The sequence below is a fragment of the Delphinapterus leucas genome, chromosome 17 (assembly GCF_059928025.1).
Source record: "Delphinapterus leucas isolate spDelLeu-1000000601 "Yukka" chromosome 17, BTC_Dleu_Yukka2, whole genome shotgun sequence".
Lineage (NCBI taxonomy): Eukaryota > Metazoa > Chordata > Mammalia > Artiodactyla > Monodontidae > Delphinapterus > Delphinapterus leucas.
The window spans coordinates 45,264,916-45,337,004 of NC_143145.1; the positions used below are offsets into that span (position 1 = coordinate 45,264,916).

At 38.3% G+C, this 72,089-nt stretch overlaps 1 pseudogene; it reads right to left on the reverse strand.

Moving 5' to 3' along the window:
• Positions 1–25,794: 25,794 nt before the first annotated feature.
• Positions 25,795–35,526, reverse strand: LOC111171333 (histone-lysine N-methyltransferase SETD2 pseudogene; annotated as a pseudogene).
• Positions 35,527–72,089: the final 36,563 nt, after the last annotated feature.

Below are 72,089 nucleotides of genomic sequence, written 5' to 3' on the forward strand. Positions count from 1 at the left end.
TCAATTTTACTTCAGTTTTTCAGTAGGATTTCTTGAGATCCAATTAAGCATTTTTCTCATGCTCAAATACACAGTGTCTACTACAGGATTCCCTTTGTGCTCTAATTTTATAATGAAACTGAAAGGAAATCAATCAAGTTCCTTTGACATGGGTTGCTTGTTATAAACTCATGCTGTTTATTGCTTATTTTATGTTCCTCTGCATTTTACAGAAATACTTTTCAGTATGTTTCCACTATTTCAGTAGATTATTACTAAACCTTGATCACAGTTTGTTTTTCAAGAAGTTAATACTATTTTTGCATTTCTTGGTTCTATCTCAGTTCTTACTGATTTATAAATGACATTTAATAAGAAATGATTAAGCCGTTCATCTGACAAATGTATGTGTACCTACACTAATAGTTACTTATAATATATGAAGTTTTCCAAATAAATTTATTCATAAAAATATAATATCACAGAAACACTCCCCTAGAAGACAATGCTCTGTTTTATGAAGTGCAAGCAAGAGAATGGCTATGAATTTACTAGCTTCATCATGAAGAAAAGACATAGAGAGATGGTCAATGTATTAGTTTCCTAGGCTACCATAACAAAGTACCACAAATTAGGTGTCTTAAAAAACCATAAATTTATTCTTTCATAGTTTTGGATGCCCGAAGCTCAAAATCAAGGTGTTCACAGGCTAGCCTCCCTCTGAAGGGTCTACGAAAGAATCCTTTCTTGCCTCATCCTAGTTTGTGGTGGTTACTGACAATCCTTGTCTTATAGCTGCCTCACTCTATTCTCTGTCTGTATTGTTCTGTGACCTTCCCTGTGTCTCCTCTGGGTCTCTCTATTCAAATATCCCTCTCCCTTCTCTTATAAATAAATCAGTCATTGGATTTCAGCCCTACCTCAATCCAGTATGACCTCATCTGAACCTGATTACATCTGCAAAGACCTTATGATAGTAATAATAAAGTCATATTCACAGGTACTAGGGGTTAGGACTTAAACATATCTTTTTGGAGAACACAATTCCATTCATGACATCCAAATTCCCAAACCTCTGAATCTTTGGCCAGTTAATGTGCTGAAAATACACCAGAAAGGTTGTCTTAGTCCGTTTGGCCTGCTATAATAGAATACCACAGACTGGGTGGCTCAAACAACAAACATCTCTTTCTCACAGTTCTGGAGGCTGGGAAGACGAATATCAAGGCACTGGAAGATTCAGTGTCTGCTGAGAGCCCACTTCCTGATTCTTAGATGGCCGTCATCACTCTGTGTCCTCACATAGCAAAAAGAGGACTAGAAAGTTCTCTGGTGTCTCTTTTATAATGGCACTCATCCCATTCATGAGGGGTTCATACACTGGGGTTTAGAATTTCAACATATGAATTTTGGAAGACACATTCCATAATAATTATAATCTGGGCAGTGGGATTCAATATCTGATTGCTCTCCCATTCTGGTGACCTGGTTGGGGGCTTGAGTGATCCTTTGGCTTAGATTAGAGGCAGACTCAGTGTCTTGCCCATTATACATTTTTTTTTTTTGGGCATTGAGTTCCATTCTGGTTCTAAAAGAGACTGAGAGACAAAATCAAAAGGGGCAACATATACATAAATGGCAATGATGGGGGGGAGAGAGAGACAGACAGAGACAGAGAGAGAGAGGGAATGAATTCCTCAAAAGGGAACTATGTACTGCATCAAGATCTTTTAACCTCTTTGCTACTCTGTGGAAAGTACCACTATCATCATGGCTAATTATGGGTTGAATTCCTTTCAGAGCAATTAGAAGGAAGAATTGAACTCTTTGTGAAAGTTTAAATGCCTCAAATAATTCTGAGAGACAATAATTCTGTCTTACTTATTTTGTAACTTAAGAGATTGCTTAAACCAATGATGTGCTGGTAAGCTGTCTCTATTTTTAAAAAGTCCTGATTTGTAGCATTTGTCAGTTTACATGGTGTAAATACTTCCACCATGGTCAATTTAATGATACCAATGGTTTAACAACTGGCTCTCAAAACTCCTGAAAATTTTATAATTGGATCTTGTGAGCCAGTATATAACATAAATATGGTCTCATTATGGTTTAAGACATGAAAAATATGTAAAAGGAAGCAAGGAATGTCAAAATTTAGCTTTTTTTTGTTTTAAATTTAAAGATGCAAATTAAGTCAACAAAAGGCAGCCCAAGTAATCAATTACTTCAAAAATTGTAATCCTTCATGTCAGTGAGTTTACACTGTCATGGGGATACTTACAGGTAGATGTTTAAATCAGTGTAAATTTCATAGAAAACAACTTGCTGACCCTATTCAAACCAGTACTGCCTCCATCACTCTATTCTCTTGTTCTGCATTATTTTTCCTTTTAGCACTTATCACTATATAATATTATATTATCTATTAATTTATTTTCTGTTTTTTCCTACTATATAAGCTCCATGGGGAAGGGCTCATGTTTATCTCATTCACTGTGGAATGGCCATACTGAGAACAGTGCCTATCATTTAGTAGGTACTCAACAAATATGTGTTGAAGTAATAAATGGATGAATAAATGAATGTGTGAATGAAACAAAAATCTATTCTTATTTATACATCTTGCTATAATTTATTCTTCTTAAGGCCTGCTTAATATTTTGTCATAGGTATGTACCACAATTTATTTAATCAATCTTCTATTACATGTATCTTCCTGTATTGAATATCCTTATGTGTACATCTTTGTACACCTGCATATCTGTAGGTTAAATATCTAGAACTAGAATTGCTGGGTTAAAGAATATATACTTAAATTTTTGGTATATATATCACCAAGTTGCCCCCAAAAGTAGTTATACAGATTTGTATTCTTTTACTGACTTAAAAAATCCTATTTCTGTGTTTTTAAAATGACTTGTTAACAAATAGGCCTAGATGGATATTCCAAATTCATGATGAAATACACATAGTTCAAATGAAAAGCCAGCCTCAGGCTTGATGAACACTAGAAGAATTTCCATTTATATTAAGAACAAGGCAAAGATGCTCACTGAAGACAAAAGAGTTGGATGGAGCAGGACTTTGGAGATGGTTGATGAGGCATGGGATGATGGGTTGAGTGATCAGGGTCAACAGGGCATTCCACATACAGATGTGCAGGCATGGAGTGCACAAGGGGGCACAACAGAGTGCCATTCACATGATAGACAGTACAGATTTGTGTATTTGATATGATAATTTTCTGGAGATAGCAGGAAACCGTCTTGTTCCAACAAAATCAGGATATTATGACAATTTTCTGACAGATGAAAGGAAAATGTTTTGAGGAAGAGTACTTATTCTAATTTGCTCAAAGGTACAAAATGGGCTAGTGGTGGCTCTGAAAGACAGCATCGAATGATGGCCCAGCTCAGCCCATCCACTATGTCAGGAGCTGAATGGAGCCAAAGAAGCTACAGATTATCCATTGCCATTAGAGTGAGTTCTGTATGTGGTCTGGGCTGATGAGACACAAGATCAGTTTTCTCATTACAATCTAGTGAGGACCAGCCACTGACAGCTGCCTGCCAATTGACAGGTGAAGATCATCTGGCAGAAGTGAGACTTGTCCAGACTCTGAGATTTGTTGAAATCTATCACTTTACCTGCCCAGAGCATACTGAAGCATCTTTAAACAGAAAAACAGAAATTGGGATCCTTGACACCACAGACATAGGAAGGAACTCTCCCAGCACCTGTTATCAGCTGAGATAAAATGGACATACGTTTGTATACATGTGATATAATATTGTTTGATAAATTCAAGCAATTTGTAAATTCATGGTATCTTTATTACGTGTGGCTCTGGATAAGTGTGTGGAAATGTATGTCAGGTATAGAATTCTCTGGAACAAATTCAGGGTCTTCAAAAGAAAAAGACTTTGCTTAGAAATAGAAGAAACAAAATAACTATATGTAATAACTAGACAATAAAAGGAAACTTGGGTCAGATTGGAACCAAGATGAACATAATTACTGGAGTACACAAATTCTTATTTTTTAGATCAAAGTAGGCCTTAATGTCCACATCCCCAAGTCCCCTGGCTTGTCAGCTTTCTGTATAACCAAATGCCTGATTGATGCTATACCAGTGTGAGGAGAAGGCTCCTCTTGTCACCATTGGAACGGAGAAGTACTTTTGAAGCTCTAAACATCCAAATAATTGGAGCCAATCCCACAGGAAAAACTTACTCAGCTTTTGGCTATATCCAGAGCAGACTGGTTCCCTTATTAATATGTGCTTTGGAATGCATTTCCCTGCCTAAATATGTTATAAGTGATACTAGCACTGTCTACAAGAACCTCTAAAACTACACTATAGTTGTATCCCTTATTTGTTATTATAAATTAATGTGCTCAACTAACATTAAAGAATGGTGCTGTAAGTGATATTTAGGAAAATATGCAAGAGGATAGTAAAATGATTTAAAGGCATGATCTTGGGCTAAAACTGAAAATAACAGAAGTTATTATGACAAGAGAATATGGGTCAAGTGCTGAAAAAGATCTTAGATTTTTTTACTCATCTGTTCAACAGGGACTTATTAAGTACCTCATATGTGAAGCATTTTGTGAGCTATTGTAAAAGTTAGAAAAAAAATGGGAGGTGTGGCCCAAAGTTCACTTGAAACATGTAGATCAATAGGAAAGATGAGGCATGCTTACATGGAAATAACAGGAGAATGAGGAGTTAAATAACAAAGCACCAACGTATTGCCTGGGCCACAGTGAGTAGTATAGTCTACAAGTGGTACAGAAGAAACAGATATGAATTGAAGTGTAGAGAAGATTTCTTGGAAGAAATAGAATTTGAGCTATATTTTATTTAATTTATTTTTTTGTGTTCAGATATTTTTTAAACATCTTTATTGGAGTATAATTGTTTTACAATGTTGTGTTAGTTTCTGCTGTATAACAAAGTGAATCAGCTATATTTATACATATATCCACATATCCCCTCCCTCTTTGAGCTATATTTTAGACTAGGTAGGATTTTTCAATTCATTAAACATTGTGAGCAGTGACTTGTAAACTGAAATAAGCATGGACTCCATTTCTATAAAAAGCTGAGAACTCAAATGGAGCAGAGGATTTGTGTATTGTAAAGTTTGGATAGCTTGGAGGGAGAGGATGGAGGGAGCATTAGAGGTGCCAGACTATGGAATGCCTTAAAATCTGGGCAAAGGCATTGATCTTAACTGCAGACAATGAGAAATTTTTGTCATTTGTTGTATTAGTCAGGGTTATCTAGAGAAACAGAACCTATCTATATCTATATCTAATCTATATCCATAATATTACATATATAAATAAAACATAATGAGATTTATTATAAGGAATTGGCTTATGTGATTATGGGGGCTGAGGAGTCCCATAATCTGTTGTCTGAAAGCTGGAGACCCAGGAAAGTTGGTGGTGTAAATTCTAGTCCAAGTTCAAAGGCCTGAGAACCGAAAGTGCTAATGGTGTAAGTTTTAGTCCGAGGTCAAGAGCAGACCAATGTCTCAGCACAAAGTCAGGTAGAGAGAGCCAATTTAACCTTCCTCCACCTTTTTGTTCTATTCAGATCCTCAACAGATCGGATGTTGCCCACTACACTGGGGAAGATATCTGCCTTATTCAGTTTACTGATTCAAATGCTAATCTCTTCCAGAAACATTCTCACAGACACACTCAGAAAGTATATTTAACCAGATATCTGGACAGCCTGTGGCCCAGTCAGGTCAACACATAAAACTAATCATTGCAATTGTTGAATAGGGAACAATATAACATATTTTTTTAAAAAAAACTTCCCTTTAGAAATATTGAGTTGTAGTAGTAGGTTAAGTGGTTAGAGGCAAGACAGATGAGAAGCAATGTTAACACACTGTTAACATGCTCTTGTAGGGCTATAGAAGTTAAGTAATAAAAGTCAAGGATGTATTTTATAGGAAGGATCTCAAAGTATTTGGTGATTGACTTGGTGGTAAAGAAGTGAGTCAAAAGTTTTATGCCCTGGATGTAGCATTAGCAAAAATGAGAATTTTGAGGGAAGACTACACTTTTGAGGAATTTCATATATTCAAGCTCAGATATAGACAACATGAGGCACAATATACAACTTGGGTATGAGGCCATGATTAAGTGTTATGCTATGGTGTGAATAAGAGGCAAAGGACTTTTGGCCTCCCAGACAATCAAGAGTATTATAAAGTCTGGTCAGTGCATAGAGACTTTTTTTATGTATATAGTAGTCAAATAGCAAAATTTTAATAAACTTTAGAGCTCAGAGCTCATAATGGGACTGAAGAGAGGGGATTCTAGAGTAGAGTACTGAAGAAGTAGAGAAACAGAGGACATTTACAAAGTCAAAGGAAGACAAGAACCGAAGGCAAACCCTGTGAACAGTGGTGCTGGCAGTAAGTGAGGGAACATTAGATAAGTGCTTGGTTGTAGAGCAACCCAGAGAAGCAGGAAGAAGAACAAATAGACCTTAGTTGGAAGAGGTGGCTGCCCATATTTTCTCAAGGTAATCAAGTTGCTATCCACTTTTTAATAAAAATACAGTGAGTAGCCTGACATTAAATGTTTACAATTTTTAGCTATTAGTACTAGTAAGTTATTAAAAAAAATAATGGCTCCCTTCTTTTCTCCTCATATGATATAGATGTAGTTTATATTCTGATTCCTTCCCTAAACTGGGTTTCTTGAGGACTAAAGAACCTGTTTTTTCTGATCCTTGGATATGAAAAAGTAATAAGTATCTGGTTATCAATCATATTTATGGAATAAATATGAACAGATAAATGTATGAATGGCAGAAGGGAGGAAGGAAAATAATACAGATTTAAATATTCTATGCAAGAATACTCTATCCTAGAAACTATTCAGCAAGATGATGTACAGTCTTCCCTCAGTATCTGTGAGGGGTTGTTTCCAGGACCCACTGGGGATAACAAAATTTGTGGATGCTCAAATCCCACATTCAGCCAGCTGAGTCCCTTGTTCCTATCTGAGCTTCCAAATCCACCATGGATCAGGTAGTACTGTATTTATTGAAAAAAACTGTGCATATAAGTGGACACGTGGTTCAAACTCATGTTGTTCAAGGATCAACTGTAATCTAACTACAAATCGGAGAGGGCATAAAAGTGCTTTTATTCAGCAAAACTAGATTTGAATCAGGAAATTTCTACATGTATGCCCTCAAGAACTTTATATTATAAAATGAGTTGAAACTCCAGCATAAAGACTTTTAATTAATTATTTTTCTTATTAGTCATCCATTTTATACATATCAGTGTATACATGTCAATCCCAATTGCCCAATTCATCACACCACAACCCCCACCACCCGCTGCTTTCCCTCTTGGTGTCCTTACGTTTGTTCTCTACTTCTGTGCCTCAATTTCTACTCTGCAAACCAGTTCATCTGTACCATTTTCTAGGTTCCACATATATGCGTTAATATACAATACTTGTTTTACTCTTTCTGACTTACTTCACTCTGTATGACAGTCTTTAGATGCATTCACGTCTCTACAAATGACCCAAGTTCATTCCTTTTTATGGCTGGTAATATTCCATTATATATATGTACTACATCTTCTTTATCCATTCGTCTGTTGATGGGCATTTAGTTTGCTTCCATGACCTGGCTATTGTAAATAGTGCTGCAATGAACACTGGGGTGCATGTGTCTTTTTTTTTTTTTTGCAGAATGCAGGCCTCTCACTGTTGTGGCCTCTCCCCTTGTGGAGCACAGGCTCTGGACGCACAGGCTCAGCGGCCATGGCTCATGGGCCCAGCCACTCCACGGCGTGTGGAATCTTCCCGGACCGGGGCACGAACCCGCGTCCCCTGCATTGGCAGGCGGACTCTCAACCACTGCACCACCAGGGAAGCCCTGAATGTGTCTTTCTGATTTATGGTTTTCTCTGGGTATATGCCCAGTAGTGGGATTCCTGGGTCATATGGTAATTCTATTTTTAGTTCTTTAAGAAACCTCCATACTGGTCTTCATAGTGGCTGTATCAATTTACATTCCCACCAACAGTGCAAGAGGGTTCCCTTTTCTCCACACCCTCTCCAGGATTGGTTGTGTGTAGATTTTCTGATGATGCCCATTCTAACTGGTGTGAGGTGATACCTCATTGTAGTTTTGATTTCCAGTTCTCTAATAATTAGTGATTTTGAGCAGCTTTTCATGTACTTCTTGGCCATCTGTATGTCTTCTATGGAGAAATGTCTATTTAGGTCTTCTGCCCATTTTTTGATTGGGTAGTGTGTTTTTCTAATATTGAGCTGCATGAGCTATTTATATATTTTGGAGATTACTCCTTTGTCCGCTGATTCGTTGGCAAATATTTTCTCCCACTCTGAGGATTGCCTTTTCGTTTTCTTTGTAGTTTCCTTTGCTTTGCAAAAGCTTTTAAGTTGCATTAGGTCCCATTTGTTTATTTTTGTTTTCATTTCCATTACTCTAGGAGGTGGATCAAAAAAGATCTTGCTGTGATTTATGTCAAGGAGTGTTCCTACTATGTTTTCCTCTAAGAGTTTTGTAGTGCCTGGACTTACATTTATGTCTCTAATCTATTTTGAGTTTATTTTTGTGTATGGTGTCAGGGAGAGTTCTAATTTCATTCTTTTACATGTAGCTGTCCAGTTTTCCCAGCACCACTTATTGAAGAGACTGTCTTTTCTCCATTGTATATCCTTGCCTCCTTTGTCATAGATTAGTTGACCATAGGTGCGTGGGTTTATCTCTGGGCTTTCTATGCTATTCCATTAATCTATATTTCTGTTTTTGTGCCAGTATCATATTGTCTTGATTACAATAGCTTTGTAGTAGAGTCTGAAGTCAGGGAGTCTGATTCCTCCAGCTCCTTTTCTCTTCCCTCAAGACTGCTTTGGGTATTGGGACTCTTTTGTGTCTGCATACAAATTTTAAGATTTTTTGTTCTAGTTCTGTAAAAAATGATATTGGTAATTTGATAGGGATTGCATTGAATCTGTAGATTGCTTTGGGTAGTATAGTCATTTTCACAATATTGATTCTTCCAATCCAAGAACATGGTGTACCTCTCCATCTGTTTGTGTCATCTTTAATTTCTTTCATCAGTGTCTTATAGTTTTCTGCATACAGGTCTTTTCTCTCCTCAGGTAGGTTTATTCCTAGGTATTCTATTCTTTATGTTGCAATGGTAAATGGGAGTGTTTTCTTAACTTCTCTTTCAGATTTTTCATCATTAGTGTATAGGAATGCCAGAGATTTCTGTGCATTAATTTTGTATCCTGCAACTTTACGAATTCATTGATTAGCTCTAGTAGTTTTCTGCTGGCAACCTTAGGATTCTCTCTATATAGTATCATGTCATCTGCAAACAATGACAGGGTTACTTCTTCTTTTCCAATTTGGATTCCTTTTATTTATTTTTCTTCTCTGATTGCCATGCTTAGTACTTCCAAAACTATGTTGAATAACAGTGGTGGGAATGGACATCCTTGTTTTGTTCCTGATCTTAGAGTAAATGCTTTCAGTTTTTCACCATTGAGAATGATGTTTGCTGTGGGTTTGTCATATATGCCCTTTATTATGTTGAGGTAGTTTCCCCCTATGTGGCCACCTTCTGGAGAGTTTTTATCATAAATGGATGTTGAAGTTGGTTGAAAACTTTTTCTGCATCTATTGAGATGATCATATGTTTTTTATACTTCAATTTGTTAATATGGTGTATCATATTGATTGATTTGCATATATTGAAGAATCCTTGCACCCTTGGGATAAATCCCACTTGATCATGGTGTATGATCCTTTTAATGTGTTGTTGGATTCTGTTTGCTAGTATTTTGTTGAGGATTTTTGCATCTACATTCAGTGATATTGGTCTGTAGTTTTGTTTTTTTGTATTATCTTTGTCTGACTTTGGTATCAGGGTGATGGTGGCCTCATAAAATGAGTTTGTGAGTGTTCCTTCCTCTGCAATTATTTTGGAAGAGTTTGAGAAGGATGGGTGTTAGCTCTTCTCTAAATGTTTGATAGAATCCACCTGTGAAGCCATCTGGTCCTGGACTTTTGTTTGTTGTAAGCTTTTTAATCAGAGTTTCAATTTCATTACTTGTGATTGGTCTGTTCACATTTTCTATTTCTTCCTGGTTCAGTCTTGGAGGTTACACCTTTCTAAGAATTTGTCCATTTCTTCCAGGTTGTCCATTTTATTGGCATAGAGTTGCTTGTAGTAGTCTCATAGGATGCTTTGTATTTCTACGTTGTCTGTTGTAACTTCTCCTTTTTCATTACTAATTTTATTGATTTGAGTCCTTTCCCTCTTTTTCTTGATGAGTCTGGCTAATGGTTTATCAATTTTGTTTATCTTTTGAAAGAACCAGCTTTTAGTTTTATTGTTCTTTGTTATTGTTATCTTTGTTTCCATTTCTTTCATTTCTGCTCTGATCTTTATGATTTCTTTCCTTCTGTTAACTTTGGGTTTTGTTTGTTCTTCTTTCTCTAGTTCCTTTAGGTGTAAGTTTAGATTGTTTATTTGAGATTTTTCTTGTTTCGTGAGGTAGGCTTGTACAGCTATAAACTTCCCTCTTAGAACTGCTTTTGCTGCATCCCGTAGGTTTTGGATCGTCGTGTTTTCATTGTCATTTGTGTCTAGGTATTTTTTGATTTCCTGTTTGGTTTCTTTAGTGATCTCTTGGTTATTTAGTAACGTGTTGTTTAGCCTCCATGTGTTTGTTTTTTTTACGATTTTTTCCCTGTAATTGATTTCTAATCTCATAGCGTTGTGGTCAGAAAAGATGCTTGGTATGATTTCAATTTTCTTAAATTTACTGAGGCTTGATTTGTGACCCAAGATGTGATCTGCCCTGGAGAATGTTCCATGCATACTTGAGAAGAAATTGTAATCTGCTGTGTTTGGATGGAATGTCCTATAAATATCAATTAAATCTACTTGTTTTATTGTGTCATTTAAAGTTTGTGTTTCCTTATTAATTTTCTGTTTGGATGATCTGTCCATTGGTGTAAGTGAGGTGTTAAAGTCCCCCACTATTACTGTGTTACTGTCAACTTCCTCTTTTAGATCTGTTAGTTGCCTTATGTATTGAGGTGCTCCTATGTTGAGTGCATATATATTGATAATTGTCTTATGTTTTTCTTGGATTGATCCCTTGATCATTATGTAGTGTCCTTCCTTGTCTTTTGTAAGATTCTTTATTTTAAAGTCTATTTTATCTGATATGAGTATTGCTACTCCAGCTTTCTTTTGATTTCCATTTGCATGTAATATCTTTTTCCATCCCCTCACCTTCAGTCTGTATGTGTCCCTAGGTCTGAAGTGAGTCTCTAGTAGACAGCATAAATATGGGTCTTGTTTTTGTATCCATTCAGTGAGCCTGTGTCTTTTGGTTGGAGATTTTAATCCATTCACATTTAAGGTCATTATTGATATGTATGTTCCTATTACCATTTTCTTAATTTTGGGGGGTTTTGTTTTTGTAGGTCCTTTTCTTCTCTTGTGTTTCCCACTTAGAGAAATTCCTTTAGCATTTGTTGTAGAGCTGGTTTAGTGGTACTGAATTTTCTTAGTTTTTGTTTTCTCCTTCGAATCTGAATGAGATTCTTGCCAGGTAGCGTAATCTTGGTTGTAGTTTCTTCCCTTTCATCACTTTAAATATGTCATGCCACTCCCTTGTAGAGTTTCTGCTTGTAGAGTTTCTGCTGAGAAATCAGCTGTTAACCTGATGGGAGTTCCCTTGTATGTTATTTGTCATTTTTCTGTTGTTGCTTTCAATAATTTTTCTTTGTCTTTAATTTTTGCCAATTTGATTACTCTGTGTGCCAGCGTGTTTCTCCTTGAGTTTATTCTGTATGGGACTCTCTGTGCTTCCTGGACTTGGGCGGCTATTTCCTTTCCCATGTTAGGGAAGTTTTTGACTATAATCTCTTCAAATATTTTCATGGGTCCTTTCTCTCTCTCTTCTCCTTCTGGGACCCCTATAATGTGAATGTTGTTGCGTTTAATGTTGTTCCAGAGGTCTCTTAGGCTGTCTTCATTTCTTTTCTTTCTTTTTTCTTTATTCTGTTCTGCAGCCATGAATTCCACCATTCTGCCTTCCAGGTCACTTATGTGTTCTTCTGCCTCAGTTATTCTGCTATTGATTCCTTCTACTGTATTTTTCATGTCAGTTATTTGTTGTTCATCTCTGTTTGTTTGTTCTTTAATTCTTCTCCATCTTTGTTAACCATTTCTTGCATCTTCTTGATCATTGCCTCCATTTTTTTTCTGAGGTCCTGGATCATCTTCACTATCATTATTCTGAATTTTTTTTCTGGAAGATTGCCTATCTGCATTTCTTTTAGTTGTTTTTCTGGGTTTTATCTTGTTTCTTCATCTGGTACATAGCCATCTGCCTTTTCATCTTGTCTATCTTTCTGTGAGTGTGTTTTTTTGTTCCACAGGTTGCAGGGTTGTAGTTCTTCTTGCTTTTGCTGTCTGCCATCTGGTGGATGAGTCTATCTAAGAGGCTTGTGGAAGTTTCCTGTTGGGAGGGACTGGTGGATAGTAGAGCTGCAAGACTTTTTTATATTACAACCTTAGTTGTACTTTGATAGGAGCTCGTTTCTTATACATAATATATATAACATATATCTTAAAAAAATAAAGCAAACTTGGAATGTGGTTCCCATACCTCATATTATTGTAGCATCTTTTATAACAGGGGGTTTTACAAAAAACATACCTTGCCTTAAATATCCTCCCCATTCTTAAACGTTGGAGCAAATACAAATAGTTGCTGTGGTAGACATGAGTGCTCACCATGATTCCTAGTTCTCCTGGGAACATACACTCTTGGAATCAAGTCTGGTCTTCTGACTTGCTTTGGTGAATGAAATTTAGATGGAAGTGAGGAAGATCACTTCGAGGCCAAAGTCTGTAATGGTTGGTGGCCATGCTCTTCATGCTTTAATCCGTTCCTAGGTAGATTCTGAAGCATCATGCTGAAAATGCAGCAACATAAGATAATGGAACCTTTGTCATTTTATGTCCCTGAACACCTGTGATGGCAGCTCACCAAACTGATCCCTACTGGATACAGTGCAAATGAGAAATAAATGTTTTAAACTACTGAAATTTTTGTGGTTGATTATTAGCACAATATAATCCAGGATATCCTGAATAAGTCCGTGTACTTTTTAAAAAAGGGAATTTTTTCCCATAATTCTGAAATTGTTTGGAAAAAGTTACTATAAGACTATGTTATTGCCCTTACATAGATAAAGTTAAAATACATTAACAACTAAAAGTTTTATAGAACTTTCCTTTTGTGAGTGAAGGATTAACACCACATTTCATAATCTGTTTTATTTTTTTCTACTCCAATGACACCAATAGGGTATCTATATTTTTAGTATGCCTAAGGGAGATTATTTTTATTTTATTTATCTTTTATTAATAGTTATTGGAGTATAGTTACTTTACAATGTTTTGTTATTTTATTTTCTTAATTTTTTATTAATTTCTATTGGCATATAGTTGCTTTACAATGTTGTGTAAGGGAGATAATTGATAGTTCTGCTTTTACAATTTTATGTATTCTTGTGATTTTTTTTTTTGTTTTCATTTTTTAACATTTTTACTGGAGTATAATGCTTTACATTGTTGTGTTAGTTTCTGCTGTATAACAAGGTGAATCAGCTTTATGTATACATATATCCCCATATCACCTCCCTCTTTTGTGTCCCTCCAACCCTCCCTATCCCACCCCTCTTGGTGGTCACAAAGCACCGAGCTGATCTCCCTGTGCTATGAGGCTGCTCCCCAGTAGCTATCAATTTTACATTTGGTAGTGTACATATGTCAATGCCACTCTCTCACTTCGTCCCAGCTTACCCTTCCCCCTCCCCGTGTACTCAAGTCCCTTCTCTACATCTGTGTCTTTATTCCTGCCCTGCCCCTAGGCTCTTTGGAACCTTTTATTTATTTATTTATTTATTTTACATTCCATATATATGTGTTAGCACACAGTATTTGATTTTCTTTTTCTGACTTACTTCACTTTGTATGATACAGTCTAAGTCCATCCACCTCACTACAAATAACTCAATTTCATTTCTTTTTATGGCGGAGTAATATTCCATTGTATATATGTGCCACATCTTCTTTATCCATTCATCTGTCGATGGATACTTAGGTTGCTTCCATGTCCTGGCTATTGTAAATAGAGCTGCAATGAACATTGTGCTACATGACTCTTTTTAAATTATGGTTTTCTCAGGGTATATGCCCAGTAGTGGGATTGCTGGGTCATATGGTCGTTCTACTTGTAGTTTTTTAAGAAACCTCCATACAGTTCTCCACAGTGGCTGTATCAATTTACATTCCCAACAAGAGTGCGAGAGGGTTCCCTTCTCTCCACACACTCTCCAGCATTTATTCTATGTAGATATTTTGATGACGGCCATTCTGATTGGTAAGAGGTGATATCTCATTGTAGTTTTGATTTGCATTTCTCTAAAAATTAGTAACACTGAGCTTCCTTTCATGTGTTTGTTGACAATCTGTATATCTTCTTTGGAGAAATCTCTCTGTAGGTCTTCTGCCCATTTTTGGATTGGGTTGTTTGTTTTTTTGATGTTGAGCTGCATGAGCTGCTTGTATATTTTGGAGATGAATCCTTTGTCCATTTCTTTGTTTGCAAATATTTTCTCCCATTTTGAGGGTTGTCTTTTTGTCTTGTTTATGGTTTCCTTGACTGTGCAAAAGCTTTGAAGTTTCATTAGGTCCCATTTGTTTATTTTTGTTTTTATTTCCATTTCTCTAGGAGGTGGGTCAAAAAAGATCTTAATGTGATTTATGTCACAGAGTGTTCTGCCTTTATTTTCCTCTAAGAGTTTTATAGTGTCTGGCGTAACATTTAGGTCGTTAATCCATTTTGAGTTTATTTTTGTGTATGGTGTTAGGAAGTGTTCTAATTTCATTCTTTTACATGTAGCTGTCCAGCTTTCCCAGAACCACATATTGAAGAGGCTGTCTTTTCTCCATTGTATATTCTTGCCTCTTTTATCTAACATAAGATGACCATATGAGTGTGGGTTTATTTCTCGGCCTTGTATCCTGTTCCATTGACCTATATTTCTATTTTGTTCCAGAACCATACTGTCTTGATTACTGTAACTTTGTAGTATAGTCTGATGTCAGGGAGCCTAATTTCTCCTGCTCCGTTTTTCTTTCTCAAGCCTGTTTTGGCTATGTGGGGTCTTTTGTGTTTCCATACCAATAGTGAAATTTTTTGTTCTAGTTCTGTGAAAAATGTCATTGGTAGTTTGATAGGGATTGCATTGAATCTGTAGATTGCTTTGGGTAGTATAGTCATTTTCATAATGTTGATTCTTCCAATCCAAAACATGGTATATCTCTCCATCTGTTTGTATCATCATTAATTTCTTTCATCAGTATCTTATAGTTTTCTGCATACAGACCTTTTGTCTCCTTACGTAGGTTTATTCCTAGGTATTTTATTCTTTGTGTTGCAATGATAAATAAGAGTGTTTTCTTAATTTCATTTTCAGAGTTTTCATCCTTCGTGTATAGGAATGCAAGAGATTTCTGTGCATTAATTTTGTATCCTTCTACTTTACCAAATTCACTGATTAGCTCTAGTATTTTTCTGGTAACATCTTTAGGATTCTCTATGTATAGTATCATGTCGTATGCAAACAGTGACAGTTTTACTTCTTTTCTGATTTTGATTCCTTTTATTTCATTTTCTTCTCTGATTGCTGTGGCTAAAACTTCCAAAAGTATGTTGAATAGTAGTGGTGAGAGTGGGCAAACTGGTCTTGTTCCTGATCTTAGTGAAAGAGGTTTCAGTCTTTCACCATTGAGAACGATGTTGGCTGTGGGTTTGTCATATATGACCTTTATTATGTTGAGGTCAGTTCCCTCTATGCCTAATTTCTAGAGACTTTTTCTCGTAAATTGTGTTGAATTTGTTGAAATCTTTTTCTGCATCTATTGAGGTGATCATGTGGTTTTTATTCTTCAATTTGTTAATATGTAGTAACACATTGATTGATTAGCATATATTGAAGAATCCTTGCATTCCTGGGATAAACTCCTCTTCATCATGGTTTATGATCCTTTTAGTGAGCTTCTGGACTTTGTTTACTTGTATTTTCTTGAGGATTTTCACATGTATATTGATCAGTGATTTTGCCCTATAGTTTTCTTTTTTTCGTGAAATCTTTGGTATTGGTATCAGGGTGATGGTGGCCTTGTAGAATGAGTTTGGGAGTGTTCCTCCCTCTGCTATATTTTGGAAGAGTTTGAGAAGGATAGGTATTAGCTCTTCTCTAACTGTTTGATAGAATTTGCCTGTGAAGCCATCTGGTCTGGGCTTTTTGTTTGTTGGAAAATTTTTTAATCAGAATTTGAATTTCAGTGTCTGTGATTGGTCTGTTTATATATTCTATTTATTCCTGGTTCAGTCTCGGAATATTGTGCTTTTCTAAGAATTTGCCCATTTTATTGGCATATAGTTGCTTAGTGTTAGTTTTTACGTCTCCTTTTTCATTTCCAGTTCTGTTGATTTGAGTCTTCTCCCTTTTTTTCATGATGAGTCTGTCTAATGATTAATAAATTTTGTTTATCTTCTCAAAGAACCAGCTTTTTTTTTTTTATTGATCTTTGCTATCATTTCCTTCATTTCTTTTTCATTTATTTCTGTTCTGATTTTATGATTTCTTTCCTTCTGCTAGCTTTTGTTTTTATTTGTTCTTCTTTCTTTAATTGCCTTAGGTGTAAGGTTAGGTTGTTTATTTGAAATTTTTCCTGTTTCTTGAGGTAGGATTATACTGGTATAATGTTCCCTCTTAGAACTGCTTTTGCTGCATCCCATAGGTTTTGGGCTGGTGTGTTTTCATTGTCATATTTTTCTAGGTTTTTAAAAATTTCTTCAGTGATTTCTTGTTAGTTAGTAGCATATTGTTTAGCCTCCATATGTGTGTATTTTATACGTTTTTTTTCCCCCCCTGTAATTGATATGTAGTCTCTTTGCATTGTGGTCAGAAAAGATACTTGATACAGTTTCAATTTTCTTAAGTTTACCAAGGCTTGATTTGTTCCCCAAGATTGGTCTATCCTGGAAAATGTTCAATGAGCACTTGAGAAGAAAGTGTATTCTGTTGTTTTGGATGGAATGTCCTATAAACATGTTAACTCCATCTTGTTTAATGTGTCATTTAAAACTTGTGTTTCCTTATTTATTTCATTTTGCTTGATCTGTCTATTGGTGAAAGTGGGTTTTAACGTCCCCCACTTTTATTGTGTTACTGTTGATTTCCTCTTTTATGGCTATTAGTATTTGCCTTATGTATTGAGTTGCTCCTATGTTGGGTGCATAAATGTTTACAATTTTTATATCTTCTTGGATTGATCCCATTATCATTATATAGTGTCCTTCTTTGTCTCTTGTGATAGTCTTTACTTGAAAGTCTATTTTTTTCTGATATGAGAATTGCTAGTCCAGCTTTCTTTTGATTTCCATTTGTATGGAATATCTTTTTCCATCCCCTCACTTTTAGTCTGTATGTGTCCCTTGGTCTGAAGTGGGTCTCTTGCAGACTATATATATATGGGTCTTGTTTTTGTATTAATTCAGCCAGTCTATATCTTTTGTTTGGAGCATTTGATCCATTTACATTTAAAGTAATTATTGATATGTATGTTTCTATTACCATTATCTTAATTGTTTTGGGTTTGTTTTATAGGTCCTTTCCTTCTTTTGTTTCCTGCCTAGAGAATTTCCTTTAGCATTTGTTGTAAACCTGGTTTGGTGGCTCTGAATTCACTTAGCTTTTGCTTGTCTGTAAAGGTTTTAATTCTTTGTCAAATCTGAATGAGATCCCTCCTGGGTAGAGTAATCTTGCTTGTAGGTTTTTCCCTTTCATCACTTATGTTTTGCTTGTTTGTAAAGGTTTTAGTTTCTCATTCGAATCTGAATGAGATTCTTGCTGGGTAGAGTAATCTTGGTTGTAGGTTTTTCCCTTTCATCACTTTAAATATGTCCTGCCACTGCCTTCTGGCTTGCAGAGTTTCTGCTGAAAGATCAGCTGCTAACCTTATGGGGATTCCCTTGTATGTTATTTGTTGCTTTTCCCTTGCTGCTTTTAATGTTTTTTCTTTGTATTTAATTTTTGATAGTTTGATTAATATCTGTCTTGTTATGTTCCTCCTTGGATGTAACCTGTATGGGACTCTCTGCAATCTCATCTGGGGCTCTGGGTCCTCTGCACAGGTCATGTGGTTGTTAGCAGAACTCAGTGCCTTGCAGCTACATGATTAACGTCCCTGTTCTCTTGCTGTCAGCTGGGGATGGCTCTCAGCACCTGGAGGTCATTCTCAGGGCCTTGCCATGTGGCCCCTCCTATCTCAACATGGCTGTTTTGCTTCCAGACTAGCAAGAGAGCTCTTCTGCTTTTGTATTGTTCTGAACCAACTGTTCTGTTTTTATCTTTCATTTAACATTAAGAACATCTTTTTTTGTTGTTGTTGTTGTTTTGGTGGGATTTTTTGTTTTGTTTTGTTCTGTTTTGTTTTTTTTGGCTGCTAGTGCGACATGCAGGATCTTAGTTCCCCGACCAGGGATCAAATCCGTTCTCCCCTGCAGTGGAAGCACAGAGTTTTAACCACTGGATCACCAGGGAAGTCCCAAGAATGTCTTTTCATGTAGGCAAATGGATGTTTACCTCATCCTCGTAAACAGCAGCACAGCATTCCATTGTAGTAATAGATCATCATTTATTTAGCTAGACCCTAGTGACTGACTGACTGTTAACATTGCTTTCTATTCCCGCTGTTTCAAACAATGCTGCAGTGAAATTTCCTTGCACACACAGTATGTCTTGGTGCATTTCTGCAAGAGTGCCTGTAGGGCAAATTATCCCTGGGTCCAAGAGGAAGCATGTTTCAAATTTTGATATATTACTGACTTACCCTCAATTATTATGACAATTTTCACTCCTGCCAATGGTGTTGGAGAATTTCTATTCTCCCTACCCTAGCCAGCATGGGATATTATGAAACTTTTTTTTTCCTTCCAGTTTCCTTGAGATATAACTGACATACAGCACTGTATAAGTTTAAGGTGCATGGCATAATGATTTGGCTTAAGTACATCTTGAAATGATTATCACAATAAGTTTAGTGAACCTCCATCATCTCATATAGATACAGAATAAAAGAAATAGAAAAAAAATTTTTTTCTCCTTCTGATGAGAACTTAGAATTTACTTTCTTAACAGCCTTCACAGATAATATACAGCAGTGTTAATTACATTTATCATGTACATTACATACCTAGTACTTATTTCTATAACTGGAAGTTTGTACCTTTTGACTATTTTCATCCACTTCCCCCTCCCCTCAATCCCCACCTCTAGTAACCACAAATCTGATCTCTTTTTCCATAAGTTTGTCTATTTATTTCTGAAACCTAATTGACCTACAACATTATGCTAGTTCCTTTTGTACAATATAGTGATTTGATATTTCTATACATTTCAAAATAATCGCCATGATAAGTTTGGTTGGCAACCAGCTGTTTGTTTTCTGAATCTATGACTCTGTTTCTGTTTTGTTGTACTTGCTCATTTGTTTTGTTTTTGAGATTCCACATATAAGTGAAACCAAACAATATTTGTCTTTGTAAGTATCTTTTTTCATTCAGTAGGTGGCCTTTTTTTTTCTTCGTTAATAGATGTTGAATTTTGTCAAAATATTTTTCTTCATCTATTGAGCTGATCATATGATTTCTATTCTTCAGTTTGTTAATGTGGTGTGTCACACTGATTGGTTGGTAGATATTGAATCTCTTTCATCCCTGGAATAAATCCCACTTGATCATGGTGTATGATCCTCTTAATGTGTTGCTGAATTCAGTTTGCTAATATTTTGTTGAGGATTTTTGCATCTGTGTTCATCAGTGATATTGGCCTGTAATTTTGTTTTCTTGTGTTCTCTTTGTCTAGTTTTGGTATCAGGGTGATGCTGGCCTCATAGAATAAGTTCAGAAGAGTTCCTTCCTCTGCAATTTTTGAACTAGTTTGAGAAGGATAGATGTTAACTCTTCTTTAAATGTTTGGTAGAATTCACCTGTGAAGCCATCTGGTCTGGGATTTTTTGTTTGTTGGGAGATTTTTTACTGCTGACTCAATTTCATTCCTGGTCATTCATCTGTTCATATTTTCTACTTCTTCCTGATTCAGCCAGGAGATTGTACTTTTATTGGAATTTGTCCTCTTCTTCTAGTTTGTCCACTTTATTGACATATAGTTGTTCATTGTAATCTCTTATGATCCTTTGTACTTCTGTAGTGTTTGTTGTAACTGCCCCTTTTTGTTTATGATTTTATTTTGGGGGGCTTTCTCTTTTTTTCTTGATGAGTCTGGCTAAAGGTTTATCAATTTTGTTTATCTTTTCAAAGAACCAGGTCTTAATTTCATTTATCATTTCTATTTTTTTTTTTTTAGTCACTATTTCATTTATTTCTGCTCTGATCTTGATATCTTTCCTTAACTAACTTTGGATATTGTTTGTTGTTCCTTTAGATGTAAGGTTAGATTGTTGATTTGATATTTTTCTTGCTTTCTGAGGTAGACTTGTATCACTATAAAATTCTCTCTTAGAACAGCTTTTGCTGCATTCCATAGATTTTGGATTGTGTTTTCGTTTTCATTTGTCTCCAGGTACTTTCTTATTTCCTCTTTGATGTCTTCAGTGGCTGATTTGTTGTTTAGTAGCATATTGTTTAGCTTCCACGTGTTTGTGTTTTGGGTAGTTTTTTCCTTGTAGTTGATTTCTAGTCTCATAGCACTGTGTGAAGATGCTTGCTATGATGTATGGTCAGGCCCTCAAGATGGCTGTTCTCTTGCTCTCTGTACCTCCCCTGATCAACCAGTCCCTGCTTTACTCACATGACTCTCTAATCCTCTTAATTATAGGGCTTAATTAGTAACTGCCTACCTACTTGCCCCCTGCCCCAGCTGCTGGTTTCCCTGGTAATTGATGAGCTAATCTGGCATCAATTCACCCTATAAATGGTAGCTGCCTTCTCCCCGGAGTGGTGAAGAGTGCTGCCATGTCCTGCCTGCTGTCTGCCACAAACAGTGAGGTGTTGCTCCAGGACCTTGCTTCATGTGTAAGTTTCTCTTGTCCAATAAATCCCTGATGTCTCTGTTGCTGTCTCTGGGTGAGAAAACTCCTGGGAGCAGAGATGTCAGGACATAAGGACGGGAAACAGAAAGTTGTGGAGGTGATCGGGAGGAGGTCGTCTACTAGCATGTGGGGCCTTGTGGTAGCTGTGTACCACGAGAGATGTCTTTTTCTTCCATTATGTTGATGATATCCTGTTAACCTCAGTCTTTTCCCAGTTTAAAAGTAGCAGCCCAGTGCTCCTCATTCATCTGACTGTACGGGGGTGGCTGGTGAATAGAGACAAAACTCAAGGACCTGGATTATCTACAAAATACAAGCATACCCCTGACCTACCACCTCTAAACAATTAGGGACACAGGCTTTAGGGATATGAATTCAGAGACAGACTTGTGAATTAACATGGCCTGTTACCCGGGAGTGTTTGGTTGAGATCTGTGGCAACAGCAACATAATAAGAGTGCCCTTGGGCTTCTGGTCCCAACTATGGAAGGGGGCAGAGCAATGATAGAGTGTGATGGAACAACAGCTATATGCAGTCTACGATACATTACAACAGGTGGAAGACATTACAAAAAACCTACCAGATTCTTTGAGCATGCAAAAAAACCACTATTCATTTGTATGGAACATATAGGATCCCCGTGGACATCGATAGTGACTAAGGAATCTACTTTATTGGCCATGAAGTTCAGGAATGGGCCGATACAAAGGACATACAGGGGCATTTCCACCTGCCTTACAACCCCATTGCTACAGGGCTATGAAGAGACTACTTAAACAACAGTTGAGGTGGGAAACTCACTCTTAACACATGGACACACCCCAGGAGCAGTTATCCCAGTGCCGACGCCATGTTAACCTGGAGGTAACTAGTCAACACTGTTCGAGTTCAACTGTTGACCACCAAAGGACTGTTGCCAACTACAGGTCAGGACAGCAACTCGTTTTTGCCCTTCACAGGATCTATCCCCAGGGGAACATATTATAAATAGCCCTTAGGATTGGCAGGTAAGTCCTCAGTGGTTTGGGTTTGCTGTCCCATTGGGGAATAGGATCAGAAAGGGATTTACAGATTTCACCTGTCTTCTACCCAGCCCCACCTCAGATTACTAAGGTAATTAATCCAGGCCTCTACTGTCGAAAGGCACCATTATGCTAACCCTGTGCACTGTTACACCACCTCTCCAGTATTCGGCACTGGCTATGGAGACTGAGGGTGGGCAGGTCGTATGGTATTGTAGGCCAGGACAAAAAGTGTAGACAGGGGTGGCATTACCTCAGAATGATGTTACTGCTTGTATTTTGCTTAATGGTCATGATCTTCCCTATATTGTGCCTGTTAGACATCTTGCAGCTTGTCCTACTCTGAGTGAAGGGAATCTGTTTGTGGGCTGGGTGACAATGGTGGCCTTACTGAGAAATGAGTTTGATTGCCGGCTTTACAGTGAAATGCCATTGTCAACCTCTGAGAGTCCATGAAAAATTGACTTGATAAGCTCCTGGTTCCAAAGCCTACCTGTTGGACTATCTGTATTGCATTTGTGGTATTTGGTTGCAGTTGCACTTCTCCCTACCTGTCCTCGGGGATATAGCAGAAGAAGTATGGGCCAAGATTATAGAGGTCATACAGGGTATGTAAGGGTGGAGTGTTTGACCACACCATTCAAGATGACTGTCCACTTGCTCTGTATATCTCCTGTTCAGCCAGTACCTGCTTCACTCACATGACTATCCAATCTTCTTAATTATAGGGCTTAATTAGTAACTGCCTATGTGCTTGCTTCCTGCCCCAGCTGCTGGTCTCTCTGGTGATTTATGAGCCAACATGACCATTAATTCCCCCTATAAATGGTAGCCTCCTCCTCCCCCGGGTAGCAAAGACTGCTGCCATGTCCTGCTTGCTGCCTGCACAAACAGTGAGGTGTTGCTCCAGGACCTTGCTTCAGGTGTGTAAGATCCCTTGTCCAATAAGTCACTGATGTCTCTGTTGCTGTCTCTAGGCTCTTTCTTCAGGCTTGAGGCTGGAAACTACAAGCCTTGCAGGCCTGTGGGGTGCAGCCCAACATATGATTTTAATCTTCAATTTACTGCGACTTGTCTTGTGGCCTAGCATGTGATCTATCCTGGAGAATAGAACTTTTGCTTTTAAAAGACTTGCCTGATTAGATAAGTTGGACCCACCCAGGATAATCTCCCATTGAATTATAGTCAGCTGATTAGGGACCCTAATTTCATCTGCAAAATTCCTTTTGCCATATTGTTGTATAATTACGAAGGTGATATCCAATTGTATTTACACGTCCCTACAATGCTCAAAGGAAATTACACTGGTGTTTACCCCAGGGGGCAGGAATTGTGGGATCCATCTTAGAATTCTGCCTACCACAGACTGCCCCCTGGCTATCTTACACTCCTCATACCACTGAGCCAACAGGTGTAAAAGGTTAATCTACTGGTGTTATGATCTCAGTTACCACAGGAAACTGGTTGCCTTTATAATGGAAGCAAGGAGGATTTTTTTCTGCAACCCAGGAGATTTTCTCTGGAACCCAGGAGATTTTCTGAGGTTCCCTTCAATACTTCCATGCAAACAGTAAAGATCAATGGAAAGCTACAGGAAGTGGAAAAAGACAGGACAATTGAGGATTCAGACCATTCAGAAGGGAAGGATTGAATCATTCTACCAGTAAAGAATCTGGATGGAGCTGTGGGTTCTGGCTGTGGGCAAGGAAAACAGGGAATAAGTGGGTGAAGGTGGAAGCTATAGACATCAACTCTGACCTCATGAATAACTACAGAAACCAGGACTGATAGCTTTGCATATTTTCTGTTATATGTATGTGTTTATTCTAACTTCTCCTTCCCATTTTAATTTTATATAACACTAGGTGGAGGTCAACTTTACAATGTAGTCTTTAGTGGGACCTAAGACTGAAATTGAGGCCTAATTAATTTAGGCAGCAATGGATTCAATGACCATTGGGGCTTTGTGTTTTACCTGGGGGAAGGGCAAGAACTTCACTTATCAGAGGGTTAGCTGTTTCTTGCTAAAATGTAGTTTCTTTGCTGGGCAGGTATTGAAATGTGTATAGAATGGTGCATATGAAAGCTGAGAAGTCAAAGGGGTCAGCTGAGCTTCTTATGAACTTATTGCTTCCCAGCTCCAAATTCATTCTCCAATTGCACACCCAGAGTGTTCAGTCCTTTGACTACCTTGTAGCCCCAGCCCAGGAGCCTTGGTGATCACCTTGCTGCGGTCTTAAGAGGCACACCGTGTGCTTCTGGCTTCATGCTGTAGCAACCCGCAGCCCTCACCACGCACACTCCCAAGCATGACCAGGCCTGACTTTCCTGCCCCCTGCAGGGCTATTCCTGAGACCTTTCCAAGGTGGGCAATGTCTGCTCTGGCTTGGCATCTGCAGAAACATCCCAGCTTCCTCAGCAACCTGCTTACATGCCTTGGCTTGCCTGTGTCCTAGGTGATTGTTTCCTGTTTATCAGATGACCATAAACCAGTTCTGGCACAGGCAACCCAGCAAATTTTCTCACCAGCCAGTGGTTGCCTGCAACTGCACCTTCTCCAAAATTCAACTAACTATCAAGTTAAGAAAAAAGAGATTCTGTTGGAGCCAAACTGAGTATTATAACCTGGGAAGCAGATTCTCAGAAAGCACTGAGAACTCTTCCACCTGTTAGAAGTTGAAGGCATAGACATCCTTTTTATTTTTTCTTTAATTGATTCTATGTTTTACATAAAAAGTTCAGTAAAAATTGGATAAAGTAAAGTGCACTGTTGTGGCTTCTCCCGTTGCAGAGCACAGGCTCTGGATGCACAGGCTCAGCGGCCATGGCTCATGGGCCCAGCCGCTCCGCGGCATGTGGGATCTTCCCGGACCGGGGCATGAACCCGTGTCCCCTGCATCTGCAGGTGGACTCTCAACCACTGTGCCACCAGGGAAGCCCAAGTAAAGTGATTTTAAGCAGTAAATCAATCTTATCAACATAGCACAAGGCTGGCCGAAACCACAAGGCAGCCTGCTCTGGAATATTTACATGATAACACATTAAACCTTGCAGGAGAACTTAAACCATACTTACAAAGTCTTCTGTGATCTTAGCACGCAGAGGCTTAAAAGCAAAACAAAAGCCAAAAACCAGGAAAGACAAATTATTTTCAATATATTCACATATACCTTAAAATATAATACAGATCGTCAGGGTAAGGGGTCGTGGGTGGGGATGCACATGAGTCTGTGCGCTGACAGCACCGCCAAAGAGGAGACCCAGCCTTGAGAGTGGGGTCAGGCCTGCCCAGGGTCTCAGAAGGGAAGGTCTCAAGGGCCTAAACCCTTGCATCAGATGACCTCTACCAACAGCTCACAACCAGGGACCGCTTGTTGTAGATGGAGCTCATTTTTGTAAGCTCATTCTGCAGGTTTGAATTCCCCAAGGTGATGTGTCATCAGTAGCACAACCCTGACAGTGGGGTGGGGAGAGAGAGCCCACGGGAATTCTTCTCCTCAGAGTCTCTCCTACCAGCTTGCCCATCCTCCCACCCTGGCCCTGAAGGTCACTCTGATTCAGTGTCCCGTTTGGGTTTGTAAACAGCCCCAAACTTCTACATGTACTTCTTAATGTACTCCTTGGTTTTGTGTCTCACATTCTCATTGCACTCCAGGTTCTCGGGGTTCTTACAGTACTTTAGCTCCTTATTCATAACGCCGTGAGTGAGCTTGCGAGCTAGGTGTTTGAAATCTTCAGTTGTGGTAATTCTTCCCACTTTGCAGTCAGGTTTCCAGTAATGGTTCAGGCACTGGACGATGAACTGGGACATCTCTTTTTCTGAATACTTCTTTGCTTTTCTTAGCCAGATCACTGGGGGCATCTGCTTCTGCTGTCTTAGGCTTTTTTGAAGTCTTCATGGGATTTTCATCATATGTTGGGGTTCCCAGGTCCATCTCAGCTTCATGCTCTAAGGCTGGCATCTTCTCCTGGGCTTTCCCAAGTAGGAGGATCCCACTGAGTCTGCCTTGTGATCACATGGTAGTAGTAAATCTTCCCTTCTGGGTCTCGGGCTGTCTTCCAGTTGGGAGGTAAGACAATGGTTTTTGGTTTGAGAGGAGATGGGGGTGGTAAATCCAAGTGGTTATTTGTCACAACCATTTCAGGTGGCTGTAAGGGCTGAGGCTACCCTGGTACAACTATTGTAGTCATGGCTGTGGCTGGCTGTACAACCACTCCTCGTGGGTGAACTGTGAAAATCTGTTGTCCCTGGATGTACTGAAGACTTGGCTGGGCATAACTCTGTACAATTGGTGGAGTTGTCTGTGAATAGGGTGATGTCACGCCATAGACAGTTGGACAAGCCTGTCTTTGATAATATATGGTTGCTTGAGACTGTGCAGGAGAGTACTGCTGCTGTATACTCATGGACTGTTGGTTTGAATCCCAAACACCATAATTCTGTCCCTGGACTGAGCCTGGGGCTGGCACTGGCAGGATGGTGATGCTGGGGTCTTGGTGTACCACACCATTACTTTGGGCCACATACTGTGAACTGGAAACTTCCACAGGGGCTGCCACATGTGGCACCACTGGCACAGGTGGAGGGGCAGCAAGGGGTTCTGTAGAATGTCCCACCAAGGGCTGAGAATAATCATAAGGAGAAGGAGAACACACAGGATCCATGCTGGGTGTGGGGAGGAGCACCTTACCAGCATTAGGATTGCTGGGATCCACATAGGCCTGCATGGGGTAACCTGGTGGGTAGCCAGCAAAGGGGTGATGAGGGGCATGGTAGCCAAGAGAGTCATAGGGCAGTGGAGACATCATTCCCAGGTTCTGCATCTGCTGCTGTTGTTTTTGAGCCTCTCGCTGAGCTACCTCCTGCTCAAACAACTTTCGAGGCTCCTCTGTAAAAAGTTGATTGCGATCTTTAATTCGTACTTTTTAGAGGTTGGTGTATCATATCTGCCACCTGTCCTTTTTGTTCCCCGCTCATAGGCAGGAGAAGGTGGTGAGAGGGAGCCCCTTCATTTCCTTTTCTCTTTATTTTGAGTTTGTTTGTCTGGGTCTCTCTTTCTTGACCTGTTAGGAGTCTTTGGGGCAACTGTTTGATCTCTGAAGCCAACAGCATCCCTTCCTCATTCGGTTATTGTGCTCTCCTTTTCAGTTTGCCTTTTCTTTGGAATTCGATATACCTCCTTTAGGTCTTTCCAACTGTCCAGGAGCTTGGTGGCCAAATCACTTATATCTACTGTTTTATGTGGCTGTTCCTGGCTCTTCTCACTCTCCACATCAGGTACACCCTCCTCTTCATCTTGGGATGGTGTTTCCTCAGCAATAGGTTCATCTAGTTTTGTGCCATTGCTCTCTTTAGGCTCTATTTCAGTGTCAGCCTCTGGTTCAGATGTGGATAGCTTAATGGCCTCCATAGTAATTTCACTTTCAACTTTGATTCAGGCAGCTGTTGTGTGAGTAGCTGTTGTTCCTCTTCTTCTATAGGGACGTTTTCTAACTGGTCAAGGTCCTCTTTGCCATCCTTGCCTTCTAGCTCACTGGTAGCATCAGAGATCGCACTGTCCATGCCATTTTCACTTATAATTTTAAGTCTGCAAAACGTTAGCTTCTTGGGGGTGTCTGTGTCAGCTTCTATGCTCAGCTTGGTGGAAGGATCAGGTGTGTTGAGCGGTGTGTGAGCACGTGATGTATTCTCGCTAGAATACCCATCTCCTTCTCTCAGCTGAGGGACAGCAGTCTTGGTTTGAGACCAACGTTGAATAATAGGAAGTACTTTGCTTTCCTCCAACATATTTTTAGTAGGGATGGGTAAATGTTCCAAAGTCTTTATAATCTCTTCCTGAAGCTTCTGGTTACTTTCCCGGCCATCACATAGTTCTGCCATCCAGATCCACAACAAAGGCAGCCCATGACATTCCAGAAAGGACTTCAGGCAAGACTGTGAATGTGTGTTCTGTATGAGCTTGAGACAGGTAAGTTTCTGTTCCAAAGTTTCAATTCTAACCGTTAGCCAGTACAAGCTGAACACCTGGTTTTTATCAGAGAGACCTTCACCATTCTCCATCAGAGCTTCTAACTCTCCATCCACGGAATCCTTCTTCCAAGATTGTTCTTCCTTCATTTTCCCTCCTGCTGCTCTGATGCTGACTCTGTTCTCTCCTCCCAGGTAACCCCGGCAATTAGCCAACCCACAGAAACATCTCTGTGCTTCCTTCCTGAACTGATAGTGAAATGTTAACTCTGAGCCTGAAGGAACCAGTTTGGTGGTAAAAATCCCAACTCTCAGTTGTCCGTTCACAGTCCATTTTTGAGTCTCACAGTTTGGTTCACAGCTGTGATTCATGAATGGGAGCAATTTCCTTTTTGAGTGGCATCTATTATCTCATCATTCTTCAGGGTCATGAAATAGTAGTGGATGTTTTTGTTTCGTGCATACTCCTTTACCCGGGCTTTAAACTGTTTATGATCAAGTACCTCTCCACAATATTCCAGGACAAAGGTGTTCGAAGGAAGGTCTTTAGCAGCTCTCAAGCCCCAGCCTTTCTTTTCTGTGAGTATGACTTCCACATCTGCATGCTGTTTTCTTTGAAACCGTCTATTGGAACAATAATCCCCATTTGGACAACGAGAAGAACATTCAATCATGAGGAGATGATTAAGACAATCTTTCCCACATGCTATTTCACCTTGAGCTCTTTCATCTTTAGAAAGAGGTGTACACTCACACTGCATTCGCTTAATATCCCGATGGGATTTATTCTTCTTTCTTTCTGTTAAATAAACATTTTATTCAATCAGATCAAAGTAACAAGGCATATTCCCTTGTTTGGCACACTCCTTCCACCGCTCTGGGTCCCTGAAGTCCTTCATGACACATGAAGGCCCAACCAATGCTGAGCCTAGAGGCACTGCTGTCTCTCCCTGCTCTACCTCCACTCTAACTTTCTTTCTGTCCTGAAGCTCAGCATCACTTTCAGAATCACTCTCCAATTCCTGTCTCCTTTTTTTAAGAGGCCCTCTATCTTTCATATCATTTTTTTCTAAGTTTTTCAAAAGATCTTTCTCCTCATTCACAGCTAAAGAGTCCTTAATGGAATTGCTGCTTATTTCAGGAGCTTGCACTGACCCCTTGTCCTTCTGAAGGGACAGAAAAAAAATATTGGGCTGGCCTGAAAAGTGAGATCCTCCACATTGATCCCAATTCTCCTCCTCTTCACGGTCATCTGTTAAGGAATCTGGTACCTGCCCTTGAATTCGATCATACACAACCCCAGTTCCAGGCGGTCTACCTGCTGATCTTGGATCCCAGTAGCCATTGCCTTGCCAGTAATTACCTGTCCCACTATACTGTTCTGCACTTTGCTGATACTTGTGTCCACCACAGGCTCCATAGCTGCTGCCAGGTTGCTGATATGTGGTAGTAGGCTTTTCCTGTTGAGAGAAGTCCCACCCTAGATTTCTGAGCTCTTCTGATGATGAACGGAAACCATCCACTTGGGAGATCTCACAAGAAGAAAAACTTGACTCTGTTTTTCCCAATCTACTATCTGGCCTGTTAGGGAAAGTGGCCTGTTGCTGAGACTTACTTGAGACATCTTCAAAATCATCAGAAGAATAAACTGGCAGCTCTTCTTGCTGCCAAGAAGTTATTTTGGCTTTCACTGCTTCCTCAGAATTTGGATGACCTAGAGGGTCATATTTTATGTCTGTATGACTTGTACTATCAACCCTATCGCTCTGAGGATGAGCAATTTCAGACAGGTGATTATTTACCTGTTTTCGGCTGGGCTGTGTAAAAGAGATTTCTGAATTCTTCTCTGTTGCTTTATGAAAGAAGAACTTCTCAGTTTGAGGACAGGCTTTACTTGCTATACTCTCAAATTTTTCCTCATATGAATGCCTCCTTGGCTCCAATTGCTCATCTTCCCAGTGGTCAGAATAATGTCTGTAACTTTGACTGCTCCGAGAAGAACAAGGACTTGTTTCTTCCATGGGCAAAGTAGAATTCTTTGGCACAACCACAACAGACTGAAGACGGTTTCTTGGAATACTGCTATCATCAGAATCTGTGTCTTCCGAATCACTTTCATCACTTGAACTTTCGGAAGAACCAGAATAATCTTCATGGACTGTGGATACAATCTCTGAGGCATGACCACTACTGTCACATTTTAATGTATGTTACACCATATGTTACACCATCACTGTCCTCCATGATTAAATCCAAATCACAAGAAGAAAATACAACTTCTGAGTCATCAGAAGTATGTGCACGTCCTCTTCCACCTTCTTCATCTAAAGAGATTTCTGGTCTTCCTCTTCTATCAGGCAGTATGGAGTTCCCTTTTTCTTGAGCCTCTTGCACACATTTCCCAGATAGTCCATTATTATGTCTGTTTGCCCAGGAAGCAAATCCTCTTCCTGAATCAGGAAGGCTACGAGCTACTTCTATTATTTCTTTCTCTGCATGCTTTAAAAAACTCTGAGCTTTTACTCTTCAGCACAGCATCCAAAACTGGAGATGTATTCTCTCCACATTGCAAGAGAGTTAAACTGTCTACGTTTGTCCCTGGTGGAAGACTCTGAAGAGATGAAGCAATACATGAGCTCCCTGTAGGTGGAAATACATCATCAAAATGATTAACAGAAGCTGAACTAGTACTACCAACGCTCTGCTTATATTCTCCACATGCAAATTTTGAGTGCTGATCTGTCAGACTTCCATTATCACATATAACTGTTTTTGATTTCAAATGCACATTCATAAAGCTATTTGAAGAAATCTTCGTTACTAAAGGCTCAGTATTTTCAGCTCCGAATGACACAAAGAAGGGCGGTTGTCATTTGAAGTACAGTTTATATCTGAATCTTTGGTTTTACATCAAGAAACTCTCACATCAACTGGTTCTTTAACTATTGTTTTGGAATAATCTATAGTCATAACTGGCAAAGATATGAGTTGATCCTGGTGTGGTGACACTGGAGGTTCTGTTTCTCTAAATGGGCTTTCTGACTTACTATGCTGCATGCAAATATCATCCAAGAATTTTTCTTTACATCTATTAATGTTTTGAAATCCATTTGATGAAAGCATGCACGTTTTGACCAAAGGGGATACCTCTGATCCAGTCACACTATCATCAGAAGACATCAAAACAGTGTCACGTTTAGAAGTGCAAAATGCTGCCAAATCAGATTCTGCCCCAGGAGATCCATTTATATTAAGTTCGGTGGGACAATAACTTCTTAATTGATCATTCTTCACTTTACATAAAGAGTCTAATTCCTTAATACTATCATGGCTATCATGTCCTATAAATTCAGACTTAAAAACAGGTGATTCATCTAGCTTTTTAAAAGTATGTGAATCATTTAATCGATTTGATGGAGATGGAGACCCAATCTTCTCTCTTTCAGGAGCTTTACTAATCACCCTTAATTCACTACCTTTTGAACAAGGAGTCTGTAAACTAAAAGAATTAGACTGTTTGATTTCCTCATTCAATTCTGTACAACATAAAGAATTTTTAAATTTATCAGACTTGGGTGCAGGTTTTGAAGGGGCAGGTTTATAACGGGAAGCACTCTTACCGTGCTTGGAATATGATGACCCGCGTCGGAATCCCTGTTCATTAGTGGGAGAATAACATCTTTTCATTGCTTCATTTTCTGAAGTCCTTTTGGATTCTCCTTCTAATTTTGAAGAATCCTTTCCTCTTTTTTCCATCTCTAAGTAAAAGGACTCAGTTTTACAGTCTCCATCAGATTTAGAATAGGAGGATGGCGTCTTAGGTCTCTGTAAGAGCAAGGAGGAGACGAGGTGCACCTTGAGTATGTCTTCTTATACTAACCATCCGAGTCAGAACTTTGTCTTGACCTGTTATCTGTATATGGCCGAGACTAGCGTGCCCTCTCTCGATAAGGGGAACTCCTATGGTAATGACCATCATAATGAGAGTCGTCATAATGGGATCGTTCTGACCGAGAATAGGGTGAAGTAGTTCTAGAACCTCTGTCAGATCTAAAACGAAACCTCCGCCTTCGCTCTCTCTCTGGTCTACAGCGAGAAGATATATAACAAGTATCTCTTTCAAGTTTTGAGTAGCTAAAATATTTATCATCTCTCTCTGTTTTAGATCGTGAAGATTTGAGGAGCTCTGCTTAATGTGTAATGCAGATGCACACTGGACATTAGGGAGGGAGAAGGCCCGAACAGAATTCTGTGTTTAATTTTTTTTGTCCTGCCTTTAAATTTTATTCCATCAGAGGTATGAATGCCAGAGGGGGATCCTCTTCCAAGCTTGCCTTTTCTTGGGTACTCTCCCTCTGCCCTAGGGTACTGTTAAGAGTTCTCAACATGCAGTCATCCCTCAGTATGAGCAAGGAATTTGTTCTAAGGCTCCCCCTGCCCTCTGCCCCCCCAGTCCCCTGAGATTGCTGAAATCTCTTATATAAAATGGAGAGTACAGTCTGCCCTCAGTACCCCGGGGCTCCACATTGGAGGATTCGGCATCCGAGGATTCAATCTATTGCAATTCAATTTACGGTTGGTTGAATCCAGGTTGCAGAACCCATGGATACAGAGGGGTAATTGTATTTATTTCACTCTATTATAGCTTAACAATTCTGGTTAAATTTACCGTGGTCTGTCTCCTGGTTGGACTTAGATTGGTAGAGGTGTGATGACTTGCTTGAGTTTGGGACAAAGAAGTGAGCATGAGTAGCACTTTCTCCCCTCTCTTTGGGAATAAGCTGCTCACAGAAAGCATGCATTGGGCCCCATTTCTCCATAAGTCTTCCAAGGGCAGGCGGCAAAATAGTCTGGGTCCAGTGCTGTCTGTGGCTGGATGTGTATGTCTGTATCATCATGGTCCTCAGTGTAAGGAAGCCCTCTTTTACACAGATATAAGGCTGAAATTAGAGAATGAGCGTTATTAGTAATAAAGATAATACATCATGTTCTACATACCTCTTGTCTACTTATGAATTACTTTAGAACCTGGGTGAGGAAGAGGTTAACATGCTTCACTTAAGGGAAGAAGCTTATTACTATTTCTTTTGACAAGTTGAGTGTGAATTGGTTTTATCACTTTCTAGGCTTGTTCTATTCATAATTAACATATATTGAAACTTATATTAATATAAACAGACAATCCTGCAATATTTGCTGTCAGAAAATAGATATGGGACAACCTTCAAATCCAACTTTTGTGTAGTTGGGCCCTTCAACTATAAGCAGGTTTTAGTTATTTTTCTAAGTCTCTTATGCTTTTCATGGTGAGTTGAATATCTTTATTATAAAAAAAAAGTTTCTCTGTAAAACTAAACATTTTAAAGAACCTATACAACATACATAAGGGTCCCAAAATGCTCACTTTTCATAAAAATGACATCTATTTCCATAGACGAGTTCCCCAACATCCTGACAGCTGATGGAAAAGTGACACATAGGCTTTAGGGTCTAGGTCACAGATTCTGTCATCTAGGAAGCTTTCAAGTACAGCAAGTAATAGAAAAACCCAACTGAGAATGGCTTACATAGAGTGAACCAATTAACTTCCTTTGAAACTACAGAGATACACGTTGCTAGAAGTGAAACTAGAAGCTCACATAATGTGACTTAGAACCTAGTTTCTTTCAGTTTTTAACTGTCACTTCCCTGGTGTTGACTGTTTTTGGACAAACTCCCTCCCTCCCCCCACCCCCCAGTTCATAATCCTAAACTGACTTTGAGGAACTCTAAGAATTACATGAATCCTTTTTGTGAAACAAAGAGAATCTATATCATATATTCAGCGAAAGTGTCTAAGAGTTACTGATTGGACCAACCTAGGTAATCGTGCCAATTCCAAAACATTCAGAGATGGCACATTCAGATTGGCTCTATGGATCAGGGCCTTTCTCTGGGGCAGGTGAGGCCCATTTTCCATCTAAATCACAACGGTGAGAATGGAGGGACAGAGTAGGTATTGAAAAGAAATTCAGGCTATTACTCCAAGAAGGAAGAAAAATAGATACTGGACAGCCATATAACAGGTATTCATTATAGGTACTTCCAGAGTCTATATCCTATTTACTCAAAGAACTTTAAGACTTTAGGTAGCCCCAAAATTCACATATTTTCTGCATGTTACCTAACACATTTTTGGAAAATAAAAAGGTAAAATAATGTGAAATGATTTAATTTCTATAAGTGATCTTATAATCAAAGAAACCTTGCTACAAAAGTGAAACTTTATCTAGAGGATTTTATATTCAGTAAAGTGTTCACATTCAAGAGCAAATTCTCATTCTGATGATTCATGAAGTCACTTGTGATATTCCTTCTTTAGTGTGGTGTTTATATAAAAACATGAGTCTCTAAAATTGCCATGGCAAAAACATTTTGAAGCTTGATAGCCTTCTTTTCACAAAGCATGGTTTCCATCATTGTCTTGGATCACACTGTACCTTATGTTCATTCTCTGGTACAGAGCTCCAGCAGCTTTTTTTTTTTTTGCTCTTTCTCTTGCCCTGCATCTTAATCTTCAAGCATTCTCCTACAGTCATGTTCTGGTTTTCCCTTTGTCAGCCTCTGCCACTTCCACTCCCTCCTAGACTCCTAGTACTTTTTTCAAGCTAAAGTTCTTTACCTTTAACTGCTGAAATCCAAGAAAGAGCCTGTAGTGAAATGAAGACTTGCAGTTTTCCCCACCTGCTTAGTTGCTTGCATTCTGTCTTCAGCTGCTACAGTTTGAATCTGCCTCAAGTTATCAGTGGCATTAATCTTTATCCTACCAAAATATTTACATGGTTGATAACCCCTTTTTCTTTGATCCTCTTATCTGATTGGTCTTTCTCTGTCACTCCTAAGACATAGCCATGTCTTTCTGTTCTATTAATTTCTCTCACTGCTCTTTTATGCATCAAATAAACAGGTTAAGTAAGGCTCTGAAAGTACTCACTTTTCTGCTCTAAATCTTTCAACTTCCTCTTCCATTTATTTTTCCATTACCACATTGACTGTTCACTGCTCAAGTCATCTGTGCTTTTTTCCAAGGTTCCCTTGGAAATATCTTCCTTCAAGGCTCAGCTTAAGTATTTTCCCTCCATGAACCCTGCTCTAGTTTCCTCCAAACTTGAACTATCTCCAATTCCTTTAACCAGGTCCATGTTCTATCACCAGCTCTTGACCGAATATTTGCGAAAGCTCTCTAGCTAGTATCCCTGCTTCTTGCCTGTCTTCTACTTGTTTCTCCATACTACCACTAGAACTGTCTCTCATACAGTCTGAACCCCTCATCATAGCCTATAAGATCTGGCTCCTGCTAATGTCTATTGGTCCAAGAACTGTGCTAAGAACTTTACTTGAATTAATCCATTTAATCCTATGAGCTACATACTCTTTTAATTTTTTACATCTTTATTGGAGTATAATTGCTTTACAATGTTGCTTTAGTTTCTGCTGTATAACAAAGTGAATCAGCTATATGTATACATATATCCCCATATCCCTTCCCTCTTGAGCCTCCCTCCCCTCCCTATCCCACCCTGTAGGTGGTCACAAAGCACCGAGCTGATCTCCCTGTGCTATGCGGCTGCTTCCCACTAGCTATCTATTTTACATTTGGTAGTGTATATATGTGCATGCCACTCTCTCACTTCGTCCCAGCTTCCCCGTCCCCCTCCCTGTGTCCTCAAGTCCATTCTCTACGTCTGTGTATTTACTCCTGTCTTGCCCCTAGGTTCATCAGAACCTTTTTTTTTTTTTAAGATTCCATATATATGTGTTAGCATATGGTATTTGTTTTCCTCTTTCTGACTTCACTCTGTATGACAGACTCTAGGTCTAGCCACCTCATTACAAATAGCTCAATGTCATTTCTTTTTATGGCTGAGTAATATTCCATTGTATATATGTGCCACATCTGCTTTATCTATTCATCCGACGATGGACACTTAGGTTGTTTCCATCTCCGGGATATTGTAAATAGAGCTGCAATGAACATTTTGGTACAGGACTCTTTTTGAATTATGGTTTTCTCAGGGTATATGCCCAGCAGTGGGATTGCTGGGTCATATGGTAGTTCTATTTGTAGTTTTTTAAGGAACCTCCATACTGTTCTCCATAGTGACTGTATCAATTTACATTCCCACCAACAGTGCAAGAGGGTTCCCTTTTCTCCACACCCTCTCCGGCATTTATTGTTTCTAGATTTTTTGATGATGGCCATTCTGATTGGTATGAGATGATATCGTAGTTTTGATTTGCATTTCTCTAATGATTAATGATGGTTAGCATTCTTTCATGTGTTTGTTGGCAGTCTGTATATCTTCTTTGGAGAAATGTCTTTTTAGGTCTTCCGTCCATTGTTGGATTGGGTTGTTTGTTTTTTTGTTATTGAGCTGCATGAGCTGCTTATAAATTCTGGAGATTAATCCTTTGTCAGTTGGATGCATTTGCAAATATTTTTTCCCATTCCGAGGGTTGTCTTTTGATCTTGTTTATGGTTTCCTTTGCTGTGCAAATGCTTTGAAGTTTCATTAGGTTCCCTGTGTTTATTTTTGTTTTTATTTCCATTTCTCTAGAAGGTGGGTCAAAAAGGATCTTGCTGTGATTTATGTCATAGAGTGTTCTGCCTATAGTGTCTGGTCTTACATTTAGGTCTTTAATCCATTTTGAGATTATTTTTGTGTATGGTGTTAAGGAGTGATCTAATCTCATACTTTTACATGTACCTGTCCAGTTTTCCCAGCACCACTTATTGAAGAGATTGTCCTTTCTCCACTGTACATTCCTGCCTCCTTTATCAAAGATAAGGTGTCCATATGTGCGTGGGTTTATCTCTGGGCTTTCTATCCTGTTCCATTGCTCTATCTTTCTGTTTTTGTGCCAGTACCATACTGTCTTGATTACAGTAACTTTGTAGTATCATCTGATGTCAGGGAGCCTGATTCCTCCAGCTCCATTTTTCGTTCTCAAGATTGCTTTGGCTATTCGGGGTCTTTTGTGTTTCCATACAAATTGTGAAATGTTTTGTTCTAGTTCTGTGAAAAATGCCAGTGGTAGTTTGATACGGATTGCATTGAATCTGTAGATTGCTTTGGGTAGTATAGTCATTTTCACAATGTTGATTCTTCCAATCCAAGAACATGGTATATCTCTCCATCTATTTGTATCATCTTTAATTTCTTTCAGCAGTTTCGTATAATTTTCTGCATACAGGTATTTTGTCTCCTTAGGTAGGTTTATTCCTAGGTACTTTATTCTTTTTGTTGCAATGGTAAATGGGAGTGTTTTCTTAATTTCACTTTCAGATTTTTCATCATTAGTGTATAGGAATGCAGGAGATTTCTGTGCATTAATTTTGTATCCTGCTACTTTACCAAATTCATTGATTAGCTCTAGTATTTTTCTGGTAGCATCTTTAGGATTCTCTATGTAGAGTATCATGCCATCCGAAAACATGACAGCATTACTTCTTCTTTTCCTATTTGGATTCCTTTTATTTTCTTTTCTTCTCCAATTGCTGTGGCTAAAACTTCCAAAACTCTCTTGAATAAGAGTGGTGAGTGTGGGCAACCTTGTCTTGTTCCTGAACTTAGTGGAAATGCTTTCATTTTTTGACCATTGAAGATGATGTTGGCTGTGGGTTTGTCATATATGGCCTTTATTATGTTGAGGAAAGTTCCCTGTATGCCTACGTTCTGCAGGGTTTTTTATCATAAATTGGTGTTGAATTTTGTCAAAAGCTTTCTCTGCATCTATTGAGATGATCATATGGTTTTTCTCCTTCAATTTTTTAATATGGTGTATCACATTGATTGACTTGCATATATTGAAGTATCCTTGCATTCCTAGGTTAAACCCCACTTGATCATAGTGTATGATCTTTTTAATGTGCTGTTGGATTCTGTTTGCTGGTATTTTGTTGACAATTTTTGCATTTATGTTCATCAGTGATATTGGCCTGTAGTTTTCTTTCTTTGTGACATCCTTGTCTGGTTTTGGTATCAGGGTGATGGTGGCCTCGTAGAATGAGTTTGGGATTGTTCTTCCTTTTGTTATATTTTGGAAGACTTTGAGAAGGATAAGTGTTCACTCTTCTCTAAATGTTTGATAGATTCGCCTGTGAAGCCATCTGGTCCTGGGCTTTTGTTTGTTGGAAGATTTTGAATCACAGTTTCAATTTCAGTGCTTGTGATTGGCCTGTTCGTATTTTCTATTTCTTCCTGATTCAGTCTTGGCAGGTTGTGCATTTCTAGAACTTGTCCCTTTATTCCAGGTTGTTCATGTTTTTGGCATATAGTTGCTTGTAGTAATCTCTCATGATCTTTTGTATTTCTGCAGTGTCAGTGGTTACTTCTCCTTTTTCATTTCTAATTATATTGATTTGAGTCTTCTCTCTTTTTTTCTTGATGAGTCTGGCTAATGGTTTTTCAATTTTGTTTATCTGCTCAGAGAACCAGCTTTTAGTTTTATTGATCTTTGCTATTGTTTTGGGCATTTGTTTTTCATTTATTTCTTATCTGATCTTTATGATTTCTTTCTTTCTGCTAACGTTGGGGTTTTTTGTTCTTCTTTCTCTAATTGCTTTAGGTGCAAGGTTAGGTTGTTTATTCGAGATGTTTCCTGTTTCTTAAGGTAGGATTGTATTGCTATAAACTTCCCTCTTAGAACAGCTTTTGCTTCATCCCATAGGTTTTGGGTCGTCATGTCTCCACTGTCATTTTTTCTAGGTATTTTTTGATTTCCTCTTTGATTTCTTCAGTGATCACTATTATTAAGTAGTGTACTCTTTAGCCTCCATGTGTTTGTAATTTTTACAGATATTTTCCTGTAATTGATATCTCGTCTCATAGTGTTGTTGTCGGAAAAGATACTTGATACAATTTCAATTTTCTTAAATTTACCAAGGCTTGATTTGTGACCCAAGATATGATCTATCCTGGAGAATGTTCCATGAGCATTTGAGAAGAATGTGTATTCTGTTGTTTTTGGATGGAATGTCCTATAAATATCAATTAAGTCCATCTTGCTTAATGTATCATTTAAAGCTGTGTTTCCTTATTTATTTTTATTTTGGATGATCTGTCCATTGCTGAAAGTAGGGTGTTAAAATCCCCTACTCTTAATGTGTTACTGTCAATTTCACCTTTTATGGCTGTTAGTATTTGCCTTATGTATTGAGTTGCTCCTCTGTTGGGTGCATGAATATTTACAATTTTTATATCTTTTTTTTGGATCAATCCCTTGATCATTATGTAGTGTCCTTCTTTGTCTCTTGTAATAGTGTTTATTTTAAACTCTCTTTTGTCTGATATGAGGATTGCTACTCCAGCTTTCTTTTGATTTCCATTTGCATGGAATATCTTTTTCCATCCCCTTACTTTCAGTCTGTATGTGCCCCTATGTCTGAAGTGGGTCTCTTGTAGACAGCATATATATGGGTCTTGTTTTTGTATACATTCAGCCAGTCTGTCTTTTGGTGGGAGCATTTAATCTAATTACTATTAAGGTAATTATCGATATGTATGTTCCTATTCCCCTTTTCTTAACTGTTTTGGGTTTGTTATTGTAGGTCTTTTCCTGCTCTTGTGTTTCTTACCTAGAGAAGTTCCTTTAGCATTTGTTGTAAAGCTGGTTTGGTGGTGCTGAACTCTCTCAGCTTTTTCTTGTCTGTAAAGGTTTTAATTTCTTCCTCAAATCTGAATGAGATCCTTGCTGGGTAGAGTAATATTGGTTGTTGGTTTTTCTCCTTCATCACTTTAAATATGTCCTGCCACTCCCTTCTGGCTTGCAGAGTTTCTGCTGAAAGATCAGCTCTTAACCTTATGGGGATTCCCTTGTGTGTTATTTTTCCCTTGCTGCTTTTAGTATGTTTTCTTTGTATTTAATTTTTGATAGTTTTATTAACATGTGTCTTGGCATGTTTCTCCTTGGATTTATCCTGTGTGGGACTCTCTGTGCTTCCTGGACTTGATTAACTATTTTCTTTCCGATATTAGGGAAGTTTTCAACTATCATCTCTTCAAATATTTTCTCAGCCCCTTTCTTTTTTTCTTCTTCTTCTGGGACCCCTGTAATTCGAATGTTGGTGCATTTAATGTTGTCCCAGAGGTCTCTGAGGCTGTCCTCAGTTCTTTTCATTCTTTTTTCTTTATTCTGCTCTGCAGTAGTTATTTCCACTGTTTTGTCTTTCAGGTCGCTTATCCGTTCATCTGCCTCCATCATTCTGCTATTGATCCCTTCTAGTGTATTTTTAATTTCATTTATTGTGTTGCTCATCATTGTTTATTCCTCTTTTCAATGTTTCTTGCATTTTCTCTATTCTATTTCCAAGATTTTGGATCATCTTTACTATCATTTTTCTGAATTCTTTTTCAGGTAAACTGCCTATTTCCTCTTCATTTGTTAGGTCTGGTGGGTTTTTATCTTGCTCCTTCATCTGCTGTGTGTTTTTCTGTCTTCTCATTTTGCTTATCTTACTGTGTTTGGGGTCTCCTTTTTGTAGGCTGTAGGTCCCTATTTCCCATTGTTTTTGTTGTCTGTCTCCAGTGGCTAAAGCTGGTTCAGTGGGTTGTGTGGGCTTCCCAGTGGTGGGGACTAGTGCCTATGGTCTGGTGGATGAGGCTGGATCTTGTCTTTCTGGTGGGTAGGTCCACCTCTGGTGGTGTGTTTTGGGGTGTCTGTGGCCTTATTATGATTTTAGGCAGCCTCTCTGCTAATGGGTGGGGTTGTGTTCCTGTCTTGCTAGTTGTTTGGCATAGGGTGTCCAGCACTGTAGCTTGCTGGTCGTTGAGTGAAGCTGGGTGTTGGTGTCGAGTTGGAGATCTCTGGGAAATTTTCGCCATTTGATATTACGTGGAGCTGGGAGGTCTCTTGTAGACCAGTGTCCTGAAGTTGGCTCTCCCACGTCAGAGGCACAGCACTGACTTGTAGTTGCAGCGCCAAGAGCCTTTCATCCACACAGCTCAGAATAAAAGGGAGAAAAAGTAGAAATAAGGAGGATAAAATAAAATAAAATAAAGTAAGATGAAATAAAATAAAGCTATTAAAATAAAAAAATAATTATTAAGAAAAAGAAAATTTTTAAGTAAGAAAACAAAAAATGGACGTACAGAAGCCTAGGACAAATGGTGAAAGCAATGCTATAGAGACAAAATCTCACACAGAAGCATACACATACACACTCACAAAAGCAAGAAAAGGGAAAAAATTAATATATCTTGCTCTCAAAGTCCACCTCCTGAATTTGGGATTATTCATTGTCTATTCAGGTATTCCACAGATGCAGGGTACATTGAGTTGATTGTGGAGCTTTAATCCGCTGCTCCCGAGGCTGCTGGGAGAGATTTCCCTTTCTCTTCTTTGTTCACACAGCTCCCTGGGCTCAGTTTTGGATTTGGTCCCGCCTCTGCGTGTAGGTTGCCGGAGGGCGTCTGTTCTTCGCTCAGACAGGACGGGGTTAAAGGAGCCGCTGATTCGGGGGTTCTGGCTCACTCAGGCCGGGGGCAGTTAGGGGCACGGATGTGGGGCGAGCCTGCAGCAGCAGAGGCTGGCATGACGTTGCACCAGCCTGAGGTGCACCATGCGTTCTCCCAGGTAAGTTGTCCCTGGATCACGGGACCCTGGCAGTGGTGGGCTGCACAGGCTCCCAGGACGGGTTTGTGGAGAGTGACCTGTGCTCACACACATGCTTCTTAGTGGCGGCAGCAGCGGTCTTAGCATCTCATGCCGGTCTCTGGGGTCTGCGCTGATAGCCGCAGCTCGCGCCAGTCTCTGGAGCTCTTTTAAGCAGCGCTCTTAATCCCCTCTCCTCGCTCACCAGGAGACAAAGAGGGAAGAAAAAGTCTCTTGCATCTTAGGCAGGTCCAGACTTTTTCCCGGACTCCCTCCTGGCTAGCCGTGGCGCACTAACCCCTTCAGGCTGTGTTCACACTGCCAGTCCTCTCCCTGCAATCCAACCAAAGCCTGAGCCTCATCTCCCAGCCCCCGCCTGCCCCAGCGGGTGAGCAGACAAGCCTCTCGGGCTGGTGAGTGCTGGTCGGCACCGATCCTCTGTGCGGGAATCTCTCCGCTTTGCCCTCTGCACCCCTGTTGCTGCGCTCTCCTCCGTGGCTCGAAGCTTTCCCCCTCCGCCACCCGCAGTCTCTGCCCACGAAGGGGCTTCCTAGTCTGTGGAAACTTTTCCTCCTTCACAGCTCCCTCCCAGTGGTGCAGGTCCCATCCCTATTCTTTTGTCTCTGTTTTTTCTTTATTCTTTTGCCCTACCCAGGTACGTGGGGGTGTTTCTTGCCTTTTGGGAAGTCTGAGGCCTTATGCCTGCATTCAGTAGGTGTTCTGTAAGAGTTGTTCCACATGTGGATGTATTTTTGATGTATTTGTGGGGGGAAAGTTGATATCTACGTCTTAGTCCTCTGCCATCTGGAAAGTCTTCCTGCAATTTTTTTTTTTTTTTTTTTTTTTTTTTTTTGCGGTACACGGGCCTCTCCCTGCTGTGGCCTCTCCCGTTGCAGAGCACAGGCTCCGCGTGAAGGCTCAGCGGCCATGTCTCACAGGTCCAGCCACTCCGCAGCATGTGGGATCCTCCCAGACCGGGGCACGAACTCGTGTCCCCTGCATCGGCAGGTGGACTCTCAACCACTGTGTCACCAGGGAAGCCCCTGCAATTTGTTTTTATTTCATATTTCTTTGCTCTAGGTTCAACATTAAGTAAAGGATATAAGGATCTATGACATGCAAATAAAAGAAGGTTTGCTTTATTCTAATACAGAAGTAAAAAGCCAATTAAAAAAATTTGTTTCTAAAGGTTGAAGTCAAGGAAAAACGATGGAAAAACCTGACTTGTTTACCAGTCCATATTCTTTATTTCGTAAAATCTTTTTTATATGTTCATCTTACATGCAAATGCATAATGCTTGTTTTCCCACTCAGCCTCACACACATCCTGGAATCCCCTGTGTGCTGTCAGCCTGGGAATATAGTCCTTTAAGGTTTTGCTGTCTCTGTTCATTGCATATACTATAGCTTTGTACATGTTTATTTTGTAAACATGTGTTCAGTTATATGTGTTCAGGCAGGAATTCAAATACGTGATTCTCATTCTTGCTTTCCAAGAGAATTCTCCTGAGGGGAGAAAAAACAATGTACATGTTTCTCTTCTTATTTGACAAAACCAAAAACAATCCTGGATTTAGACCCTTACAAGGAAATATGTTCCACACAAAGTAAGAGTGAAGGACTATCGTTGTTTCTCTTCTAGCTTTTGAAACTGATTGACTTTTATTATGAGAAAATATAGGCAGCATAGCATTAACTCTAAAACCAAGAGGTCTTTTGTGCTCAATTGCCAGGTGGAAGGGACAGAGCATTTACAGACAAGTAAAATTTCTTAGCAGAGGCATGATGGGGTCATGGTCATGCTTTGTGTTTAAGAATTGTATAATCTTTTCATGTTGGGGCTCAGTTAAGAAAAGTATCCATGTCCTTGAGCACAGGGGAAAAAAATAAACTGTTTAAAATTCAAGTTTAGGGGGCTTCCCTGGTGGCGCAGTGGTTGAGAGTCCTCCTGCCGATGCAGGGGACACGGGTTCGTGCCCCGGTCCAAGAAGATCCCACATGCCGCAGAGTGGCTGGGCCTGTGAGCCATGGCCACTGAGCCTGCGCATCTGGAGCCTGTGCTCTGCAACGGGAGAGGCCACAACAGTGAGAGGCCCGCGTACCGCAAAAAAAAAAAAAAGGAAAAATAATCCATTTTAGGGGAAAATGATGTGACTTGTGGAGAAATATCCAACTTCAAGTCAGTTCCTGGGCGCATAAGTGCATGAAGTTCATAAAAAAGTCCCCACCAACCAATTGTGATTACTCTCTGCCTTTAATTAGTTTTCAACTGATGTGGAACTCAAGATATTATCAGCCTCTGCTTTACTGAGGTAGACAGTTGGGCAATACAGTAGAGGGCAGAAAATGAACAAAAAAAATCAGAATGATGAATAGAGAATGCTGCTTGAAAAACTTAAAATTTTTTTTGATATGGTCTTCGTTGGACATTTTTCCCCCTTATCTGCTTGTATTTTCACTTTCAAGTTGATAACTCCCAGACTGAGTTGAAACACGATGATGTTTCTGCCATTCTCTTCGGAGTTCATTGTGACTTTTTTTATCATCAGCAGAAATAGAGGGAGACTGAATTAAATGGGAGCTGCAGAACTTGTGTGTGTGATAACAATACAAATGAATTTTCTCTAACAGAGAAAAACAGCTGTCTCCATTATTTGAATGCTTCACCTTTCTCCATTCCATTAATTGGGTCTTTGATCACAAGCTGAGGTGGAGAGGCCCTGATAAGGAATAGGTTATTAGTAAAGTAGCCTAAAGGAATGAATTGGGCCTGGTACTTGCTGCAGAAGATGAGATAAACTCATAATGCCTGTGGATGTGAGTGGTGGAGAGTGATAGGGCCTCGGACTGCCCTGAACTGCTTGCAAAGGGAGAAGACTAATACTCTAGTGCTATGATAGCTAATGCAGGATATAAATTTAGCTCTCGGGAATGGAATAGGATAGAAATTCCATAAAGAGTTTTCTGTAAATGGCTTACACTTTTATATCAAACTGTGGCAGAGTAGTTGCTAAAAAAAATAAAATAAAATAGTTTCTTGATCTCACTATATGTTGAATACAACTGAAATCTTTCGTATAAAATGAGGAAAAATGACTGTTAAATTTGTTCCCCAAGACATTAATAAGAGCACCCTTTGAAGTGTGGTAAAGCTAAATTGGAGGAATTAAATTTGATTGAATCTAAGCCTGTTTATTTTTCATTTCTGCAGAGTGAGTGTTGAGTGATTTGTAATACATCATTGGAAATCTTCAGGAACTTGCTATCATGTAATCCATTTTTTTTCGCTGAAGAATACAACCGCAGGGGACAAGGCCATATTGGTTTGTTGTTAATGTACTGGAAAGAGGTACTATGGAGAAAACAGTTAATATTAAATTATGAACACAAGGTTATCTTTCTGCTGCACATGCTCCACTGCCCTAGGCAGGGGTAATCTGTTAATAGCATTCAGCCAAAATGACACCATTAAGGAACTGAAGCTACACATCTTTTGCAAGCTGAATGATGTATAAAGCTGGTTTTCTATCATCCTAGATGCAATAAATTATCCACGCTGCTAAAAATTGAGACAAGTCAGAAGTTTGATAGAACTGGCACCCAGACATAAGTGGAAGGCCAGCCTGGCAGGAAATGACATGAAGATGTGAATGCTGCTATCAGGGTGTTTTTAGTTGTGTTGTTCTCTCTCCCCCCAGCTCTGATTTTTAGGCTTTGGGGGCCATGATGGCCAATGGACTATCATGGCATTTTCATGGTAGAGAGTGAGGAGTGACTGAGAGAGAAAACGAATAACACATACAGTTATGTAGATGAGCACCTCAGGAAAGGTTTGGATGTCAGATCTACTTTGAATGAATCATTGCCTTTCAGCTTTAGTTTCTGATTGTCAATGCCTGCACACAAAGTGAAGGGCATTATAAATGGTCTATATTGAGAGTTATCTGATTCGTGTGTGCACATTAGGAAACCATAACCTACTCATACCCAATGCCCTTCTTATTATTGGTTCCATCAGCATGCACAATAAATAGCTGGGGAAACAATTTAGGACTATTTCCCCTGATGGTTTTTCTCATTTTAAATTAATACAAATGCTTAATAGACTTAAGAGACATAGGGCAGCTATTTGCTCTAGCAGAGCTCCTCACAGTATCAGGAAAAATGTTTTTCTAAACTGCAATGGCAATACCAGTGAAGCAAAGTAATATATTAAATCAACGAATGCATATTAAATTTGCACCAATTTCTCCAGCACTCTTATAGTCAATGGCCATGTAAAGATAAAAAGAAATCATCCCTTAAAACCTTATAATTTAGTGGGGACTCAGACAATTGCAGCAAAATGTTGTAATGAGGGAGGTTAGAGGAATGTCTGTCAGGAGAATGAGGACTGGCTTCACAGAGGAAGTGACCAGCACAAAGAGAGGTTTTTAAATATCCTAGTACAGAGAAAATAAGCATAACCAATAAATCTGACCATAGTCCTTATCATATTTCATATGATTTTAAGGGCCGAATTAGCAATATATACGTATGCAGATAACTATAGTGAAAGCATGGAATTTAGCACACAAACCAAATGAGGAGACCATGTGAGGTATTTCCAGAAACCCAGAAGGGGGAAGATTCAGATTGGACTGGGGCAACCAGACAGGAGAGATTTTATTGGGGTCCAGAGCATCATCCCCAGCCCCTCTCTGTCACTCTTCACTCCCAATTATTCACCAGTTCCAGTGTGTTCTATATACGAAATATCTGACATTTGATCTATTTTGTCCATCTTTTTTTTTTTTTGCGGTACGCAGGCCTCTCGCTGTTGTGGCCTCTCCCGTTGCAGAGCACAGGTCCCGGATGCGCAGGCTCAGCGGCCATGGCTCACGGACCCAGATGCTCCACGGCATGTGGGATCTTCCCAGACCGGGGCACGAACCCGTGTCCCCTGCATCAGCAGGCGGACTCTCAACCACTGCGCCACCAGGGAAGCCCTGTCTATCTTTATGAACATAACTTTAGTGAATAAAAGTTTTTGATTTGTATCACTACCATAGCCTCTTCAATGGTATCTCTGCCTCAGTTTTGTCCCTCTCCAATCCTATCTCTGGAGGGAGGCCAGAGTGATTTTTCTTAAACAAAAATTGAACTGTCAAATCCAGTTTAAATCCTGCGCTGTGGTTGCAATAAGGCAAAGACCAAATCCCTTAATCTGGTGTATAAAACTCAGAGTATTCTGGCCTGGTTACCTCTTGAGCCTCTACTCTTGTCTCTCTAACTGCATCTGTGCTCTAGATACTGCAGCTATCCTCAGTTTCTCATTTTGCCAACCCTTATCCACCTCTGAACCTTCAAGCATTGGTTGCTTTTGCTTACATTTTCTTCCCAAACCTATCATCTCATTCCTTCCCTTCTCCTAACTCGTTTGAATTTATTATTCAGATGCTAGAACTTTCCCTGACAGATAAATATGGGGCAAAGTGCCCTTGTCTCTGCCCTTGTGGCACTGTATTTCTCCCATCTATGTAATTACCCTAGAGAGTGTACATTCTATGAGGGTAAGGTCTGTAGGTATCTTGTCCACTTCATATCTCCAGTTCTTGGCACAGTGAGAGTAAATATTTGTTGAACACCGAATAAATAATGTGGACAATACATAAATAACAACCTGGATAAATGGTTGGGAATGACCACAGGAAGATATCAGGACCACAGGTGATGAGTTGAGATCATTCTGATCCTTGGAGACATTTCTCGCTGACTGAGCTAAGGAGAACTGAGGAGTAAACTCAATTGGGAGCTGAATAAAAGGAGAAGAGAAGGGTGTTTTTTTTTTAAACTGCAGTGTCTTGACAAGAAATAAGCCTTTATTGGAAAAGAAGAAAGAAGAGATTGGTCAGTAAAGCTTAGATGGCTGGGCTGACTATTTTCTCCTGTGCTAAATGTTCAAACTGAATTGGGATGTTCCATGCACTTGCAATATAGTTGCTTACCGTTGAAATTTTATTTTGTACTGTGTAGACCTTTTGATATCATAAGGGGTAGTCTTGAGGTAGACATAATGTAGGGAAGTTATTTTGAATATCTTATCCAAGGCTCTATACAAATATCATAGTGAAGTGACTGTAAATTTGAAATTAGATTAACAATTATTAAAAATTGATTAAAAATCAGATTAACAATTGATTCATTAAACAGCATTTACTTACTCCTTATTTTGCTCCAAAAACCTATAAACAAGAGAATGAAGTATGATGCTGGCTTGCAAAGTGTCCACAGCCAGGGAGAAAAGACTGAAAAAGCAAGTGAACAAATAATTACAATGAAATGTCATAAATGTTATGACAAGGTGCTATGTAGGTCAGAAACTGGGGAAAAGGAGAGAAAGGAAATTTCTTAGAGAAGACAACATTTGAGCTCATTTCAAAAACCCAGGAGTAACGAGTAAGGAAAAATAGGAAGAAGGATGCTAGAGGCAGAGGAAACAGCAAAGATACAAAGTCAAAGGAAGAATTTAAAAAAATTTTGTGGGCAACTATTTGGGCATAGCAAAGATTTTTCAGAGCATCTCTTTTCTCAAATATTTTGTCTCATTGTCCTCATAAGAATTCTTATACTTGTCAGATCCTTCAATAGTCCTGGTTTCCCAGACAACTCACAAAGTATAAGGCCCTCTGTGATATGGCCATGGTTTATCTCTTTAACAACAACATTGTACCCATCTTCAACAACACCAGAATGCTTGCTGCTTCTTTCCTACCATGCCTTTTTTTCTCTCCATGCATTTTTTTTAATGGCCTCCCCTCTGACTGACATGATTTTTCTACTGGCTGCCATCCCCAGTCCACTTCTTCCCACCCTGGGTTAGATGCTCTTACCCTTTGTAATAAAGACGCTCCACTTATTTATTCAACAAGCATCAATCAAGCCTCTTCAAGTACTTAAAAGCATGAGTTCTGGGGCCGTATGCCTTGGGTTTGAGCGCTCTCTGACTGATCTAGTAGTTATGTGAACTTGGGCAATTTGCATAACTTCTGTGTATGCTCCAGTTTCCTCTTCTGTGAAATGGGGATAATTATAATGCCTATCTTACATGGTTTGGGGACAGATTAAATAACAAAATTATTTTAAAAGTATCCATAACATATTAATAACTCAAAATATTTAGCCATATTATAATCATCTCCATCATCTTAATGATTAACTATTTCTAGGAGCCAAGCTCTAAGCTTAGATAGTGAAGACACAAAAATGCATAAAGCACAGCTCCTGCCATCAAGAATTTCATAATCTGTTGGAAAACACACATAACCAGACAGTAATAAAAGAGTGTGGATTATTCTATGACATGCATAAAGTGAACATAGACTTTTTGAAGAAGCAGCAGTCTTCTACATTTTGTAGAACCATTGAGACGGTTGTTTTAATCTGTTTGAAATCTACTCAGAGAACTACCAGCTATTTTTTACCCACTCTGCATAAATCTGGCATTCAGGTATCAACATAAATAAGAGGAATCTAGTATAAAATGATTATTACAGCTGAGAATTAAATTTAGCTGAGGAAAGCACTCTTAGAAGTGAGAAGGAACATCTCAAGCCCACTTGGCTCTATGCCTTTATGTTATAGACGAGGAAACAGTGACACCACTCCACCACAATTGGTTAAGTCCTTGGACTAGAATCACGCAGTGCAATAGTGGCTGCATGATAGGTAGGACCCACGTTTTCCCAACCTTGGTTCAGCACTTTTTCCATAACAGCACTGATGTCCCTTTGGTTTTGTTCTTTCATTACCATGATTCGTTTCAAAATCTGTACAAACCTCTGTTTCCCCCCAGAAAGTTACACATGGCTTTCCAGTCTCATGTTATTCATCTGACATTCTGGGCTTGGGCCAACCTCAGTGCAGCCTCCAACCACAATGGAACCTGGAAGATACCTCCTGTTCTCTGCATAGCCAGCCCAGAGAGTATCAGTCCAAAACTACTCCTTCCTTTCTGATGTCACTGCACAGAATTTTCTGAACCTCTACTTTTTGTACCTCATTGCATTCTATATTGTTTCACGTTTCATGTATCGCCCTTGGATTTTTTCACATATGTGTTTTCTAGGGGAAAGAGCAAATCACAAAGGTATTTCCAAGTTTCCTAACCCATGCTACTAGGTATATTGGGTTGCTCAAATGCATGTTGAATGGAACCAACTTAAATTTAAGTACTCTTCCTCCAAACTCTAAGTCATTTGGGAAAAAAATACATCTTTCTTATTTTCCTATGTATTTTAGGGGTAGTGTTGAAAGGCTTGCTTTACTCAATTTTTAATAAACTGGCTATTTAAAGAACATTCTATACTTCATACACTCCAGTTTTTCCCTAAGGTTTGCATAAGCCATTTGTTGTGCCAGAAACAATACTCTTCCTAACTTGCTTGGATAACATCTCTTTAAACAATACAGCTTATTATTCTTTTAATGTACTAAAACTATTGACATATACACTTTAAGATTTTCTCTTATATATATATTTTTTTTAACCTGATTGTCCCACAGGATTCTAGGAAGGTTTAAATCTCTATTTTCTTTTTTCCTTTTCACTTTTGGCTCTTGATTCTAATTATTTTCTTATACCTGTTTTTTTTTTTTTCAGGTTTTCTATTATAACAAGTGAAAAATGTTAAGATGCGGAGCTGAGCTATAGGTAGCTTCTTAAATATACTAAACTCTTTTCAACTATCTGAAACTACTTTTTCAGTTAATTTTTAAAGTTACATTTATTTTCAGGAAGATTTCCCATTGTGTTTTTGGCCAGGAACATTTAGATCAGAGCCTGAGCCTCCATCTTTCCATCTGTACAATAGGTTAGCCCACCCATTGTTATTGTGGAGAATAGTGACTTAATGCCTGGGAAGATCTTTGAATATTCAAGAAAATATTAGCTTGGCAAAACTGTGACTGGCTGAAGCATGACTGCCATATGAATACTGCGTGCATATTGCACACTTTTCTAAGACTTACGAAAGATAGCTCATAGGTTAAAGGCAGGATGTAGAGGGCAGATAGTGTTCAGAAACAAATTGTATACCTCTGTAGTCATCATTTTGAGCATCCTTAGCAACTCCTGGTAATCCTAGCTGTAATCTAGCTTCCACTGCTTTTAATCAAGCATTGAATTTGCAATATTTATGACAAAAAGTTCATTTTCCATGTTTAAATTAAAAAAAATAACTTCTTCAAAGTTGGTTCTGTCTAGGATAAATTGTTGAATAGGAAAAGACTTCTGGAAATCCCCAACTTATTTTTTTCTTCCATTTTCCTACCCAATGGTATTCTCACTCTTTCCTAACCCACTTCAATTGCCTGCTGTATCAAAACTGTCTACAGTTCTTCACATTCTTAATCAAACCCCAAACTCAGGAGAGGATTTTATAGGATTGTAACAAAACACAAAGTTTAAGATCAATGTTTTGTTACCCTCAAGAATACTTACCTTATAATAAAGCACAAGAAACCTTATGGTTTCCTAAGAATCAAAGAATAGATCTTGTTATACATATATTGATATTTTCCATATAGAAATAATCTTTTCAATTCCCTTTATATTACACCTGAATGAATTCAACTAAAGATGCTAAATAAGTGTAATACTTTCAACATTTGCTTCAGGCCTAGTATTTTCTTCAGAGAATTTTTAGAATTCCATGATACTCATCTTTTTTAATAGCTGAACCAACAGTGACTAGGTAAGGCAATTAAGATATAGACTTTGAAGCTGGACTCCATTGGTTTGACTCCCGTGTCTGCTACTTAATAGCACATTGCTGCAAATGGCAAAATGTCATTCTTTTTTTATGGATGATCAGTATTCTATTGTATGTATGTGTGTGTGTGTATATATGTATATGTATATGTGTATATATATATATATATATATAGTCTTTATCCATTCATCTGTTGATGGACACTTAGTTTGCTTCCATTTCTTAGCAATTATAAATAATGCTGCTATGAACATTGGGGTGCATATATCTTTTACAATTAGTTTTTCTGTTTTTTTCAGATATGTACCCAGGATTGAAATTGCCAGTCATATGGTAGTTCTATTTTTAGTTTTTTGAGAAATGTCCATACTGTTTTCCACAGTGGCTGCACCAATTTACGTTCCCACCAACAGTGTACAAGTGTTCACTTTTCTCTACATCCTCACCAACATTTGCTATTTGTGTTCTTTTTGATGACAGCCATTCTGACAGGTGTCAGGTGATATATCAATGTGGTTTTGATTTGCATTTCCCTGACAATTAGCAATGTTGAGCATCTTTTCTTGTGCCTGTTGGTCATCTGCATCTCCTCTGGAACATGTCTATTTAGTTCTGCCATTTTTTTAAATTTCTTTTTAAAATTTTGTATTGGAGTATAGTTTATTTATGCCCATTTTTTAATTGGATTGTTTGGGGTTTTTTGTGTTGAGTTATATGAGCTGTTCATATATGTTGGCTATTAACCCCTTATTGATCATATCATTTTCAAATATCTTCTCCTATTCAATAGGTTGCCTTTTCATTTTGTTTATGGTTTCCTGTGCTGTGCAAAAGCTTTTCAGTATAATTAGGCCCCATTTGTTTGTTTTTGCTTTTATTTCCTTTAGTTTAAGAGATGGATCCAAAAAACTTATTGCTGCAATTTAGGTCAAAGGGTGTTTTCCTATGTTTTTCCCTAGTAGTTTCATAGTATCCAGTCTTACATTTAGGTCTTTAACCATTTGAGTTTATTTTTGTGTATGATGTTAGAGAAATTCTAATTTCCCTCTTTTACATGTTGCTGTCCAGATTTCCCAGCATCACGTGTGAAAGGGACCATCTTATTACCATTGTATATTGTTGCCTCTTTGACATAAATTAATTGACCATAAGTGAGTGAGCTGTCTATCCTGTTCCATTGATCGATGTGCCTGTTTTTGTACCATTGCTATATTGTTTTGATTACTGTAGCTTTGTAGTATAGTCTCAAGTCTGGGAGTGTAATTCCTCCAGCTCTGTTCTTCTTTCTCAAGAATGTTTTGGCTATTTAGGGTCTTTTGTGTTTCCATACAAATTTTAAAATTATTTGTTCTAGTTCTGTGAAAAATGCCATTGGTATTTTGTTAGGGATTGCATTGAATCTGTAGATTGCCTTGGGTAGTATGGTCATTTTAACAATATTGATTCTCCCAGTCCAAGAACACGGTATATCTTTCTATCTGTTTGCCTCATCTTCAATTTCTTTCATTAGTGTCTCATAGTTTTCAGAGTACAGGTCTTTTGCCTCCTTAGATAGATTTATTCCTATGTATTTTATTCTTTTTGATGCAATGGTAAAGGGGGTGGTTTCCTTAATTTCTCTTTCTGATATTTCATTGTTTGTGTATAGAAATGCAAAAGATTTCTGAATATTAGTTTTGTATCCTGCAACTTTACCAAATTCATCAGTGAGCTCTACTAGTTTTTTGGTAACATTTTTAGGATATTTGATGTTGAGTATCATGTCATCTCCCAACAGTGACAGTTTTACTTCTCTGTTTCCAATTTGACTTTCTTTTATTTATTTTTCTTCTCTGATTGCTCTGGCAAGGACTTCCAAAACTATGTTAAATAAAAGAGGTGAAAATGGACATCCTTGTCTTATTCCTGATCTTAGTGAAGGCACTTTCAGCTGTTCACAATTGAGTATGATATTAGCTATGAGTTTTTCATATATGGTCTGTATTATATTTAGGTATGTTCCCTCTATACCTGCTTTCTGGAGAGTTTTATCATAAATGGATGTTGAATTTTATCAAAAGCTTTCTCTGCTTCTATTGAGATGATCATATGGTTTTTATTCTTTGATTTGTTAATGCAATGTATCACATTGACTGATTTGTGAAGCATTCTTAAATCCCTGTTATAAATAAATCCCACTTGATCACGGCATATGATCCTTTTAATGCATTGTTGGGTTTGGTTTGCTAATATTTTGCTGAGGATTTTTGTATCATTGTTCATCAGTGATATGGGCCTGTAATTTTCTTTTTTTGTGATATCTTTGTCTGTTTTTTGGTATCAGGGTGTTGGTGGCCTCATAAAATGGGTTTGGAAATATTCCTTCCTCTGCAATTTTTTGAAATATTTTGAGAAGGTTAGGTGTCAACTCTTCTCTAAATGTTTGGTAGAATTCACCTGTGAAGCCATCTTGTCCTGGACTTTTGTTTGCTGGGAATTGCAAAATTACTGATTCAATTTTGTTACTGGTAATTCGTCAGTTCATGTTTTCTATTTCTTCCTGGTTCAGTGTTGGGAGCTTGTACCTTTTTAAGAATTTGTCCATTTCTTTTTGGTTGTCTGTTTTATTGGTATATAATTGCTCATAGTGGTCTCTTATGATCCTTTGTATTTCTGTTGTGCCAGTTGTAACTTCTGCTTTTTCATTTCTGATTTTATTGATTTGGGCCCTCTCCCTTTTTACTTGATAAGTCTGGCTAAAGGATTGTCAGTTTTGTTTTTCTTTTCAAAGAACCAAGTTTTAGTTTCATTGGACTTTTTCTTCTTTTAGTCCTATTTTATTTATTTCTGCTCTGATCTTTATGATTTCTTTCCTTATACTAACTTTGGGTTTTGTTTGTTCTTCTTTCTCTAGTTGCTTTAGGTGTAAGTTCAGGGTTTTTTTATTTGAGATTTTTCTTCTTTCCTGAGGTAGGCTTTTTTTCACTGTAAACTTTCCTTTTATTTATTTTTTATTTATTTATTATTTTGTGATATGTAGGCCTCTCACTGCTGTGGCCTCTCCCACTGCGGAGCACAGGCTCTGGACATGCAGGCTCAGCAGCCATGGCTCACGGGCCCAGCCGCTCCATGGCATGTGGGATCTTCCCAGACTTGTGCATGAACCCATGTCCCCTGCATCAGCAGGCAGACTCTCAACCACTGAGCCACAAGGGAAGCGCTAAACTTCTCTTTTAGAACTGCTTTTGCCATGTCCCATAGGTTTTGGATCATCCTGTTTTGGTTTTCATTTGTCTCTAGGTATTTTTTGATTTCCTCTTTGCTTTCTTCAGTGATCCATTGGTTATTTAGTAACATATTGTTTAGTCTCCATGTGTTTGTGTTTTCTGCAGTTTTTTTCTGGTGGTTTATTTCTAGTCTCATTGTGTTGTGGTCAGAAAATGTGCTTGATATGATTTCAATTTTCATAAATTTACCAAGGCTTCTTTTGTGGCCTAGTATGTGATCTATCCTAGAGAATGTTCCATAGGCACTTTAAAGAAATGTGTATTCTACTACTTTCAGATGCAATGCTCTCTCTATATCCGTTAAGTCCATTTGGTCTAATGTGTTATTTAAGGCCTGTGTTTCCTTATTGGTTTTCTCTCTGGATGATCTGTCCATGCATGTAAGTGGGGTGTTAAAGTCCTCTACTATTATCGTGTTACTGTCGAGTTCTCCTTTTATGTCTGTTAATATTTGCCTTATATATTGATGTGCTTCTATATATATACACAATTTGTATATCTTCTTCTTGGACTGATCCCTTGATCATTATGTAGTGTCCTTCTTTGTCTCTTCTAACAGTCTTTAAGTATATTTTGTCTGATATAAGTATTGCTACTCTAGCTTTCTTTTGGTTTCCCTTTGCATGGAATACCTTCTTCTACCCCTTTCAGTTTGTATGTGTCTCTAGATCTGAAGTGGGTCTCTTGTAGGCAACATATATACAGGTCTTGATTTTGTATTCATTCAGTCACTCTATGTCTTTTGGTTGGAGCATTTTATTCGTTTACATTGAAGGTAATTATCAATATGTATGTTCTTATTGCCATTTTGTTAATTGTTTTGGATTTGTTTTTTTTTTTTTTTTTTAAACATCTTTATTGGGGTATAATTGCTTTACAATTGTGTGTTAGTTTCTGCTTTATAACAAAGTGAATCAGTTATACATATACATATGTTCCCATATGTCTTCCCTCTTGCGTCTCCCTCCCTCCCACTCTCCCTATCCCACCCCTCCAGGCTGTCACAATTGGATTTGTTTTTGTAGGTCTTTTTTCCCCCTTTCTTCTTCTTTTCTTCTCTTCTCTTGTGATTTTATGACTATTTTTAGTGTTATGTTTGGATTCCTTTTCCTTTTTTGTGTGTATATCTATTATAGATTTTTGTTTGTGGTCACCATGAGATTTTTGTATACCAGTATGTTTTATATATGTGATTATTTTAAGTTGTTGCTTTCTTAATTTCAAATGCATTTCAAAAACCATATATTTGTACTCTCATCCCCTCACAATTATTCTTTTTGATATTATATTTTATACCTAATTTTCTTGTGTATCTCTTAACTTTTTATTGTGTATATAGATAATTTTACTACTTTTGTCTTTTAACTTCCCTACTAGCTTTGTGAGTTGATGATTTACTACCAATGCTATATATTTGCCTTTACCTGTGAGCTTTTTCATTTCATAATTTTCTTGTTTCTAGTTGTGGCCCTTTCTTTTTTCTTTACCTAGAGAAGTTCCTTTAACATTTGTCATAAAGCTGGTTCAATGGTACTGAACTCTGTCATCTTTTGCTTGACTATAAAACTCTTGATTTCTCCATCAAATCTGAACAAAAGTCTTGCTGGGTAGCATATTCTTGTTCATAGATTTTTCCCTTTAATCACTCTGAGTATATTGTGTCACTCCCTTTTGGACTGCAGAATTTCTGCTGAAAATTCAGTGGATAGCCTTGTATATTATTTATTTATTTTCCCTTACTGCTTTTGATATTTTCTCCTTATCTTTAGTTTTTGTAATTTTAATTACACTGTGTCTTGGTGTGGTTCTCTTAGGGTTCTAACTGTATGGGACTCTGAACTTCCTGGACTTGAATGACTGCTTCATTTCCCAGATTTGGGAAGAATTCTCAGTCCCTTTCTCTATCTCTTTTTCTTAAGGGACCCCTATAATGTGAATATTACTGTACTTCATGTTGTCACAGAGGACTCATAAACTGTCCTAATGTCTTTTCATTCCTTTTTTTTCTGTTCAGTGGTAATGATTACCATTATTCTGTCTTCCTGATCCACTCCTCTGTATCATTTTATCTCCTATTGATTCCTTCTAGTGTATTTTTCATTTCGGTTATTGTATTTTTCATCTGTTTGGTTATTATATTTTCTAATTCTTTGTTAAAAACTTCTAACTTCTTGCTCTGTGCATCCATTCTTCTCCCAAGTTCTTTGATCATCTTTGCAATCATTACTCTAAACTCTTTCTCAGATAGATTGCCTATCTCCATTTCACTTATTTCTTCTTCTGGGGTTTGATCTTATTCCTTTATCTGGAACATGTTCCTCTGCTACCTCATTTTGTCTTAAGTTGATATTTGTAATTTTACATATGTGGTAAGTTGGTTATGTTTCTCAACCTCAGAGAAGTGGCCTTCTGTAGATGTTCTATGTGTCCTAGCAGTGCATTCACCTCTAGTCACACAAGCTATTTGCTCTGGGGATTATCTCTTAAAGGGCTGTGAGTGTCCTTCTCTTGTGGTGGGCTATGTGCACAGTCTGGTAGGATTGGCTGGCTCCTAGCCCAGTTGATTGCCAGGACTTGCCTTGTGTGGATGCTGCTGGATGCTGTTTAGCAGGGCCAGGTCATGAGGTGGCTGGCTGCAGAACACTATGGGGCCCTGGGGTTAGTGCTGGCTCACTGGTGGGTGGAGTCAAGGTCCTGAAGTCTCTGGAGCTGTTGTCCACCAACTGACAATCAAGTCAGATCCTGGGGTTAGTGCTGGACTACTGGCAAAGAGAGCCAGTTTGTGGAGTCTGGCTGTAGGGCCAAGGGATCCCAGAGCTTGCGTCAGATAGCTGGTTGAGGGGGCCAGTTCCTGACGCAGTTGTGTATGGGGTCCAGGATGTCCTGAAGCTTATGTTGGCATGCTGTTGGACAGGGCCAGGGCCCTGTTGGTTCTAGGATAGGGTCTTGCCTGCTGTGAGCAGGCTAGGTCTGTACACTGTGGGCTGTAGTTTTCTTGTGTCCAATGTCTGCTCCCTGGTGAATGAGGCTGGTCTAGAGGCTAGTGCCGGCTTCCTAGACGAGGGGCTGGTGCCTGTCCACTGGTAGGTGGGGCTGGGTCTTCGCTTTCTGGTGGGCAGAGCTGCATCTACAGGCATGTCTAGATGGGCTCAGTAAGTCTTTAGGCAGTCTTTCTGCTGACGAGTGGACTGCCCAGTTAACTGTTTGGTCTGAGGCTATTGGGTGAAGCCAGGGTTTGGCAAGAATGGGTCAAGATGGCAGCTGCCAGAAGCAGTGTTCACAATGTAATATGTTCTCAAATATGGCTGCCACCAGTGTCTATGTCCCCAGGGTGAGTTGTTTCCTCCCCTTACCTCTCCAGAGACTCTCAAAGATGAGCAGTTATGTCTGGCCCAGGCTCCTATCTAATTACTTCTATTGCTCTGGGTCCTGGTGCATGTGAGATTTTGTGTGCACCCCTTAAGAGTGAAGCCTCTGTTTTTTCCCAGTCCTATAGGGCTTCTGAAATGAAGCCCTGCTAGTCTCCCAAGCCAAATGCTCTTGGGGATTGTCTTCCCAGTGCAGGACCCCTGGGCTGGGGAGCCCAATGTGAGGCTTAGAAACCTCACTCCTGTGGGAGAACCTCTGAAATATAATTATTTTCCAGGTTTTGGGTTGCCCACCGAGGGGTATGGGATTTGATTATATTGTGAGTCTGCCCCTCCTACCTATCTCATTGTGGTTCCTTCTTTATGTCTTTAGTTGTAGAGGATCTTATCTGGTATGTTTCAGTCTTTTTCATTAATAGTTGTTCTGCTGATAGCTGTGATTTTGGTGTGTTCATGAGAGGAGGTGAGCTCAGGGTCTTTCTACTATGCCATCTTGGGTGCTCGTCCTGTTCGTCCTCCTCTTTCCTTTCTTACTTTGTTGATTTGGGTCCTTTCTGTTTTCTTCTTGGTGACCTTGGCTAAAGGTTTATCAATTTTGTTTATCTTTTCAAAAAGCCAGCTCTTGGTTTTATTGATCTTTTCTATCTTTTTTCTCTATTTTATTTATTTCCTCTCTGATCTTTATTATTTTCTTCCTTCTCCTGACTTTGGGCTTTGTTTGCTATTCTTTTTCTAATTTTAAGTGGTAGGTTAGGTTGTTTATTTTAGATATTTTTGTTTCTTAAGGAAGGCCTGTATCACTGTGAACTTCCCTCTTAAAACTACTTTTTCTGTGTCCCATAGATTTTGGATCAATTTGTTTCCATTTTCATTTGTTTCAAGGTATTTTATGATTTTTTTCTTTGATTTCATCATTGACCCATTGGTGTTTTAGCAGTATGTAGTTTACTCTCCTTGTCTTGGTTCTTTTCTTGTTTTTCTTTCTGTAGTTGATTTCTATTTTCATACTCTTGGGGTCGGAAAGAACACTTTATAATTTCTAACTTCTTAAATTTGTTGAGGCTTGTTTTGTCACTTAGGATTGTGACCTATTCCTCAACAACATTTCATGTGCACTTGAAAAGAATGTGTATTTTGATGTTTTTGGATGTAATGTCCTGCAGATATCAAGTAAGTCCAGCTGGCCTATTGTGTCATTTAAGTCCACTATTTCCTTTTTTTATTTTTCTGCCTGGATGATCTGTCCATTGATGTCAGTTGGGTGTTAAAGTCTCCTACTACTATTGTATTATTGTCAATTTCCTGTTTTTATATCTGCTACTATTTGCTTTATATATTTAGGTGATTCTGTATTGGGTGCATATATGTTAGTGAGTCTAATATCCTCTTCTTATATAGATCCCTTTATCATTATATAATGCTCTTCTTTGTCTCTTGTAATAGCCTTTATTTTAAAATCTATTTTGTCTGATACGAGTATTGTTGCCCCCTTTCTTGTCATTTCCACTGGCATGAAATATCTTTTTCCATCCTTTCACTTTTAGTCTGTGTGTGTCTTTTACCCTGAAATGAGGCTCCTGTAGGCAGAAATTGAAGGGTCTTTCTTTTTAATCCAATTAGCCACCTTATGTCTTTTGATTGAGGAACTTAGTCCATTGGTATTTAAAGTAATTATTAATTGCCATTTTATTCCTTGTTTTCCAGCTTTTTTTTGTAGTCCTTTTCTGTTCATTTCTTGTTTTTGTTTCTATTGTTGTGATTTGATGGTTTCCTTTTCTAGTATGTTTGAGTTCCTTTCTTTTTGGCTTTTGTATATCTATTCTACGTTCTTGATTTGTGGTTACATTGGGTTCATATATGCTGACCCATAGTTTTATCTATTTAATTTAAACTGATAGTCATTTAAGTTCAAATACATTCTAAAAGCTACATGTTTTACCCTACTCTCCCACATTTTTGTAATTTTGCTATATTTTACATCTTCATGTGTATTCCTTTGCTGTTTATTGTAGTTATAGTTGCTTTTACAATTTTTTGTCTATTAGTCTATGTACTAATAGACTATTAGTCTATTAGTTTATTTATGTGATCTTTAAGCCTTGCTATATATTTGCCTTTCCTGTTGGGAATTTCCCTTCCCTATATGTTCTTACTCCTTTCTATTTAGAAAAGATCCTTCAAAATTTCCTTTATTTATTTTTTTTTGTGGTACATGGGCCTCTCACTGTTGTGGCCTCTCCCATTGTGGAGCACAGGCTCTGGATGCACAGGCTCAGCGGCCATGGCTCATGGGCCCAGCTGCTCCGCACGCAGCATGTGGGATCTTCCCAGACCAGGGCATGAACCCGTGTCCCCTGAATCAGCAGGCAGACTCTCAACCACTGTGCCACCAGGGAAGCCCCAAAATTTCCTTTTAGATGGTTTAGTATTGTTGATTTCTTTCAGTTTTTGCTTTTCTGAGAAGTTCTTTATCTCTTCTTCCATTCTAAATGATAAACCTGCTGGATGGAGTGTCATAGATTGAAGGTTTTTCCCTTTCAGCACCTTGAATATATCATGTCACTTCCTCTAGCCTGCAATGTTTCTGCAGAGAAATTAGCTGATAGCCTTAGGGGGATTCCCTTGTATATATATGACTCCTTGTTTTTCTCTTTCTGCCTTTAGAGTTATCTCTATATCTTTAAATTTGGCTATTTTAATTATGATATGTCTTAGTGTGAGTCTGTTATGCTTCATATTGTTTGGGACCCTCCATTCTTACTGAACCTGGATATCTGTTTCCTTCTTTAGTTTTGGGAAGTTCTCAGCCATAATTTCTTCACATATATTTTGATACCCTTCTTTCTGTCTCTTCTCCTTCTGGAACCACTATAATGTGACTGCTGGCATGTTTAATGTTATCTGATAGATCTTGTATGTTGCACTCTTTTTTTTAAAAAAAATCTGACTTTCTGTTTGCTGTTCTGATTGGGTGATTTTCATTATTCTGTCTTCCTGATCATTTATGCATTCTTTGTCATTTAGTCTGCTATTCATTGCTTCTAGGGTGCTTTTTATCTCAGCTATTGAATTATCTATTTTTGATTGGGTCTTCATTGTAGTTTTGAGTTCCTTGTTAAAATGAGCTCTCTTAAATCAGTTCTCTTCCCTAATTCAGTTCATTTTTATTACCAATGTTTGAATTCTTTGTCAGGTAGATTGCTTATTTATGTTTCATTATTAATTTATTTTCATTCGTGTTCTCTTACTATTTCAATTGAGAGTACTTCCTCTTCCTTTTCATTTTATTTAACTTTCTCTATCTCAATGAATTTCGGTGAAAATGACTGTGGTCTTGAAGGGGGCTTCTTATGTGTGAGTGTCCACTGTGTATACTGCATTTGCCCAATGCCTTTGGTAAGAGGGCAGGATTTGATGTAGACACCAGTCACATCTTTCCTCAGGGTGTGCTGATCACTATTACTTCAGTAGGGGTTGTGGCTGGTGATGGAGGAGCTAGAGCCTGCACAGTGTGTGAGGCAGGACTTCTCTGCTCAGTGGCCATCCCCACCTTGTCAGGGGTGGGGTCTGCTCCCAAGTTGCTGTAGCAGAAGCCCTGATGGTTGAGCTGAAGTTGGCTCTGTTTCCTTTAAGTATGTGTTTTTCCTTCTCCCTGCACTAGGGCCTCTGTCCCAAAGGAGGGGAACACTGAAGAAAGTGCAGGTTGTGAACTTACTAAGTCTGATGCACTACTTGTGTATGCATCTGCAGCTCTGCTGAGATGCAGTACATGGTTGCATCTTTTCCCCTGTCATGGCTGCCCCAGCTCTAGTGCTAGGCTGTGGTGTACAGTGGGCAGGGATAGTGCATTGCCTCAGCTTGGGCTGAGGCTTACAACAAGGCAGTTGCAGGAATTCTGGCAGATGTGCTACAGTCAGAAGTGTGAGCTAATTCTGGGACTTTGCTTGAGTAAGTGCTGACAATGGCTTCTGCCACCCCACTGGGGCTATGTCTCAGGCTTCTGGTCACCTCTGCATCCCTAGATCAAGTCTTTTGCCAGGTTATCTCTACCCTAGATGCAGTGCCAAGTCCTGGCATAGAGTGATGTTCACTCAGCTTGGAATGGAGAATGTGGTGAGGCAGCAGCTACTAGGGCAGATCACCTTCTGCCTGCCTGGAGGCAAGCCAACACCTACGTGCTCCTCACAAGTGGAATCTAGTCTTCTTCAGTCTTTCTATCTGTCCCAGTGGGTTTCCAAGCAGCCAAGGGGGCTTATTTCCTATGCATAGGACCCAGAACTGGGATGCCCAGTATGTAGCTCAACCCACTTACTCTCTAGTGCAAGTGTACACCAGTGTGATCTTTTTCCGCTTAGTCCCCTCTCAGGGGTACAGGTCCTGACCCAATGCTTTTCTTCCCATCCTACCTGATTATGTGTATAATTTTTTTAATAGCCTCAGTTGTTTAAGAGTCTTTCTACCAGCTTTCAGTTAGTTTTCTGTGGAAATTGTTCCACATGTAGATACATTTTTGATGTGTTCATGGGTGGAGGTGAGCCCCACATCCTCTCACTCTGCCACCTTGATCTCTTTGCCTTTCTTTTCTTATAAGGACACCAGCAATATTAGATTAAGCACTCCCTCAACACCATTATGACCCCATCTTAACTTACATTTGTAAAGACGCAAGTTCCAACATTCACAGAGGTTAGCACTTTACTATTGGTGGGGCACACAATAATTCAACTCACAGCACCCCAATGCTTACCATTTCTATTGCTCGTCCTCCATTCCCAAAGATATAATTTTCCTCTAGTATCAGATTTATTCATCCTGAAGAACTTCTTTTAGCATCTTTTGTAGATCAATTCATAGGAAATTTGTCTTTAATTTTTCTTTATCTGAAAATATTTTTATTTTTGAAAGGTAATTTCACTGGCTATAGAAATATGGTTTGATATTTCCTTTATTTCTTCACTTTGAAGATGTTCTACCTTATAGCCTCTGTGGTTTTTAATGAGAAATCCAGGGTCATTAGAATTGTTGTTTCCCTGTAAGTACCTTATAATTTCTCTCTAGTTGCTTAATTTTTTCTGTATTTTTATTTTCTCTCAGTTTGTTTATGATGTGTTGAGGTGTGATTTTCTTTGAACTCATTTGTTTGGGGTTTGTTGAATGTCTTGAGTCTGTAAATTTATGTCTTTTAGTAAATCTGAGATAATTTCAGCCATTATTTTTCAAAAACTTTTCCTGACTTAGTTTTTCTCTTTTTCACATGAAACTCTAATTACATTCATATTAGACATTTGATATTGTCCCTCACATTATTTAGGCTCTGTCCATTTATTCAATATTTTTTCTCTGTTTTACAGGTTGGATAATTTCTATTCACCTGGCTTCAATTTCACTCACTATTCCTTCTGAAATTTTAATTCTGTTATTAAGTCCACACAGTGAGACTTTTAAAAATTTTCAGATATTGTATTTTTTGTCCTAAAACCTGCACTTATCCCTTTTTTATAGTCTCCATGTCTCAGCTGAGTTTCTATCTTCATTAAATTCAAGTGTGTTTTCTATTACTTCAATAAGCATAGTTGTAATAGCTGCTATAAAATCCTTGTCTTACAGCTCCAGCATCCAGGTCATCTCAGGGTTGGTATCTGTTGGTTGTCTTTTCTCTTGAGAATCTGTCACATTTGTTTTGTTTTGTTTATTTATTTATTGGTATGTTAATGGTCGCATATATAACCTTGTGACTCATATTGTGTAGACTCTAGGACTTGTTATAACCTGGAGAATGTTGACTTTTTTTTTTTTTAATCCAGCACTCTACCTGGGAGGGACAGACAGAATGCCCTGTAAAGGACTGGGAAATTGGTGGCACCCAGTGGAGGTCCACTGTGCACTGCTTCTCCACAGAGGACTTTGGTACTATCCAGACTCCAAATACCTCTAATGGGAAAATGACCCCAAAGAGAGTCAACCTAGAAACAGCTGTTGGAATGCCTGTTGAAATAGCAGCAACACCTGGAAGGAAAAAACTTATTGATGAATAAGCATATATGATACTCTGGGGTCTCTTATTGGGATAGTTGGCATCTTCCTAGGAAATCAAAGATCTGACAGGAGTACTTAGTGACAAATGCCAGTGAGATCTGAGTTGTTTCTGTATCAGAGTTCATTATATAATAATGAATTACATAAAATACATAAACTGATGATACTTGCAGAAACTTGGTTGCACTAAGGTAATGTTGTTAAGTAGTTTTGTTACTTTAGTATGGTTTTAGTTCCATCCACCTTTTAAGTAGTTAATAATCTCACTATTGTGATTCTCACTTCAAATTCTCTTAACATGCTCTTGCTACAAGTGGCTGATAAAGAGAAAATTTATTTGACAAAGTCACCTCCTTGATTTCTTGATCTGTGCTACATCTGCCTTAGAGATTAAATAATTATATACTTCTGGAAAGTAATTAATCTTCTGGGAGGACAAAAATCCAAAGAGGCCTCTTTGGAGAGATCATCTTGTTTAACCTCTGACCTATTTAGGGAGAGAACTCCATTGGAGCATTTCTGGTCTCTCTATTATAGTTACTCTGTTGTTGTTGATTCCAAAAGTGCTTCTGCAAAGAGAGAAGTGAAGTCAGTGAGCCACTTTATTAAACAAGAGATGGGCTTATTCTAGAACTTTCTGTGTCTTTCCATACAGGCTTGAGTTTATGCTCTCCTGGCTCATTTGATTCTAATTTTTAAATAATCTAAAAGGGACTTCTTCCTAAGGGACAGGGAGTGGGTTAATCTTTATTTGCATGTTTGAAACAAACATGCTTACTCTCTGCCCTTCACTTTTTGCTCCCAAATTTTCTTTACCCTGTTCAAATAGATCATCACACTACTCTAGTTTTTACTACCTTCTGACTTAATAAGATACATGGCATTGCACTCATGGTGTGAAAAAAAAAAGTGATTAAAGCATACTGTAGCAGATGTGTCAGGGAGAATACTATTTCTAAGCATGAGGGAAGCCACTGGAAATTTCACAAAGAATTATTTAATAAGTTCTTCTGCTCATGCAACTAAGAATGAGATTATTACTGATATATTCATTCAAGACAAAAAGTAACATAGAAAAGAGAAGATTGTTTGGTTAGAGAAACAAATGAAAGCAAAAAGAAGATTTTAAGACATAGTTCTAAAATGAGTTTATAGATAGTCTGAAGAACATCTGGATAGCCTACAGTGAATAGTTAAACTCTTTTTAAAAAAAATCACAAGATGAAAAAGAATAAAAAGAAAAAAAAATGACTTTCCAAGTAGCTTCCATGCTGTTGGTGAGTGGATCAGTGTGAGTGCTGGAGGAAACTGTGGAGATGTTTTTGTGTAAATAATACAGGTAATCGAGGTTTTAAAGCAGTTTGTTCTAAAGCCTCCAAAGGAAGGTCTTATTTGATGAATAGTGAAGACAAACAGAACCTTTAGGTTTTTAATAACAACTCTACTTTTGACCAATTTAGTTCAGGATTTTCCCTGTAGCCAAGTGACACAACACATTTGACAGTCAGTTTGGGGTTATTTAGAGTCTGCATGTTTCTTTACCATTCCCCTCCATTGATTCATTTACTTTTATGCAGGGAAGGGAAAGAAACCAGTTATTTGGTTCTTTGTTATAACAAATGTTTGATTGGGTGAGAATTGTTGACTAAAATGATATTTTGAAGTCTATTTGTGATTCCAATAATTAGGAAAGCAGTGCCACCACCACTTTCATATTGATTTATCTGAAATTTAACATTCAAGACTAATTGTTCTAAGGGTCATAAGAATATTTCGGATAACACCTACAATTTTTACCAACAAATTCTGTCTATAATATAATACTTTTGAATGATTATTCTGATGGTTTTATATACATTTTTGAACTGCTTTTCATATTCTCATTCATATTCTGTTATCCTCTATGATAGAATTATTTTCACATATCCAATAATGGCTACTTCACATTATGTATTTGGAAAATGTTGATGTTCATGCTTTTGTACATCATAGTGAGTAATGTAGTGAAAAGCATATGTGGCCAGGTTGTTTGTCTTCTAGAAAACTTTCTACCAGTCAAGTAGACAGCCTAATCATTCTTTTTTTCCTCTTCACCCTATAGGTATATGCACTCACATATATACCTTATCCATTACTGTTTTAGCTTCTTAAAAATACTGTTTTCTTTAGGCATCTTCTCCCTAAAAGAATTAAAAAAACAAATAAGCAAACAAACCCAATGAAACTCTAATAGTCTGAAATTTGTCTAAGCTGGTCAACGTTTCTTCCTGCTCACAAGTTCTCCATTTATAAGTTTGGCTCAAGCCACAATATATGCTTAATAGAGTTAAGATTGAAGAGGGCTTAGAAGAATACCTAGAAAGCATGCTGGAAGGTGTAGATCTCAGAAAAATTGGTTGAGAACAGCTCTACAAAGTAAGAAGCACAATCTGAGAGAAAAATGAAATAATTTCCTATTTCAAACAATTAAAAACAGGGTATATGGGCCAGTGGTCAGAACTTCCATCCTATTTGGGTGGGATGATGGAATAAGGAAATGAGGATGATGCAGTGGTGATGGTGAGGAAACCAATAGATGTGCCATTTTTGCAGAGCGCAAGAGGATATCTTTGAGTGATATCAGCCTTACGATGACAACCTGTTGTGAGAGAAATGTAAATACTAAAACAGTTCACTCACATGCACAACTTTTTATTTAAAGAAACCTCAAGGTATACCAGGGAGAATTTCTGCTGGCCTGGAATTCTGACCTGGTCTCTCCCTCTACATAGGTCTCTTCCAGATTGATGATCCAGGGAGAAATATTGTCATTCAAAAATGATATAAACAAGATAATAGCACAGGATCAATACAAAAACACTATAAGTAAAACGGAAGAAAGGAATAAGGAAAATAAATACAGATGAAGAACATTCACTAGAAAAATGTTACTAAAAAGTGTATAAAAAAGAGACCAAACATATTGCTATGACTTATAAAACAAATATATTTTGCAAGTATGAATCCAGAGTAGATATTTAGGAGTGTAGGGGAGACATGATGACAACCAGAGGAAATAAACAGAAGCAGTTATAATTCAGGAATGAAAGAAAAGAAAAAAAATACCATTCTCGATATAAAGACAATTTTGTAAGTAGCACAAGGGAGGCTTGCCACTATTGCAAATGTAAGGTATAAGGACAGGATTGAGATGAAGTAGTAATGAACAAAGGATTAAAAATAGAGAGAAAGATATATACTGGGCACAAAGAAAATTCAACCCAAGTGTAATAGGTGGCTTTGAAAAAGAGAATAAAATGTAGGAGAAATACTTTAAAATTGTCTTCATTTTCTATTGCTGCATAACAAATTCCACAAATTTAATAGCTCAAAACAACACCCATTTATTATCTCATAGCTTCTGCAGAGTAGAAATACAGCATGCTTGTATTGAGTTCTTCTGCTTAGGGTTTCACGAAGCTGAAATCAATTTGACCAAGTTCTTACCTGAATGATCTGGGAATAAACCTGCTTCCAAGCTTATTCAGGTTGATGGCAAAATTCAGGTTTTTGGCAACTATAGGACTGATGCCCCTGTTTCTTGGCTGTTAACTGTGGGTCACCCTCACCTTCTAGAGAGCTGCATGCCTTCCTCATTATGTGACTCCATCTATCTTCAAAGCTAGCAACAGCACATCAGATTATTCTTGTGCTTCCAATCTCTCTTTTTCTTCTGCTATTAACCTGAGAAAACTCTGCTTTATAAAGGGCTCATGTTATTATATTTGACTCATCTAGATAAACTCCTTATTATGAGATAAATTGTGCCATTAATGTAACATGATCATGGGAGAGATAACTCATCATAATCACAGGATCCAAAGATTGGAATGGGGAATACTGGGGGTCATTTTTAGAATCCTGCCTAACACAAAAATATAACTATAAAAAATTCCTCCAAACTAAAGGAAGAATTAAACTTATAGTTTCAAAGGGCAAGCTGTCCTTAAAAATAAATGCAGATAATGTAATGATGGATTCACGTCATTGTACATTTGTCCAAACCCATAGAATGTACATCAAAAGAGAATGGTAATGTAAACTATGGACTTTGGATGATAATGATGTGTCAATATAGGTTCATCAGTTGTAACAAATGTACTGCTCTGGTGGGGCTATCGATAATGGAGTAGGCTATACATGTGTAGGGGCAGGGGTATATGCAAAATCTCTGAACGTTCACCTCAATTTTGCTGTGAACTTAAAACTGTTCATAAAAATTCTTAATAGTAAGTAAATAAATAAATGCAGAATAATAAAAATTGATACATGTCCTAGAAATATTACTGGACTTCAAGAAAACAACAAAAAAGAGAGCAGCACTATTCACAATAGCTAAGATATGGAGACAACCTAAACGTTCATTGATGGATGAATGGATAAAGAAACCTCATAAAAGAAGTAAATCCTGTCATTTGTAACAACATAGATAAACTATGAGGACATTATGCTAAGTGAGAGAAGTCAGAGAGAGAAAGACAATTACTAAATAATTTCAGTTATAGGTGCAATCTAAAACAGTCAAACTCATAGAAGCAGGGAATAGAATGGTTGTTGCTAGGGTAGAGGGGGAAATGGGGAGATGTTGATCAAAGTGTAGAAAGCACCAGTTATGCAAAATTAATCAGTTCCTGAGATCTAGCATACAACATAGTGTCTATAGTTAACAATACTGTAACGTATATCTGGAATTTGCTAAGAGGATAGTTTTAAATTAAGTTTTCTTATCACACACACACACACACACACAGAAAATAAAAAGAAATGGTAACTATGTGGAGGTGATGTATATATTAATTAGCTTGGTTGTGATCATTTCACAATGTACATGTATCAAAACATCAAGTTGTAAACATAAACAATGTTTATATGTCAATTATACCGCAATAAAGCTGTTGGAAAAAAGAATTCTCTTTGACTACAATTAAAAAAAATAAACTCACCCCAAAAGCAGAAAAATTCAAACTGGCCTCAGATTTCTCTCTAGTGACATTAAATGTCAGAACAGAATTTAGTATTGCTTGTGAATTTCTCAGGGAAAGAAAGTATAAATAAAGAATTTTATGCCCAATAAAACCATTATTTCAGGATAAAAACCACAGGCAGGCATTTAAAAATATGCCAGAAAACAAGTAATATAGTTTCAATTAAGCTTCCTCAATAAAAGTATTAGAAAAAGGATTTCAGTCAGCCAAGTAATGAATAGAAATACTCCAAAAATGGGCTTGTATTCACATAATCAGTGTTATCTGCTACAATATAATATATCCTCCCCCAAGTTTCAATGGCTTAACAAAATAAAAGTTTATTTATTGTTCATATCTCTGTTTACATTGTGACTGGGATTTCGGCTCCTTCTGTGTTGTAGCACTATTTCCTAAAGCCTCCTCAGAGACCTTGGATATTCTGCATTCTACTGGCTAATGAGCAAAGTGAGAGAGGATAGGATCATGTGACACATTAAATTTCTAGATCAGGAAGTGATACTCTTTTCATTGGTTAGAATGTAATCTGGTGGCCCCAGACTAATCCAAAAGTTTGCTGGGATACATAATCTTCCTGTGTGTCCAAGAAGACCAAATGGAACTGATGGCTATCTGGCACTAGGAATTGACTTCAGAACTTTCCTTTCTTGTCACAATGTGTCTGTTTCTCTTTTCCTCCCTCACAAAGAATACATTCATTATCCCATCCACCCACTGCATCTAGTTCAAGGTCAAGGCAATCTTCTCATCAGATTCAGATATGGCTCCTATGATCTAAATAAAAGTAAATAAAAAATAAAAATAAATTTAAGAATGTTATATAGAAACATCTAAATAAAAATAAAATTTAAAATATATGTCCCCTTCCCCCACTCATTGAATATACAGTGATAAATTGGTCCTACCATGCTCTTAAGATGTGGCATGTGAAAGTCTTGTCACAAGTATGGAGTTTTGGCCCAAGTATGCATTATAGTTGGTCCAATGATCATTTCCCTAGTTCATTATAAGCATAATTGGGATGGACATACTTAGCATTAAGCAGTTCACTCACATTGGTTCCCAGACTAGTGGAATATGAGCTATAATAAAGGAAAAACCAAGTGGAGACCCCTGAAATTGTCCTCTCCCCCATAGCCAATATATGAAGTAAATCAGCAGAAGCCATACAGTATACTGAGTGCAGTGGCCTCATAAAGGCCCAACTAAAGCCCTATCTTGGAGAAGGTATCCTGCATATTTGGGGCAAGTCCTTTAAGAATGTGGTGTGCACATTGAAATAATAGCCATTATGTGTTTTTTTCTGTGGTTATAAGATGCTGAATGCCTGACTATGGAACATCAAGTGACTATGCAATCAGAACTGCTTACCACACCCTAAGTATTTTCATACCAACAAAGTCATAAGGTACAGCATTAATCCATAGTGCAATGGAAATTGTACCTTTGGGATCAAGCCCAAGCAGGCCTGGAGGGCACAAATAAGTCACAAGCATGGATATCACAGAGCCCAAGTCACCTACCTCTGCTGCATCTGTGCAGCTCACATTTATGTCCTTTCTTTGAAATACCATCCCTTTAGGACACTAACCATCCAGTGAAGGCAAGTTGATTATGTCAGACCATCATCACCATGAAGTTGTGATACAATCCCTCAAGATCACAAGCCGGTCACTCAATGGCAGATTCATACCAGAGTCCTACCGTAGACAGGGAGTGAGTCAGACTTATGGTTTGCCTTGCCAACCGTGGTACTTTGGCCAGCAGCACTTTCCAAATGTTCACAGAGTGTCTGATTTATTGTCATGAGATCATGTAGAATGATGTTTCAGACCAAGGAAGATGGTGAAGAAGACAATGGGCAACAATGGGCACATGGTCTCAGGACCCACTAGTTGTAACATATAGACATATACCCTAAACCCTTTAGCTGTCAGCCTATTAGAACATTGAAATGACCTCATAAAGCCTTGACTAAAGTACCAGTTCAGTGATATCCTGTTATTTGGGATTCTGTCCATCAAGATGTAGTATATATATTTAAGCAACAGTTATTATATAGCATTGATCTCTGACTGGTGGGATACATGGAAGTAAGAAACAAGGCGTAGAGGTAAGAGTGGCCTTTCTCAGTCAGTAACCCTCATAGTGACTTTGTGTTTCTTGTCCCCTTAAGTTTATTGTCTGCTGGACTAGAGGTACTAGTTTTGGGAAGGATTCCTTCTATAGGTGACAGAGCAAATATTTTATTTTATTTTTTTGTTTGGTGTATGATGGGAACACTTAAGGCCTTTATTTTCCTTTTTAAAGTAGCTTTTCCAACTTTCCCTGAAATTTATTGAGATATAATTGACATATAACATTCTGTAAGTTTAAGGTGTACATGTTGATTTGATACACTTGTTTATATATTGCAAAATGATTACCACCATAACTTTAGCTGAGAACTCAGTCAGCTCACATAATTACCATTTCTTTTTTTGTGGTGAGTATATTTAAGGTCTACTTTCTTAGCAACTTTCAATAATATAATACAGTATTGTTAACTATAATCAACATGCTGTACATTAGATCCGAAGAACTTACTCATCTTATTACTGGAATTTTGTACCCTTTAACCTACATCTCTCCATTTGCCCAATCCCCCAGCCCCTGGTAGCAACCACTCTACTCTCTGTTTCTCTGAATTTGGCTTTCTATATTCCACATATAAGTGATGATGTTGAGTAATTGTCTTTTGCTGTTTGACTTATTTTACTTAGCATAGTGCCCTCAAATTTTTCCATGTTGTTACAT